At 38.4% G+C, this 60,948-nt stretch overlaps 2 protein-coding genes across 2 annotated transcripts; both read right to left on the bottom strand.

Moving 5' to 3' along the window:
* Positions 1-5,554: 5,554 nt before the first annotated feature.
* Positions 5,555-13,072, bottom strand: LOC106098362 (uncharacterized). Its single transcript, XM_025911082.1, has 9 exons — positions 12,373-13,072; positions 12,096-12,143; positions 11,789-11,893; positions 11,435-11,565; positions 7,540-7,597; positions 6,824-7,075; positions 6,620-6,667; positions 6,361-6,465; positions 5,555-6,137 (listed from the first exon to the last, which is right to left on the bottom strand). The coding sequence occupies exons 1-9, from the start codon at positions 12,664-12,666 to the stop codon at positions 6,006-6,008; spliced, it is 1,173 nt and encodes a 390-aa protein (XP_025766867.1). The 5' UTR covers positions 12,667-13,072; the 3' UTR covers positions 5,555-6,005.
* A 7,701-nt stretch (positions 13,073-20,773) lies between these two features.
* Positions 20,774-51,296, bottom strand: rad50 (RAD50 homolog, double strand break repair protein). The gene is made up of 28 exons (XM_025910845.1): positions 51,041-51,296; positions 50,375-50,512; positions 50,115-50,198; positions 49,526-49,677; positions 49,209-49,394; positions 48,920-49,124; positions 47,053-47,181; positions 46,183-46,348; positions 45,880-45,938; positions 45,571-45,705; positions 44,900-45,106; positions 44,154-44,336; positions 43,716-43,873; positions 43,425-43,600; positions 42,310-42,547; positions 39,682-39,871; positions 39,335-39,461; positions 38,486-38,679; positions 38,092-38,202; positions 37,690-37,782; positions 37,314-37,427; positions 37,060-37,187; positions 36,783-36,884; positions 33,484-33,606; positions 22,626-22,711; positions 22,380-22,522; positions 22,087-22,220; positions 20,774-21,406 (listed from the first exon to the last, which is right to left on the bottom strand). The coding sequence occupies exons 2-28, from the start codon at positions 50,501-50,503 to the stop codon at positions 21,220-21,222; spliced, it is 3,939 nt and encodes a 1,312-aa protein (XP_025766630.1). The 5' UTR covers positions 50,504-50,512; positions 51,041-51,296; the 3' UTR covers positions 20,774-21,219.
* Between the last annotated feature and the right edge of the window lie 9,652 nt (positions 51,297-60,948).

The following is a 60,948-nucleotide window of genomic DNA, read 5'->3' as shown; positions in this document are numbered from 1 at the left end:
TACCTTGGCCTCCAGTAATGCTGTGAGGAACCTTGGAGTCATTTTTGACCAGGACATGTCCTTCAACGCACATATTAAACAAATATGTAAGACTGCTTTCTTCCATTTGCGCAACATCTCTAAAATTAGAAATATCCTGTCTCAGAGTGATGCTGAAAAACTAGTTCATGCATTTATTACTTCCAGGCTGGACTACTGTAATTCTTTATTATCAGGATGTCCTAAAAACTCGCTGAAAAGCCTTCAGCTAATCCAAAATGCTGCAGCAAGAGTACTGACAGGGACTAGAAAGAGAGAACATATTTCTCCTGTTTTGGCTTCCCTTCATTGGCTTCCTGTTAAATCCAGAATTGAATTCAAAATCCTGCTCCTCACATACAAGGTCTTAAATAATCAGGCCCCATCTTATCTTAATGACCTTGTAGTACCATATCACCCTATTAGAGCACTTCGCTCTCGCACTGCAGGCTTACTTGTTGTTCCTAGAGTATTTAAAAGTAGAATGGGAGGCAGAGCCTTCAGTTTTCAGGCCCCTCTTCTGTGGAACCAGCTTCCAGTTTGGATTGGGGAGACAGACACTATCTCTACTTTCAAGATTAGGCTTAAAACTTTCCTTTTTGCTAAAGCATATAGTTAGGGCTGGACCAGGTGACCCTGAATCCTCCCTTAGTTATGCTGCAATAGACGTAGGCTGCCGGGGATTCCCATGATGCATTGAGTTTTTCCCTTCCAGTCACCTTTCTCACTCACTATGTGCTAATAGACCTCTCTGCATCGAATCATATCTGTTATTAATCTCTGTCTCTCTTCCACAGCATGTCTTTCATCCTGTTTTCCTTCTTTCACCCCAACCGGTCGCAGCAGATGGCCGCCCCTCCCTGAGCCTGGTTCTGCCGGAGGTTTCTTCCTGTTAAAAGGGAGTTTTTCCTTCCCACTGTCGCCAAAGTGCTTGCTCATAGGGGGTCATATGATTGTTGGGTTTTTCTCTGTATTTATTATTGTGCTATCTACTGTACAATATAAAGCGCCTTGAGGCGACTTTTGTTGTGATTTGGCGCTATATAAATAAAATTGAATTGAACTGAATATATGCAACTCTACTCCTCAGAAGTACAAGCAAACTCACAGGAAATTAACAGTTTTCTCTCCCCCCTCAACTTCCCAACTCTCTCTAAGACACAGCTGGACTCCCTGGACGCCCCGATTTCAAGGGAAGAAATCTTAAGGCTAATCAAAAACCTCCCAATTGACAAGGCCCCTGGGTTGGATGGGTTTACAGAAGAATTTTACAGGAACTTTGCAGAGGAGCTCTCCCCTTTACTCCTGCAAATGTTTGAGGAGGCCCTGGATAAGGGCAGCCTGCCACCAACACTGTCAGAGGCACTTATTTCCCTTGCCTTAAAGAAAAACAAAGACCCACTTGACTGTAAGAGTTACAGACCAATAAGCTTGATCAATTGCGATTGCAAAACAATCTAAGAGCATTATCCTAACGAACCGTATTATATCACAGTCCTTTGACCTCCACAGAGGTACAAGACAGGGCTGCCCACTGAGTCTTTTTGTTCTAGCTTTAGAGCCTCTGGCAGCGACAATACGTAGAGACCCTGATTTTCCAGGTATCCAGGTCCACAATAATAATCACAAATTGATGCTCTATGCTGACAATGCTCTGGTCCTGATAGCCAGAACGCTCTCTACCTGCTCTCTTAAGAATTATTAACCAGTTCTCTAATATATCAGGATATAGAGTAAATTGGTCAAAGTCTGAAGCACTCCCTCTGACAGCCTTCTGCCCCAAAACCCTGTTCCAGCCAGGGGATTTCAGCTGGCCTCAGACTGGTATTAAATACTTGGGCATTACATTCCCCCTTTTGTTATCTAACATAGTTCAGGTTAATTTTGAACCTCTGTTGGACACGTTCAGAACCAACATAATTAGATGGTCCCCTTTGTTTCTCACCCTTTGGGGCAAAGTTAACATCATCAAAATGAATTGTGCTCCAAAATGTAATTACCTACTACAAACACTCCCGCTAAAAATCCCATCAAAATATTTTCATCAGTTTGACATATTATGCAACCAATTCATATGGAATAACAGACGTCCTAGAATAAAGCTTAAAAAGCTACAGCAACCAGTGGAGTCGGGTGGCCTGGGGGTCCCAAATTTACTGTTTTACCATTATGCTTTCAGTCTGAGACACATGGTACACTGGGCTCTCCGTCCAGAACGAGCCCCCCCATGGTTTAGTCTTGAGAGTACTTTGTTCTCACCACTCCCTCTGATGCACATTTTAACCACCAAGCTCTCACCAGATATACAAACCCACCCCATTCTTTCGTTCCTGCAGACGGTCTGGAAGAAGGTGGCCTTGCTATTAAATTTTAATGCCCACCTTCATACTGAGGCCTCCATATGGCTCAATCCCAAACTCTGCATTAATAAGTCTCCGTTCTTCTGGAGACTGTGGGTCCAGAGAGGGATACTTGTTCTTGGAGACCTGTATCAGGGGAGAATTCTCAAGTCCTTCAATGACCTTAAAGCACAGTTTCAGTTGCCACGGAGTCAGTTTTGGAGGTACTTGCAGCTCCGGCACTTATTGCTCAAAACCTTTGGTTCTTCCTCCACACCACCTCCAACTATTGAATATCTCAGCTACATCAAAAAAATCTTTGGGGGAGGTCGTGAAGTCTCTAAATATTACTCAATGCTTGTTAAGGGCACGAGTAAAGGGCTACCCGCCCTCCAATTAGCTTGGGAAGCTGACCTTGGTGTGGTTTTTACAGATCAGGAATGGACTACAATTTTGCAGAATAGTAAAAAGGTCCAGGGAACTTAGATCAAAACTAATCCAATTCAAATTACTACACCGAATTTACTGGTTGCCACACAGACTATACAGGGAAAACCTCATACAGTCCCCTGAATGCTGGAGATGTCAGACTGGGGTGGGCACATTGACCCATATGATTTGGAGCTGTCCTAAAACCCAAATCTTTTGGACTGAGATTCATGACTTTATCAAATCAACTATACGATGGGACATTCCTTTTTCACCAAGACTATTTGTTTTGGGGGACCCATCACTCCTTACACATGCTCTGCCTAAGGCTGCTGAGTGGGTACAGACTGCATTGATTCTTGGGTGTAAACTCATTATCTGGAAGGTCCCTTCCACCCCACCTGTCTCTGTATGGCATGTTCAACTAGGGAGACTCGCTGCACTACAACAACTCTCATACAGGCTTCTGAATAAAGTGGAGAGCTTCCACCTGAAGTGGGATCCATATCTGTTCAGAATAAAAGGATCAGACTAGAACTTAGAGTGGGACAGACATTGGGATTCTGACGAAGCACTCTCAGGGGTGACAGAGTGTGGCATGCAGCAAGACCCATGTAGTCAAAGGCTGGCTGTGTTTTTTTTGTTTGTGTTTTGTTTGTTTGTTTATCTCTTGTTTTGTTTGTCCCCCTTATTTTGGTTTTGTATTCTCTACTGTTTTGCTGTTCTGCTGATGATTTTTTTAATGTGATGTAATCTGTATCTACAGTGGACTGTAGTGTTCTAAAAATACAATAAAATATTAATCACAAAAAAAATCTGGCCAAAGGGCCAATGATTTTGGTTTCCACTGAAAATTGTTATATCACTTCCTACTCTACAAATTACAGTGAATGGTAGTGAAGATTTTTGACTTGAGACTTTGACTCTGAAAGGAATCTACATGACTGTTCACAATTCAAAAAATGAAAAAAAGCAAGTTATTAACAGACTGCCATCCACTCAAAGTGGTTACGTGGAAATATACTGTTCAAAGAAATTAAGGGAAGACTTGAACAATCTTATGTTTGAATCTTGCCCTTAATGGGCTGATGATTTCTTTATGCCAAATTTTAAACCATTTCTGCTGAATATCACAGCAGAAATGGAGTCATATACGTGATGTTATAATGGTGGATTCTTATAATAAACCTAGCCCATTTTTAAAATAATTAGGAAAGTTTATATACACTTGCTCACTCAAAGCTTCAAAGCATTATGAATGCTTAGTTTGTGAATTTTTTCTACCAATCACAAGAAGAGGACTTAAAAAGCACGCAGCCTAAAAGCCAAAGGCTCATGTCTTTGTTTTTTTTTTCCTTTTTACTGTGACTTTATATTTATTTCAAATTGAACACTATGGGGATCTATACAAAAGGCTTTTGGACAGTTTCTCACCTGTTCTCACCAGTAACCCAACACGGAGCAGTAAACATGAACTGAGAACCTGCCATATCGATCAAGTCGTCAAGGCTAAAATAAGCAGCTACAGTAACGTTTTTCTTCCAGCAAAGAACAAATGTACCATTAATCATTTTCACAGTGCAAACTCGTTCCTCCGTGGTCAGGTGAACAAACGAGACATTTAAAACTTTGGTTCCCTTGGAGTTCACCGACCTCCACCTTCTTTATGCATTAAGCCACTCAGATTTGTAGTGCAGACGTACAATCAGTTGGCGAGGCTGCTGCCTCTTTCTGCCTCCTCTCTCCAGCCGAATATAGTCCACAACGGGCTGCGGTATATTCAGAGGCATTTCCAGAAAAAAGGAAGATGCATGGCTCAGTCGTGGCATCGCTGATTCATCAAATTAAAGTTACACAAGAGTATAAATACACTACACTGATAGTCTTTTATAGATGTGCGGCTAGAGAAACGGAACTGGCCACTGGAGTATAACTGTACACGTCAGGAAAGGCCAAAGGTGGAGTAAAGCTTAAGTGTCGGTAGCAGCTGCAAAGACAGCAGGATGACTACAGTTACACGCATGCACACAGAAAGATGAAGTGGCAGGATGCTTCTTGTGCTTCTACACCTGTTGGGAACATCAACAAAGTGCCCTAAGTTTGAGCCTTAAACAGGCAATTGAATGTTAAAATAACGTCTATATGAATAAGTATGTAACTGAGCAGGGGAAACATTAAAGTCCCCTGAAACTGGCCTGAGAGCAGCCATGGCAAAAGAGATCTTGTACATATGGAGTCCACTTCAGTATTACCACCTCTCACCCTAACGTGCTGCAGCCGAATCAGCAGTAGCACCGCCGGCTGCTCTTGGTGACCTCCTCAGAGGAGTGGACGGTGTTGGGAACAAATCCGCTCTTGACGCCCTCCCAGCCGTCCTCAATCTTGATGTCCTTGTTCCGTACCAGCTCAAAGGTGTCCTTCGTCAGATCCACAAATGCCTTCTCCACGTTGATGGCGTCCCATGCAGAGGTCTCCAAATAGCGCATCCCATAGGCCCCCGCCAGCTTGTCTGCCTCCTGTTGGGTCACCTGATGCTGGGCTTCCCCAAAGGCTCATTTCAGAGAGTGGATGGCGTGGGAGAGTTTTGCAAAGTAACTCTGACAGAAACCAAGAACTGCTGCGGCTGAACACAATATCTCCCCATTAAAATGTTGAAATGGCAAAATGATAAGAAATGGTCCGCCAAAGGTTCAGTTTGATAAAAATTCAGTTTTAAAATAAAGAAAATATTTGTTACAGTTGATTGACACAAAGCATTTCCACACAAATTCCACTTCTGGGCAAATGTGATTTATTGTTCTGTAAACACTTGTTACAATGTGGCGTGAGAGAGTTACAATAAAAATATCATGCAAATACATTATTACAACCAGAATTTATTACTTTTACTTAAAAAAGAAGCACATTTGCAGTTGTACATTAACACATCAAGTTGCTTTCTTAACCTTTGTAATGATTAAAGACAGCTACAGATATATTTTTGCTTTTGCAGTTTAAACATAGTTCAACCAAACTAAATCTTTGTGATGTACTGAATTTAGTCTTAATAAATAATAAAAGCTGCACTGCATAAAAAAGAAAGAGAAAAATCAGTAATAACTTACTAAACTATATAAAAAAAAACCTAAAATATGAAAAAATTCTTAAATTATGAAAACCCATGACTTCTGAAATACACTTAAAAGAGTTATCACATGTTAGCCAGTTCACCGAAGGTATTCAGGCAGCTTGTGCTACGTTTCCCATGAAATTTCTCCTCTGAATACATTTGGTGAGGTTTCCCAGCAAATCAGGTAGTGGCTGTTCTTTTTCTGACGGCTGTACTTTCTTTAGTACTTCTTTGCAGTTCATCTGAAAGACAGGAATCTGTGTTCAGTATCTCTCTCACTGTTTTGCAGATGTATTTGTCTACCTAAAGTGAGATTAGCACATTGTCTCTAAATATTTACAACACAGATTGACGCTTTTCTTTCCAAGCTCCTTAGACTATGATGACATGGATGACTGAGAACCTTCACAGACTACACAGATTTGTTGTTCTTAAGTTGGAAATATGTCAAAAAAGATAACTTACATCTGATTTCTTAATGAATATTTCCAGGTTTCTCACAATATCTTTCTCGTTGCCATTTTTGGGATGCTTTTGTAGGATGTCATGCACTTTGCAGAAGAAGTTATTCTGTATGAAACATAAACAAGTAAACTAAGCTTTACAAATAAACACAATTAAAATGTAAAAAAGAGATCACTGTTCTTATTGTAGTCTCAAAAAAAGAAACCTGAATGGAAAACTTGCAAACTGTTTCAAAGACATGAAAAAGAAGTTTTCTCACCCCACATCCAGATTCAACCAAGTATGTCACATCCTCCACATAGAAACTCTGCAACATTGGAGAGACAAATTGTCACAAACAAGTTTTATGCACCAAAAACTTGAACAAAGCAGAAAAAACACAAGTAAACTAACAACACCAACAAAAAGCTCTATGAGTGTTAAGAGTCAAGAAAACAGTTGTGCTTATAAGATGAGCTCCTACCTTAGTGAGATTTTCATTGTATTCTTCAACAATGTCAATGATACTGTTAAGACTATCGCTGAGAGTAAGATTACGGACAGGATTTGCAGCACATGGACTGATCAGCATGGCCACAGCAGACACCAGCACGAGCATCGTCATCTCCACACTTGTTGTTTGTTGGCTGAAAACCTCTAGAAGACGTGTCTTCAAGCAGAAGCCCTTAAAGTGGTTCTGTTGCTCAGATGTCAACTGGCAGGTTTGTTGTGAGGTCTTAGATGAGAACAGATTATTTATACTTGCTTTGCCCACGCCTTCGCCCTAATTGTTGGTTACAAAAAACAGCCTAGATGCAATCTGAGGTGAATGTGAGATAAGGGACATGATGACGTTGTGGTCAGTAAGCAGAAAAGCAAGCGTTTCTCTGAAATCAAAATATGAAAAATCAGCTTATTAACAGACTGTCATCCACTCGAAGTGGTTACCTGGAAATATACTGTTCAAAGAAATTAAGGGAAGACTTGAACAATCTTATGTTTGAATCAATGGGCTGATGATTTTTTTGGTTACCACTGACTGTTGTTTTAACGTCATTTTTTACTCAGCAAATTACGCAGAATATGGCACTAAAGATTTCCGACAAGAATATTTCATTCAGCAAAATCTGATGTTTGAGTTGTTTGTTTGTTTTTAACTTTGTGAGCATATATTGAGTGTAACTGGCAATTTTGCCTCACTTTCATGTTCAAGAAACTAGTCTGAGATGATTTGAGCTGTGAGACATGCTCCCTTGTCCTGCTGGAGGCAGACATCAGAAGATGGGTACACTGTGGTCCTACAGGGAGGAATGGACATGAACAGCAACAATACTCAATCAGGCTTTTATGATTTAATGATGCTCAGTTAGTACAAAGTAGTGGTGTGCGATACTGCATATTCTGGTATCGATTCGATACCAAGTAAATATGGGCCAGTAACGCCGATACTGATACTTTTCAATAAATAAGGTGGATGCGTCATTGAATTACTAAATCTCAATTCATTTTCATGACCTTAAGTGTTTTTTGTGATATTTCCTTTTTTATTGTGAAATAGTTAAAACCTAGGACATAATTAGGACAAAGTTTATAATTAAATAGAAAATACTTATAGAAAATAAATATTATCAATTTTATTTTGAGAAAAATCTTAAATAAAAAGTGCATGCAAACCAGTAAACAAATTAAAACAAAAAAAAGTACTGTTGAGAAACTATAATACAAAAATTACAATTAAAATTATCATCAACAAAAACAACTGGTGAAAATATAAATAATATGTAAACAATTTAACAACCCCCAAAGCATCTAAGTCACGTCAAGTGATGGCACAACATCTAAACACAAGAGGGGGGGAAGGGGAGCAAAGTGTGCCTGCTCTGCGCTGACACAGGAGCAGCAAGTCCGGCGACCTGGCTGTTTCGTCTTTGCCGAGACCACAGCATTGCAAACAAGAGCGGAACTTAAAGTAAAGAATCAGTCTCACCAGGCTAGTATTGATCCAATACCGATGCCGACTTGGTATCGATACAATCAATATTTGGATCGATCCGCCCACCACTAGTACAAAGTGTGCCAAGAAAATATCACTCACATTGCATCAGCACTGCCAGCAGCCTAGAGTGTTCATACACGGCAGTATGGATCCATGCTTTCATGTCATTTACGCCAAATCCTGAAGCTACTGTCTGAATGTCACATCAGAAACTAAATCATCAGACCAAGCCACATTTTTCACATCCTCTATTTCCCAAGTTGGTGAGCCTGCGTGATCTGCAGCTTCAGTTTCGTGTTCTGAGATGTCAGGAGTGTGACCTGGTGCAGTCTCAAGCTACTGTAGCCAATTTGATTCAAGGTTCAACATCTTGTTGCAGTTGTGTACCTAACGAAATGGCTGGGGATTATATATATATAACTGATAGAAGTTTTTCTGTCAGGTTTGGTGGCTTTTCATCCACATCTACACCCCTTACATGTGGGGTCCCTCAAGGATCTATCCTTGGCCCAGTACTCTTTTCTCGTTACATGCTCCCATTGGGCTCTATTTTCAGGAAAGATAGAATCTCATTTCACTGCCGATGATTCTCAGATCTACTTTCCTCTTAAAAAGAATTCTACAGACTCTCTAAAAGTTTTGCTAGACTTCTTTGATGACATTAAGTCATGGTTTGCATTAAATTTTTTGAACGTAAACGATCAAAAAACTGAGATTGTACTATTTGAACCTTCTGACCCTTGTTTTTCTTTTAAGGGTACAGTGGCCCTGAAAGTCCAAACGGACTGCAACTTAAGAAAACACCAGCAATAGGAAAAACGCTGCAAAAGCACACAAAACACAACAGAAATAGGAAAAACAACAATGAAAATAGGAAAAACGAAAACAGAAATAGGAAAAAACAGATTTCCAAAAGCACAAGGGAAGTGTTTCTGTGGAGACAATAACCTGACGGACCAGTTGCAGGAACCAAAATATGCTAAGAATTGCGCTGGGAGACACTTAAAAGAAGTGGAGGATCTATCGGTTTTGCGAGGAAAGACAAGATGAGAGGTAAGTGTGTTAGCCTAACTATTAGCCTAAAAATCCGTCATTAGTATTATATGAATCATGATAAAACACATCTACCATGTTTTGGGTTCTCAGGGCCAACGTATAAGGGTGACCTTGGGCCTCTGGAAAAGTCCAGAACTCCCATTGCAAAAAATCTGGGAGTGTTTTTTATCTGCTGACTTCGAGAAAGTTATTCATGCATTCATTTCATCCAGGCTTGACTCCGAAATAGTCTTTATTTTGGTACCAGCCAGGCTCTGCTCTCTCGTCTTCAGCTTGTTCAGAATGCTGCAGCCCGACACTTGACAGGCACTCGTAAACATGACATTTGCCCAGTCTTGCCTCATTCACACTGGCTTCCAGTACATTGTAGAATTGATTTTAAGATTTTACTGTTTGTTTTTAAGTCTCTAAATGGATTAGCTCCATCAGACGTCTCTGCTCTTTTAACTAAAACTATTCCAAATAGAACTCTCAGGTCAGCTGATAAGTTGCTTCTAGTTGTCCCTTGAAGCAGGCTAAAAAACAGTGGCGACCAGGCCTTTGCGATTTGTAACAACCCTTTTGGGTTATAGCACCACTAGGGGGGGTTGCCCTACTATTGTAGTAGTTGGGGGAGTCTCCTAGTGGGTGTGCTGTTGTTAGCGGCAGCCATTCCATGCTGCTCATGTTCTTTTCTCTGAAAGGAAACCTTACCGTTGTGACCAACTGGCGACGGCGACTACCGATCCCCGCACATGTATGTACGGACAGAGTAGAGCCGTGGAGACCTGGCTTGTATGGTCTTATGTTGCTGTCAGTGAATAAAGGTCTGTTATTGGATTTAACCGACTGGCTTCGGGTATTTCAAGTAACCTCCACACCACATGCCCACTGGACCTGCTAGCCGCTCCCGCCTCGCCAGACTGCTGTTACAGATTGCTGCTCCCAAACTCTGGAACAGTGCCTCTTCAAATTAGGATCTTTCCAACACTTGACATTTTTAAAATCCATCTGAAAACACATTTTTACTCACTAGCTTTTAATTGTGACTGAGTTTTTGTTTTGTTCTTTGTGTGTGTTCTACTTTTTTACTATGTACAGCACTTTGGTCAACCTGTGTTGTTTTTAAATGTGCTTATAAATAAATAGATTGATATTAATACTGTTACATATTAAACCTAGCCATATTTTCAAATTATGAGGAAAGTTTATATACACGTGATACTCAAAGCTTCAAACCACTATGAATGCTCAGTTTGCAAGTTTTTTCTATTTAAAGAGCTGTGTGATGTCACAGCTGTGGCTGTGAGTTAGCAGCTCCACCCACCTGCTTTGGGTGGAACTTGTGGTTGTTTTGATTGGACTGCCAATCACAAGGAAGCTGACTTAAAAAGTATGCACCTCAAAGCCAAAGACTCATTTCAGAGAGTGGATGGCATGGGGCAGTCTTGCAAAATAACTGACACAGACCAAGAACTGCTGCAAATGAACATAATATCTCCCCATTAAGATGTTGAAAGGGCAAAATGATAAGAAATGGTCTGCCAAAGGTTCAGTTTTATAAAAATTCAGTTTTAAAATAAAGGAAATGAAATGTTTGTTACAGTTGATTGACACAAAGCATTTCCACACAAATTCCACTTCTGGGCAAATGTGATTTATTGTTCTGTAAACACTTGTTACAATGTGGCGTGAGAGAGTTACAATAAAAATACCACGCAAATATATTATTACAACCAGAATTTATTATTTTACTTAAAAAAATAAGCAAATTTGCAGTTGTACATTAACTTTGTAATGATCAAAGACAGCTACAGATATATTTTTGCTTTTGCAGTTTAAACATAGTTCAACCAAACTAAATCTTTGTGATGTACTGAATTTAGTCTTAATAAATAATAAAAACCGCATAAAAAAAGACAGAAAAATCAATGATAACTTACTACACTATATTAAAAAAAACCCATAAAATATGAAAAAAAAAATGCTTGAATTATGAAAACTTTTAAAATACACTTAAAAGAGTTATCACATGTTAGCCAGTTCACCGATCTTGAAGGTATTCAGGCAGCTTGTGTTACGTTTCCCATGAAATTTCTCCTCTGAATACATTTGGTGAGGTTTCCCAGCAAATCAGGTAGTGGCTGTTCTTTTTCTGACGGCCCTACTTTCTTTAGTACTTCTTTGCAGTTCATCTGAAAGACAGGAATCTGTGTTCAGTATATCTCTCACAGTTTTGCAGATGCATTTGTCTACCTAAAGTGAGATTAGCACATTGTCTCTAAATATTTACAACACAGATTGACGCTTTTCTTTCCAAGCTCCTTAGACTATGATGACCTGGATGACTGAGAACCTTCACAGACTACACAGATTTGTTGTTCTTAAGTTGGGGATGTGTCAAAAAAGATAACTTACATTTGATTCCTTAATGAATATTCCCAGGTTTCTCACAATATCTTTCTCGTTTTCATTTTTGGCATGCTTTTGTAGGATGTCATTCACTTTGCAGAAGAAGTTATTCTGTATGGAACACAAGGACAGATTTGTGAGCTTTTAAAAACACGTGCATTTACAATTATACAAGGTGGCTAATGTTTTTTCTGCAGTTTGTCAAAAAAATAAATAAATAACCAATTCAAACTGCCAATCAGCAGAACAATTCAAGAAATCTGAATGAATTAAAAGGAACATTGCTTCAAAGACATGAAAAATGTCTCCTCACCCCACATCCACTGTCAGCCAGGTAAGACACATCGTCCACAAAGAACCTCTGTAAGATCCAAGAAAAAATTACTTTTGTCAGCTAACACTTAACATATTAAATCATTTGTCTAGATAAGGCACCAAAAAATGTAATAGAATTTAATAGAAAAAATATTTGTAACTGAACATTGCAAACACTTTTTAAAGGTTTTAACAAGTTAGGGCACCAAAAACTGTTACAAAAATTTCAAGCTAAGTGTCACTTAAACAATTGTGCTTATGCGATGAACCCTTACCTCATTCAGATCTTTGTTGTATTTCTCAGCCAGGTCAATGATACGGTTTAGGTTGTTGTTAGGGACAGGATTTGCAGCATACGGATTGATCAGCATGGCCACAGCAGACACCAGCACAAACATCATCATCTCCATACTTGTTGCTTGTTGGCTGAAAAGCAGAAGTCCTTGAAGTTGTTGTGAAGTGCTGGCTGAGAGCAGATTATTTATACCTGCTCTGTCTACGCCTTCATCACGTTCGCCATTTACAAAAAACCAAAAAGCAGTCTGCAGCGCCTTGGCGATAAGATCCATGATTAGTTTGTGGTCAATGAGCAGAAAAGAAACTATTTTTCTCAGAATAATAACCTATAGACTTGGTTGCATTACAGAAACGATGAAAGAAAAAATGGTACTTTCAAAAGAAACTTCATTACAGACTGTGAGCCACGCAGAGTGATTTCTTGGAAGTATACTGCTGAAAAAAATGGTGGAAGACTCAAACAATCTGAACTTTGATTTGCGGTGTGATTTTAAATCTGGCCAAAGGGCCGCGAATTTTGGTTTCCACTGAAAATTGTTACATCATTTCCTACTCTACAAATTACAGTGAATGGTAGTGAAGATTTTTGACTTGAGTATTTCATTCACAATCTGATACGTTAATTAAATGTTCCCTTAATCCTTTGGATGGATTCTTACTTTGATGTTGTTATACCATCTAAATATTGCAGCAGAAATTGAGACTCAACATACTTGGCGATGGTTTAAATGTTTCTATTGCAGAATTGTAAACTGTAGCCTCACTATCTTATTCTTAGCAAACAGAAGTGGCACCTTATGTGTCTTCTGAGGATGTACCCTTTCTGCGTCAAAGTTCAATGCAATTGGGCTACAGTATAAGATGTGTTGTGCATTCAGAGATGCTCTTCTGCATACGATCTTTCTAACAATTGGCTGTTTGACTTACAGTGTTCTTCCTATTAACGTAAAGCAGTGGTGGGCAACTCCATGCCTCGAGGGCCGGTGTCCTGCAGGTTTTAGAAGTGTTCTTGATCCAACACAGCTGATTCAAATGGCTAAATTACCTCCTCAACATGTTTTGTAATTCTCCAGAGGCCTGGTAATGAACTAATCATTTGATTCAGGTGTTTTGACCCAAGGTGAGATCTAAAACCTGCAAGACACCGGCTCTCAAGGCATGGAGTTGCCCACCCCTGGCTTAAAGCAGTCTGGCCATTCTCCCCTGATCTCTGCTATCATAAAAGTATTTTCACACAGATAATTGGATTTTACTTTTCGGATCATTCTCTGTAAACCATAGAGATTGTTGTGTGGGAAAATCCCAGTAGATCAGCAGTTACTGAAATACTCAGACTAGCTCATCTGGCACCAAGAAACTCGTCATGCTCAAAGTCACTTACAGTAAATCACTTGTGGTCCTGATTCTGATGCTCTGTTTAAACTTTAGCAGGGCATCATTACCATGGCTACATGTATAAATATTTGCTTTCCGCCATGTGATTAACTGCTGATATTTTTGTTAATGAGCAGTAGAAGAGATATACATACAAAAGTGGCCAGTAAGTGTAGATGCATACACACAATGTTAGACTGAGAGGTGGTGGTATCCTTAATATTGTTATCTCAGGTACACAGCTCTGTCAGTCAGTACAGCAGCTCCAATACCTGCAGGTTAAACCTTCCGTTAGGGAAGGGCAACCAATCAGAAAAGTAGCTTAGGGAGTGTAATTTTCAAGCAAAAGGCTAATTTCAGACAGTGGATGGACTGAGAGTCTGCAGCTCGGTCAGCATAAATGAATCATGCAAAGTTATGCTAACAGAAGCCAAGAACTAAAATACTAAAATGTGATCTTAACAGCCAAATGTGTGCAAAAGTTAATTGTCTTGCTATAAGGCCCAAAGAATTTCCATACAAACTGGACTTGTGGATAAAAGTGATTTATTATTGTTCTGTAAACACTTGGTTCAATGCAATGTGAGACAATTGCAATAAATATGTAATACAAATATATTAAAAAATCCTTAACTTAAATAAAAAATAAATATGCAGTTGTACAATAACATGTCAAGTTGATCTGTTGTTCTGTTTGACGACAGCTACACATACATTTTTGCAAATGCAGTTAAACACAGCTCAGCCAGATATGTCTTTGCTAATGTACCGAATATAGCTACTATTAAATAACATCAACTGCACAAAAAGGAAGAAAAATATTGTCTTAAACTATAGAATGAAATAAATATCCAATGCTTGAATTGTGATAAATTACAAAAAGAAAAAAAAGAACAAAGAAAATGACTTGAAAGCATTATGACAGACAGTCCACAGATCTGGAAGGTATCCAGGCGTGTTTTTATTTTCCATTGAAGTTTCTCTTCTGAATACATTTCTTGAGGTTTTCCAGCAAAGCCGGTATTGGCTTTTCAGTTCGTGCCTTCGGCACAGTCTTCAGTACTTCAGTGCAGTTCACCTGAATGACAAGAAATCAGCTGAGTTCAGTACAATATGTTTTATCGTTTTGCAGATTCTTTGTCTCACCAAAGACACAACAAGTAGATTTGGTACATTGTCTCTAAATGTGCGTAACACAGATTTGATGTTCTTATATAGGAGATATCTTACATTTGTGCCGTTAATAAACACTTCCAAGTTTCTCACAATCTCCTTCTCTTTATATTTCTGCTGCTTTGTGGCATGGTTTCCCAGGATCTCATGCACTTTGCAGATGAAGTTATTCTGTATGAAACATAAACAAGAAACTATTAGCGTTACAAATAAACACAATTAAAATGTAAAAAAAGAGATCACTGTTCTTATTGCAGTCTCTCAAAAAAGAAACCTGAATGGAAAACTTGCAAACTGTTTCAAAGACATGCAAAGTAGTCTTCTCACCCCACATCCAGAGTCAGCCAAGTGTGTCACATCCTCCACATAGAAACTCTGCAACATTGGAGAGACAAATTGTCACAATCAAGTTTTAAAAACTTGAACAAAGCAGAAAAAATAAAAGTAAACTAACAACAAGAACAACAAAAAGCTCTATGAATGCTAAGAGGCAGTTAAATGTATAAGATACGGTCTTACCTCATTCAAAGTTTTACTGTATTCTTGAACAAGGTCAATGATATTGTTTAAGTTCATGTTGTAGACGGGATTTGCAGCACATGGACTGATAAGCAGGGCCACAGTAGACACCAGCACAAATGTCATCATCTCCATACTTGTTATTAGTTGGCTGAAAAGCAAAAGCCTTTAAAGTATTTCTGCTCAACTGTCAGCTTGTAGGTTGCTGTGAGGTCTTGGCTGATGAACAGATTATTTATACTTGCTTTGCCCACGCCTTCACCACATTTGTCAATTACAGAAAAAACCCCAAATGCAGTCTGCAGCGATGGAGAGATAAGACTCATGATTAAGTTGTGGTCAATACGCAGCTTGAGAAAAAAGAACAGTTTCTCTGAAATGAGTCTATACGGTGGGCTGCATTACAAAAGAGAAGACACATCTATTTACAGTGGTTACTTGAAAATAGGCCTATAAAGTTGAGAAGACTTGAATAGTCTGAATAGTCTGAAGTTTGATTTCTGGTGTGGTTTTCAATCCTGCCCTCATACAGGTGCTGGTTTTTGTTTAGACTGATTAGTATTTCATCTGTTTCTACTGTACAGATTACACAGAGTTGGGCAGTAAAAATTTTTCGACTTGATCATTTAATTCATGAACATCTGATGTTTTAGCCGTTTCCTCAATCGTTTGGTCAAATAGTAACTGTAATCTGCAGTTTTGCCCTAATTTTCTTACCAAGAAACGAGCCTGAGATGATTTGAGCTTGGTGATTTATTATTGCTATTTTTTTTATTAGTCCTTATCTATCCACGTAAAAATCTCATTTCCAAGAGAGACCTGGCATCATGGCAACAAAAGTCAAAATACATGTACCACATTAGTACATAACATTTAAAACAAATACAATATCCCGTACGAACATGTGAAAAATATACAATAACAGATCAAATTAAGAGCGACATTAAAAACAATCACACTGAGTAAAAGAGTTATTATCTCGTTCCTTTAAGATGGACTTAAACTCCCCCAAGGTAACCAATTCTGATAATTTCAGTTCCTTCTGTAGATTATTCCAGGAAGCAGGGGCAGCGTATTTAAACGCCTTTTCCCCCAATTCTGTTGTGATTTTTGGGACAATCAATTGTATGATATTGTGAGAATGAAGGCTGTATTGGTTGTGGTTTTTACACATATAAACACATAAATAAGAGGGAACCAGCCCAAGGAGAGATTTATAGATAATACGGTGCATTATCCTGCAGGAAATGAACCATATCCTGCTGGATGCAGTGCAAGTGCATCCACTGCTAACCTCTGTATATTGTATATTTTATTTTATAAATATGTACACACACACACACACACACACACACACACACACACACACACACACACACACATTTGTATATATACATATTTGGTATACATATTCAACATTAATGAATCAATGGTACGGAAGTGGAGGAAACAAGAAGAATGAGTTGAATCAAGTTTGACTTATCTGACTGTTTTGTTTCGCTTAATGCGCCTTATGGTCTGAAAAATACAGTAAGCATATTCCTACGAGAATCCACCCTTGTGTATATGCAACTACCAGCCATTTTGTTAGGTACACCTGTTCAGCTACAACATCATGTTGACCTTTGAATCAAACAGACTAGCAGCAGATTCTGCTTTTGACATCTAAGAACAGGAAACTCAGGCTACAGTCCACAGAGGCTCACCAAAATGAGACAAGAGGACTGGGAATCGGTTGTTTGGTCCGATAACATTCAGACGGTGGTGGTGTGGCAGGCGTTTTGTTGCCAGACTTTGGAATGCTTGTGGGGCGGCTCTAGCTCAAGAGACGCCGCATACATTCTTATATTTGTACATATATTTGTTCTTAGAATTCTCAGAATTCCCATTCTTATATTTTGCTTTGTTTTTATGTTATTGTATTTCGCACACCTCTGTTGCTTGTGAAGCTTGCACACATAAATTTCACTCGCATGTGCTGTACCAGTGTACCTGCACATGTGATGTGACAATAAAAGTGATTTGATTTGAAGTGGTAAATGGACCGATTCTGCTTTTCTACTCCCAGAACACTCAAAGTGCTTAATCCAACATGCCTCATTCACCCATTCACACCTGCACTTTCTTCTATGCTTAAATGCTTTCTATCTACCAATCACACACATTAATGCTCCGATGGATGCATCACAGAACAATTTGAGGTTATTATTTTGCATAAGCATATTTGCCATGCAGATTGAAACAGTCAGGACTCAAACCACCAATCCTCTGATCAGCAGATGAGTAGATGATCTGTGGTGTCTCTTGAGCTAGAGCCGCCCCACAAGCGTTCCAAAGTCTGGCAACAAAACACCTGCCACACCACCACCGTCTGAATGTTATCAGACCGAACAACCGATTTCCAGTCCTCTTGTCTCATTTTGGTGAGCCTCTGTGGACTGTAGCCCGAGTTTCCTGTTCTTAGATGTCAAAAGCAGAATCTGCTGCAAGTCTGATTGATTTAAAGGTCAACATGATGTTGCAGCTGAACAGGTGTACCTAACAAAATGGCTGGTAGTTGCATATACACGACAGTGGATTCTCGTAGGAATATGCTTACTGTACTTTTCAGACCATAAGGCGCACCGGATTATAAGGCACATTAAGCGTAACAAAACAGTCAGAAAAGTCCAATTTTACTCAACTCATTCTTCTTGCTTCCTCTACTTCCGTACCATTGATTCATTAATGTTGAATTCTCTCGCAGCTGCTTTATTCCCATAATGTTGCAGTATTTTACTTACTAACCTCATATTGTGGATGGATTATCTCAGTTGTTCTCCTGACTGAAGTTTGGTTCATTTATAGCATCCCGACATGCGATTGCATTTGTCCCTAACCATCGGGAACCCTCACGTTAACTTTTATTGAGTGGAAAAAGTTAGCGTTCATCCTCCAGCTTTTTTCAGAAATCTCTCAGTCAGAACATGCTATATCATGTTTAGGTGGAAACTAGTGAGCCAACGTCCTGCTAACTTCCTACTCCGTTAAATTTAATAAATTCTGTTTTCATGGATGCCTGGATGTTAAACTTGAAACTATAAAGCGCACTGTTGATTTTTGAGAAAATTAAAGGATTTTAAGTGTGCCTTATAGTCTGAAAAATACATTACATGAATCTAAGGTACACAGTTGTGGCTGTGAGTACAACCAGCTTCACCTAAACCTAAACCTTCTATGTAGGAGGAGCTACCAATCAGAAGACAGCTGGCTTAAAGGGAGTGTAGCATTGAACCAATCATGCAAAGTAATTATAACAGAAGTCAAGATACTGAACTGAAAATATTGACAAGTATGTCCCCTTTTCAGACAATTGGCACTGAAGGACTGAATGATACGAGACAACTTGTCAGAAGTAAGGCGTCATCAAAATTTAATATAAAAATAAAACAGGATCAAAATGTCTGTTAAAGCTGACTGTCTTAACATAAAGTACAAAGCATTTCCGTACAAATGCAACTTGTGAGAAAAACGACATCTTGTTCTGTAAACACTTGTTTCAATGTGGAGTGAGAGAACTACAACAAACATCCAAACATATCAAAATCTGAACTGAAGTCGTTTTAAATAAAATATAAATATGCAGTTTACAATAATGTGTAGTTGCTGCCTTAACTGTTGTAAAGTTTAATGCCAGCGATGGATGCATTTTTACTTATGCAGCTTAAAAATAACTCAACCAAAAATATCCTTGTGAAAGCACTGAATGTAGTTGATATTAAATGACAAATAAACTGCATAAAAGAGAAAACTATACCAGAAAATAAATATCCAGTACTTCAACTGTGTCAAACTGTGACTATGAAAAACATTTGAAGAAGTTACCACATTCGTGGATCACGAAGCGATTCAGGCATTTTTGTTTTTAGATTCCCATTAAGTTTCTCCGGCGAATGCAGTTCGCAAGGTTTTCCAGCAAAAACGGTATTGGCTTTTCAGTTGTTGCATGCGGCACGTTAATTAATTCTTCTTTGCAGTTCACCTAAAAGATAAGAAAACACCTGGGTTCAGTATGATCTCGCTCACTGTATTGCAAATGCAGTTAGTACATAATCCTTACATATTTGTAACATAGATGGGACATTTTCATTTGGCAAAAAGATATCTTACTTTTGCTTCTCTAAAAAACACGTCCAGGTTTCTCACAATCTTCTCATCCTCCTTTCTGTGATGCTTTTTCAGGATGTCATGCACTTTGCAGAAGAACTTATTCTGTATGCAACAGGAGCGAGAACGTATTCAATTTTAAAGACGGGTTTAAAATGAGTGACAATTAAAAATGTGATCCAATAAAACTGAATGCTCTACAGGGAACACAGTTTCAAAGAGATGGAAAAGGATCCTCTCACCCCACATCCATTCGCAGCGAGATCAGTCACATCCTCAACATAGAACTTCTGCCACATTGAATAGAAAAAATATTTGTCAACATTTAAAATTTTAACACACTTTCAAGGTTTTTAACAAGTCAAGGCACCAAAAATGTTGTAAAATGTTCAAGCTAAGTGTCAAGAAAACACTCTTGCTTATGAGATGAGCCCTTACCTCATACATAGTTTTATTGTATTGGTCAGCCAAGTCAATGATATGGTCTAGGTTGAGACTCCGGACGGGATTTGCAGCACATGGACTCATCAGCGCAGCAGACACCAGCACAAGCATCGTCATCATCTCCATACTTGTACTTAGAGTGAAAACCTTCAGAAGATGCGTCCTCAAAAAAAGCCCTTGAAGTGGTTGTTTTGCTGTAGTCAGCTTCCAGTTTGTTCTGAATACTTGGCAGATAACAGATTACTTATACTTGCTTTGCCCACGCCTTATCACATTTGCCAATTGCAAGAAAAAAAAAAAAGGCACGGATTGTGTGACAAAATTCTTGATTAATTTGTGGTCAATGAGCAACTTTGAGATAAAGGTGCTGTGTTTCTCTGAAATAAACCTACAGCAATTAAGTAATTTTACCTTTGATTAGGTGTGATAAGAGGTCAATAACTTTGGTTTCCACTGAATGTTCTATAATTTCATTCTCTGACAAATGTACACCAGCTAAGAATTTCAAGTTGAATATTCCATTCATCACAATCTGATATGTGACTTATGTGTTTCTTTAGGGGCTTTTTCTTTAAAGGTATATATGAATTGCAATGTGTAATTTTCCCTATTTTTTTTAAGCAAAGCATGTGCTGTTGCTGAAAATGCCATCTGATGGCTGCTGGTCACTAGTCAGACTATGAATAACAGCAGAATTTCAATAAATATGTAGAAAAGTTTTGACAGGTTTTAGCAGTTTTATTTTTCCCCAAAAAACAAAAAACACAAAACAAACCCAAACAGCTCTTTTACTCAGGCTGGATTCCAGCACAACAAGCAAGCTCTTCATGGATTAGAATCAAACTTTTTGTTCTTAAATATTTCTGATGTTAAAAGCCTTTTGCTTTTGTTTTGCTGGCACTTCTTCCAACAGTTTCTTAAGGATAATTAGGGTTATAACAGATGTAAGGTTATTGACGACTGACCCCATAACAAACACTATCAACCGAACATGCCTTTGTATATCAGTTAAATTATAGTCAGTTATTAAACAAATGAGGTGCGAATGAGTTTTCTTCATGCCTCCTGAAAAGCAAACCTGAACGTGGTCTTTGCCCAAATAAAATCAAAGCAAAGAGATAAAGCATTAGTTTACATTTTCAAAGCAGCTTTTAGAATCACTTCAGTGCTCAGTGAAGATAGGATGAGAGGGAATTGATGCTGCACTTGGTGATTTCAGAGTTCTGGTCCTGGTTCTTACGGATACGATAGAAATGTTCAATGTAGCTGGATCGCCCGAGCAGCTCCACAAAGTCCTCGTCGTGAGTGATGATCAGCAGCTGGAAGTTGCGTTGGCGAGAGCGACTCTTAATGATTCTGAAGAAAACAGCAGGATATAAAGAGTTACATCCCACTGCAAGGAAGACATTGGCTGCCAAGGTATACAACTAGAAGTCTGTGTGTTTAATGTTTTGACATGTCGGATGCTGGCTTCTCCGTCCGATACGTTACACGGTCTGCTCCAGTAAAGCCAAAATAGTTCAACTTTTAAAGAGGAATGGGCAAATGCCAACCTTTACATCATGTAACACTTCACTGGGCACTGTGTAGTGACACAGTATGAGGCTTGAAGGATAGTACTAATCCTACTTTAAAAGAGAGGAGGGTTTTTTTACTACTGCAATAATTATAAAGTTCTTTTTAATTCAGTATCACCAGCTGTGTACTTCTTTTTATTTCCTGGTTTGAAGCCCATCTACTCCCCAGTATCTATAGCAACATATCTACATCAAAGGGGCCTTTTTTGGTACAAAGTTAACTTGGATTTAATAACAGCTTTTAAGCCCAAATGAGGTTCCAGATATGATGAGGCGGCTTATAAATCGGACCAAGCACATTAGACATTCCCTAAGTGTGTACTTTGACACTTTGCTACTTAAACTGTTTAAAGGATTTGGTTTTGAGGCTAAAGAGACATCTATCAGTTAATGTTAGGAGCTGTTGCTGTGGGTTTTCACAATTATAGCAGTAAGAATACTGAATTCGTATATACGCACTCTACAAGGGCATGTGCCAGTGACTCGATGTTCTCTCGGTCCAGGTTGGTTGTGGGCTCATCCAGAGCTAGGATCCCACAGTTCAGACAGAATGTCTCTGCCAGAGCTAGACGGATTATCAGCGATGCCAGTACCTGGAAACACGCAACCATATTTTTAAAGAGAAAGACAACAAAACGGTCACATGTTGTTTGATTCACTGAGAAGTTTGACCTTTTTACTGCATGTCACATGCAGGTATTCATGTGATGTTACCACAAAACAGGAAAAAAAAAAAACTTTTTTATTTTCACCTTCTGGCCAGCACTGCAGCGTCCTCTCATATCCAGAGCTGTGTCTCCTTTCACCATAACTACTCTGTAGTTGTAAACCCTCCGCCTCACTCCAGCAGATGAATTCTCATCCACATCAGATCTGATCTCCACATACTCAATATCTGGAGAGAGAAGAGAATAGATAAATGACAGTAAGGGGGGAAACAGTATTTCTGAAAATGCCACAAAATAATAATAGCTCTCTCTTGTTAATGTGAGACACACCTTGACCCCTGTAGGTGCTGCGCCATAGGTCTCGTATGATCTTATTGATTTCATCCATCTTCATACTGTGGAATTTCATGATGGTTCTGTGGAAAACAAATAAAATTAAAAGTTAATATACTGCTCAAAAAATTAAAGGAAAGGATCACAATGGGGAAAGAAATATTATACTGGATATCTCTACTGATATGGACTGGGTAATGTGCTAGGAATGAAAGAATATCAGGAAATTAAAATGATCAACCTACAGAGAGCTGAATTCAAAGACACCCTGAAAATCAAAGTGAAAAAATGATGCAGCAGGTTAGTCCATTTCAACTCAAGTTCAACTCAAAATACACTGAGTAGTTAGTATTGGCACCACATGTCTGCCTGACAATGTCAGGGCTCCTAATGAGATGACAGATGATGTCCTGGGGGACAGATGATGACCAGATCTGGACCAGGGCATCGCTGAGCTCCTGGACAGTCTGAGGTGCAACCTGGTCCCAGAGATGTTTTTCTGATTTAGGTCAGGCAAGTGTGGAGGCCAGTCAGTGGTCACTGACCCACCACTAAACTGGTCATGCTGAACAATGTGACAGGGACCATAATGTTCTCCATGGCTTCTCCAGACCTTTTCACATTATCAAATGTATTTAGGGTGAATCAGCTCTCATTTTGAAAAGCACAGGGTGTCAGAGGTCGATCTACCAATTTTGATATTCTGTGCCAAATGCTATTCACGCCTAACAGTGCCCGGCAGTGAGCACACTAGAGGAGGCCCACTAAAGGATGCCGGGCCCTCAAGCCACCCTGATTGTTTGTTCAGAGACACTCACACGAGTGGCCTGCTAGGGCTCATTTTGTAGGATTCTGGCAGTGCTCATCTGGTTCCTCTTTGCACAAAAGTAGCAGATTATGATCCTACTGATGTGTTAAGGACCTCTAACAGCCCTGTCTAGCTGTCCTGGAGTAATTGCCCGTCTCGTGGAATTACCTCCATGCTTTAGATACTGTCCTGGAAGACACAGGAAATCTTCTTGCAATGGCACATATTGATGTGCCATCCTGGAGGAGTTGGACTACCTGTGCAATGTCTGTAGGGTCCAGGTCAATATCCCAAAGTTTATTTGGCTTTATGCTATATCCTGATTAAAAAGTGGTCTTTTAATTTTTGAGTCTTTTAATTATAAAGGATAAACCTAATTAAAGATAGATGTGTTTATCTACCAAAAAGCCACTTCTTCTAGACATTGCTGCATGGGACATCTAAGTTTACTGAAGTGCTATTTCCCTATTCGCAATCAGGTAAAAAGATTAAAACAGAACCATGATAGTGATTACTAAGTATTAAATTCTAAAAAAAACTTCAAGAACATATTAACAGGTCGCATCCTACCATTATGTGTGAAGTAGTTATTAAGCAATCCCTGTGTCTGTACATCTCCAAATATTTATCATTTATCCGACAGTGGATAAATGCGAAAAAAAAATGTTTGCACAAAATTGAAACATTCAAAAGAGAAGATGTAAAGACGATGCCAAATGGCAAATCATTTCTCTCAAAGTGAAATGTGTGAATAGCCATCATAAAGCTTTGCATAGGTTAAATTATTTTGCTACTGCATAAGCAGAAAATAAGCATCTGATCAACTGATTCCAAAAATGAAAAACAACAGCAACGTTTTTTATCTTTCAATAAATGTATCTATAATATTGACAGGATATGAAATCATACATAAGATACGAGCTCAACTGGATTTTTTTCACTTTCCTGAATACCAAGAAACTTTTGGTCTATAATCTAACAAACTGATTAGAAACATGAAATGTGGTTCGCAAAAAAAACTAGCGATAACAGTACAACTAACGGTACGCCTTCTGTAGACCATATATAGTGTATGAACCATGAAGTAAAAATAGAGATAGCAGAGCAAGTATCCACCTGTCCAACCTATTCTATCTTCTTTAGAGAACTGCTCATGCAACAAAAGGAAGGTGTGACTAATGACTTCTATTATGTGAGGGTGGTGTAATATTTGTCCCTTTAAAAAGTCATCCCATTTTGAGTTTTATTGTCTTGTAATATAATAATGCAGCATTTTTTTTTATATGAAAATACTGCATTAGCATTAGGTAACATTTAGTCTCAAAATGTCTACTAATATCCTAGAATATAACAGAAGTAAAGCAGGGCACTGTCTATCATCCATTGACTTTAGTAGGCTGACTTAATGTGATTAAGTTTCAAAAGTTCAGGATGTTTAGTGCAGAATTCAGTATTTTTTTGATGAACTTTGGTATAGAAATACTAAAACTGTTGTATTGTGATGATTGTCCAGTTCAGAAAAAAAATCCCAAAAGGTTGATTCTTTTCACCTAGCTTGCCAGGCCTCTGGAGAACTATAAGACATGTTGAGGAGGTAATTTAGCCATTTGAATCAGCTGTGTTGGATCAAGGACACATCTAAAACCTGCAGGACACCGGCCCTTGAGGCCTGGAGTTGCCCACCCCTGACCTAGACGTAGCGTTTTCAGTGGGAGAAATGTTTTGTCACTCATCCAAGTGACTTCTTCTCCGTCTCACAGTCAGGTGAGATGCAGTGGGCAGTCAGGCCCACTGCAGTGGGCTAGTTTCAGTCATTGTGCAAATGTACTGTTTATAAGGTTGGGCAAACCTGCAGTCAGCGGAGACTGAAGAAGTCACTTGAATGAGTGACGAAACGTTTCTCCCACTGAAAACGCTATGTCTAAGATGAACAGAATCAACCTTTTGGGATTTACTTACCTGGATGATTGAGCATGCATCAAGACATTCACAACAAAATGTTATTAAGTATTCTTTGTAGAACCTATTGCACATATAGGAGAAACATGAAGAGAAGGCTTTGCATTGCTTCAATACAGGCATGTTTTCAGGGTTGGCAGCAGAGCATAAACTGGACAGAAAACCAACTTTGACCAGGGGGCATTCAGCTCAAGTCACATTGCTAAAAACCCTTGCTATGCATATTTACAACAATATACACATAGTAAATTCATAGAAGACTGTAGACATTATTCTATGAATTTCTATGTATAAAAAGTGCCAAAATATCGGTCTTGGATTGTAGGAGCCCACAATATCCTCAACACATTCAACTAGTTTTGCAATTTTCAAGTAGGACCATGATTTAAAAACTAGCTGCATAAGCTGAAGAACGACCTCATTTTAATTTGAGATACGTGACGGGTACTACTCAAAGTCTGACGTGTATAGTCTCATGTGTTTAATGTCCTTCTCAATCAGGCTGATTACCATGAGTTCTGCACTAGCACTAAATTACCGTTGTGTATCATGTAGATGCAGCAGAAGAGGTAATTGTTGTCACTCAGATTTTCTGAGACTTTGCTTTGGTAATATAAACTGACATTCTGTACTCTCATTGGTAATCGCTTCAAAAAGGGTTAAAGATCATTAGTGGTTACTTCACCCCTTTTCACTGGAAGTTACTGAATCTCATTATACAGTAGCTACAAGTCATTTCCTTTGTTGACGACCGTTTACATTCACAAATCTACAGAGCCCGCTCTACATCTGTGACCCAGTAAACCTGGTATCTCTTAGAGATGCCCTCGCTTTCCCAGATGTGTTTAACCCTCTCAGGCTCAAATTAAGTTTTTCTTGCTAATGCAACTCAGAAGTCCTGCAGTGGTACTTCTGAGTAAAAAAAACTCATAAAATATGTATGTGGGGTAATCAGGTTGTTAGTTTTTAACTGTTGCAAATCTGCAACGCCTGCCTTGAGAGGGTTAAATACTGCTTGCAATGTATTCAAAACTGATTATCTAAGTTGAAAAGTATGAATCAGATTTCCTTCTTATAAAAAGTAAACAGGACTTAAAATGACTCACGCTCCTGTACAGACCTTTACCAATTAAAATTATACTTGGATAACTTTTTGCTTTTAATGAAAAGTTAGAGTGTGAGGCTTGAACTTTCATGGACTTCTGAAGAAGGGCATGAGAGAAAATGTTTAAGAACCGCTGAGCCAACACATTCAGACCATTATTTTGATTTGAATACAATGAAAGCTATGCTGACTCTTCAATAATTAGCAAACACAAACTCTTTACCCATATTCATTAAGTGACTTTCAACTACCTTCACTTTATTGAAAGTCACATTATCAGTGACTTCTAGCTTTTGCTCAGTTCTGCACAGACAATTTTTGCACACTGATTCATTTTTTTGCGTCCAAATCAAAACATCTTACCATAGAAACCGTTTTCTCTGTATTCAAATAGAAACTGTGACCTGGATGTAATGTCTGATGGAAGGCTCTATGCCTTGCTTGCAATCTTGATAACACTGCAGGCTGTCATGCCTTTTCTAACCCACACTTATGGGTAAATGATGCTTCTGCTCTCTTCAGATACCGTACTCAGATGGTATCAGTGATGGTGAGCTCACACATCCTTACCAAGGCCTTTTATCCTTATTAAGTGTCTCTCAGAGTATCCTGATCTCCAAGAATAAACAGTTTGCAAACATGAATATATTTTTAATAGGTTTCCATTATTTTACATGAAAAATAAACAGAAAGAAAGGATAATTTAAAAAAAAAGCCTGATACACTGACAAATAAAAGTAACCGTTAGGTGCTTTGACTTGCTATAATACAGCTGCATTTAAATAGAAACCCAGACATAGCTGTACAACATTTGGCAAGGGCCTCACTGTGTACAATGTCATGCTTTGCTACCTTGCTGATAATTTTTCAATTATTTGCACATTTCAATCATGAAAATCAGCACTGCAAATGCTGAAGCCACATAAAAATGATGGCATTGATAGTAATGCGGTGATACAAAATAGGAAGTGAACTCTATGCTCTATGAGATGTTTTTTTTTTCTGTGCTTGGAAGGCTTGCATGCCGAGCAGGATATTTTTCACCACAATAGCAAATTTAGGTTAATTTAACAAGTTAATTAAATGTCTAAGTTTCTTTTTAGGTCATTTAAAACCTGTTGGAAAAAAACGTCATCATTAGATAAGACTTCTTTTGAACCTTCAAAGTAAATGGATTAGCAGATAATACTAGTGATTCATCTACTAACCATTAACTGGTTAGTATGCAGCACTAAAAACAGACATGTACAATCTTTGTTTTTTGCATTAATTGTTGATAAGATCTTACTTCACCATTACTCAAGTCACAGGTATTGAACTGTGCTTAACACAAAAATAATACACATGTTAAATATTTTGTGCACTCTGAGAAAACTTTGAAAGACTCTGGCTGGGCCACTCTGAAAGATGGATTCTGCTGTGTCTTTCCTTTGATGTTTACATTCACTGTCCTGCTGCATCACCCGGCTTGAGACAGTAAGCCTAACATTATGTTTTAGGATTTTAGGTGGATATTGGTCATTTCAAAAAGCATAAAAAGTGATGAGTGCTCTTTGGAAGTAAATCAAAATCAGTTCCATTAATCCAGAAAAACAACCTGCCCTGGTAGTGGTAGACACACATCAGGTACAAAGCTACACAGTTAGCAACTCTGTTGTGACCTGCCACATTTATTCCAGTACATCTTTAACCGTTGCTGTGGGGGTTTGATCTAATCATTTTTATACTTTAACAGTTTCTGTGGGGGGATGTTTTGAGTTTTTGTAGTCATCTTTGTTGGAAAGTCTTTACACAATGACGTATGAGAAAAAATGGAAGCAAAACTCGGCATTAAGTTGAGTTGCTTAGCAAAACACTCGGGAAAAAACAGGCTCTGCAATTATTTAGCATTTGTTCCTGAAAAATTATTCAAACGATTAACTATGGATTTAAATTCCATTTTTTTAATCAATCTTACAATCCATTAGGATACAGTAAACTGGAAAGTTGAGAAAGTAAGTAAGCGTATTGTGAAAGTTCACAATATACCAGGTCTGGGGTATCAGACACAATTTGTTATGGGAGCTAAGATAACACAGAAAGATAACATATCATCTTAGCACATTACACCCTAACGTAAACTAGCTATATCTGTAACAAGCTATGGGCCTACAATTAAAAGTCAAAAGCCTGTATTGGTTTATATTTATGAAAGGCTTTAGCGACCTGAACTCAAAACAAGTGCTCACATCTTCACTCTGCACACACAAACATGCTTTCAAACCACTGACCGCACTGAATAGTTGAACTCTTTGCACACAAAGTGTACTGTTTCATACCTAACTCTAAGTTAGTCAAAGTTTGTTGCCATGAAATGTAGTGGGGGATGAGTATATGCAAGCAGAACATATAGGTCAAGAGCCAGGTAATTCCGAAAACTTATGCAAGTGTCGCATTATGTAAATCAGGCTGCTAGCTAGTCTGCAAATTGTAATCATAGGTGTAATTTAGCATTATTAGGCAGGTCAATATATATCTTTCTAAAGACAAACAGCATGAAGTAGCAAAGTGTCTGAACTAAAAACCAAGGATCTTTCATTGAAACTAATGACACATTATGAAAGTTTAAAATAAAATGTGCAAATGATTCATAGCTGCAGTTTATGAATGCAGTCACATAGAGTCTTGAAAAAAGTTTTCCCAAGATAAACTAACAGCATTATAAAGGCAACTATAAAAATAGACTGTGTTGAGCAGCAAAACGAGCTTTTTTAATATATTAATTTAAACTAATCTGCTTTTTGGAATCCATAGAATCTGTTTAGTTACTCAAGAGCCTGGTACTTCACATGAAAGACATGACTCATTAATAGATTCACTAAAGGCCACCTACTTCGAGCAAGACTGTGAAGTCACTGCAGTGGGGGCTGAGTAATCTTTTTTTTTTTCCACTGAAGTGTCAACAAGACCACCACAGGAGGCAATACGTTCAATCAACGTCAATAAACAGAGATTATCTGGACAAGCTGATGTGATTTAACACATCAAGTGGAAAACTGCCCTGTGATCTAGTTGAAATTCTTGGAAGCACCATCCTCTGGGGTAAAGTGAGCCCTGCTTGTTATTAATAGGCTGTACAATTAGACATTTTGCTTCCCACAATTAAATGATCAAATGATATTTCAAATGTGTGCTCTGCCAACAAAGTGCAAAGCAAAAGCACTCAAGCACTCTTCAAATCACCGCTTGATGACGTGCCAATCACAGCTGTTTGCTGGCCTGCGAGACATGATATTTCCTGAATGCACTTGACTGAAGTGATATGCTGCAGATAACAGACCTGCATATCTCCACATCTATTAAGCTCACAAAGACGCACTGAAATCACCAACATAAGTGCATTCCATTTGGCCTTCTGTCCACTAAGCAAAAGAAGTACCTTCAGACCTCACAGAAATGATCAACCCCCTGGACAAAAAAATAATGTGATTATTTTTCCAAAGTCACAATAGCTGTCACGTATGCAAAACAAGGCAGATGAAAAAGAGAAGGATCTCTCAGTTGTAGCTTTGCTACAAGTTTTTTTCGCATCCATCATAAAGGTACAGTGAGTGTAGGAAAAGACTTTAAAGTTTGCTTCTAGGAAAGGCAAACAAAGTAAACACCTTATTTGACTGCAAAGATTAGCAGGAATGTAACACAATGTAAAAGTGTAAGCGATGCCCTGTTGATTTAATTTCGTTAAAATTCTTTTAATACATTTTTCTTCCAAAACTTTTGATGAATTTAGGTTAATAAGGAGAACTTCGATAAAGATTTTTCAAAAACAGGAAAAAAAGATAAATTTAACAAAAACCTCACTATGCAATACCAGTTAAACTGTATCAGATTTCAGCCTGCACTCGGCCACCAACTCAAAGTACTGGAAGACACTGACATCACTTCCCCCCCCGTCAATGCTGCTGACGTTCCAGCTATCAACCTAAAAACTCTGCGGTAGTTCTGGTGACCTAAATTCAAAGAGCCTCATCAGGAAGACAAGCACTGTCATTACAGTAAAACTACTAAAGCTTTTTTAGACAGAAGACGTGCATAAAACGTACCAATATTTCTTCCTGTAAGCAGGAAAGTGAAATGGTAAATGGCCTGCATTTGTATAGCGCTTTACTTAGTTCCTAAGGACCCCAAAGCGCTTTACACTACATTCAGTCATTTACCCATTCACACACACATTCACACACTGGCAATGGCAAGCTACATTGTAGCCACAGCTGCCCTGGGGCGCACTGACAGAGGCGAGGCTGCCGGACACTGGCGCCACCGCGCCCTCTGACCACCACCAGTAGGCAAACATGGGGTTAGTATCTTGCCCAAGGATATTTGGCATGCAGCCAGGAGGCAGCCTGGGATCGAACCACCGACCTTCTGATTAGTGGAACCATAGGAACCGTAGGAACCATGCACATAGGAAAGGTGAATGGATGGTCTCTGAGTCGCACAAAGACATGGGGGGGGGGGGTGGAACAAAAAAAATCTCAAATGTGGACTCACCAGACCAAAGCACAGATTTCCACTGGTCTAATGTCCATTCCTTGTTTTTCTTGGTCCAAACAAATCTCTTTTGCTTGTTGCTTTTCCTTAGTAGTGGTTTATTAGCAGCTATTTGACTATAAAGGACTGATTCGCACAGTCTCCTCTGAACATTTGATTTTGAGATGTGTCTGCTACTAGGACTCTATTTATCCTCAGCAGCAGAAGTAACTTATGGTCTTCCTTTCCTGGGCCGGTCCTCGTGTGAGCTAGTTTTGTTGTAGCATTTGATGTTTTTTGCAACTACACTTGGGGACACATTCAAAGTTTTAGCAATTTCCTAGACTGACTGACCTTTAGTTTTAAAAGTAATGATGGGCAGTCTCTTTACTTAGCTGATTGGTTCTTGCCATAATATGAATTCTAGGTAAGTAAATCTCAAAAGGTTGCTTCTGTTCGTCTGGATGGAACGTTTTCGGTTGGAAAAACATTTCGTCACTCATCCAAGTGACTTCTTCAGTCTCAGCTGACTGCAGGTTTCCCCAACCTTATAAACAGTACATTTGTACAATGACTGAAACTAGTCTACTGAATGAACAAATGGCTGTGAGGTCAGTTCCTTGATCAATAATTTGCAAATTGTCATGACCATTGATCAACAATCACAATGACAAAACATTTCTCCCACTGAAAACGCTATGTCCAGATGAAAAGAATCAACCTTTTGGGATGAATTCTAACAGTTGTCAAATAGGGCTATCAGTTGTGTACCAACCTGACTTCTGCACAACACAACTGAAGCTCCCAACCCCATTAAGAAGGCAAGAAATTCCAATAATGAACCCTGACAAGGCACACCTGTGAAGTGAAACAATTTCAGGTGACTACATCATGAAGCTCACTGACAGAAGGCCAAGGCTGTCAACAAACCAAGGGGTGGCTACTTTCAGGAATCTAAAATATAAAACATATTTAGAGCTATTTATCTTTTTTTTTTTTCGCTACATGACTCCATATATCTTGCTTCATATATTTGATGTCTTCAGTATGTATCTACAATGTAGAAAGTGGTAAATTAAAGAAAATCCATTAAATGAGAAGGTGTGTCCAAACTTTTGACTGGTCGTGTATGTTACTAGGTCACATTGGGTTTTTTCCCCGTTCTTTCATTTAAACCATCTTGTGAAATAAAAAAAAATTAAAAAATAGATGTGGAAAGTTGGTTTGCACTTTCTAACCAGCAGCCATGGATCCAACATTTTATAAAATGAAATTTTTAGTGTAGATGTTATGTGTGACTGAAGAAGAACACATCTCAGCAGATATTAATAAAACTGTACTTTGATGTGGAAATGAACCTCTCTCTAAGCAAAGTTTGAAATTGACGCAAGTGAATTTTTTCCCTCGGATATGCATAGACGTCCAATTAAGGCCTAAGTAGTTAATGAAGTTCTGACACAAGACATACTAGTACTGTTCAAACTGCAACAATGCAAACAGTACATCAACTCAGAAAGAAAGGTTCCATGTAATGTCTGAAGTTTACAACACCCTACTTAACTCAACTTTTACAGCCCTATAGTCCTACCAGAGCCCTGATGTCTACAAACCAAAAGCTCTTGGACATTCCTAGAGAGAGGCTAATAAGCAGAGGTGATAGGGCCTGTTTATCTGTGAAACAATCTGCTTTCTCACATTAAAGCTGCCCAATCTCTCAGTCATTTTCAAAACGCTGTAAAAACCTATCTATTTTTACTTGCTTTATCCTGGCTTTTTATTGTGCAAACACAGACACATTTACTTCTATAACTTTTTTTATTGAATGATTTTTGTTTTTTTAAACTGAGGTTTGTATATTTATAATTGAGGTTTATGGTTTTTATTGCATATATCTGCATATATTTATTGTAGACTCACTGATAGATATGTATTATGTATATTTTGTGTAGCATGTATAGCACTTCTTGATCTCTGATGAAGACTCACAAGTCTCACATTAACAAGTTACTGCTCTAATACAACGGAACATGTCAACGACTCTGAACTCCTGACACACATTTCTCTATGCATTTCATATGTTATTTATCTGTGGTTTTACCCTGAAACTAATCAGTCTCATCTGTTTCAGTACGTGTCACCATACACTTCCATTTTCCCAAGCTGAGTAAACAGCTGACTAAACTGCTTAGCCATGTTTCTGCAAGTGACACCCTCTTATACGTGAGGGAAAAAGCACAAAAATCTGCGCAAGATAGAACTGCGATAATTTGCATCAGTTGACACTGTCATTTCCAGTTGGCATTGCAAAGTATCAGAAAATATGGTAGAAATCTTTCTTTATTCAACAAAGCTGTCAAATGAAAACTATTTACAGAATTTTAAAAGAAGACCAGAAATCAGATGTTATGTATGGAGAACTATTTTTTGTTAATACCCACAAGCTGTATATATGCACATGTTAGGACAAAACTTACTGATCAAGAGCCTTGTAGTAGAGATCCAGGTCCTTAATGACCAGTTCTGTGGTCCTCATTGTAATCATCTTGTTTCTGTAGCGCTCATCAGCTTTGTCATACTGATCCTCTCGCAGCTCTTTCCTGTAAGTATAATAATAATAATAATAATAATTGCACTTTTAGTTTAATGATAAATCGTTGAATAAAAGACAAATAATGACATTGTTTTCTGTTACTGTTTCTCAACACTACCCATGGTTTTGATAACTTCATTTTTTAACTTAAACCACTTTTAGTACACTAGGACACGTCAGTACTACAGTATTGTTTAATTAAAAGACCATGTCAGTCGTCTAATGCAGCGGTCCCCAACCCCTGGTTGTTTAGTACCGGGCCGCGAGAGTTGAGGCCCAGGTGTGAAATTTGTGGTTTTCAGGGTTTTTATCATTAACTCGGTTTCCCTGGGTCTTTTCCCGTGTGTTATGAATAAATTTTCTTTTTTTTTTGGTACCGGGCCGCACAGAAAAAATAAATAACTTCCTATTGCACGATCACCTGTCTTTGCTTTTAAAAGAGTTTGAGCGCTATTTCCCAATCACAAAAGACCCACGAACTGACAAGGAATGGATCTGCGACTCATTTATCAATAAACCGGGTGAATCCAGCATGTCTGTGCAAGAAGAAGATCAACTGTTGGAGATCACAACAGGCCTTAAAAGTATGTTCGAGACATCAACTTTGCTGGTATTCTGGATAAAAGTTGTGGCAGAACACCCCTGCCTTTTGTTTCCATTTCCGACATCATATCTGTGTGAAGCGGGGTTTTCTGCAGTTACAGCTACCAAAACAAAATCGCGGAGCAGACTAAGCATAAGCAACACACTTCGGGTGTCTCTGTCCCCCATTACGCCCAGGTGGGATCGTCTCGTTGCAGAGAAACAAGCACAGGGCTCTCATTGATTTAGCGTTATGGCGAATTATATATTTTCAAGTACTTTATATTTGTTTTGTAGTTGTGTGTCTTATTTTGAAAGAAATATTTAACTGTTACCATAGCGACCAGAGAGCATTAAGGGGCAGAGAGGAGTATGTTACTCTCAATGTTGTTGGCGCATTTCAGGAGGATGCTACTTTGCAATTATTATTATATTTACAAGATACCGCAGCTTTTGTCTTGGTCATATCATTTTATTTTGTTGTATTTAACCGCGACACCTTAATGGTCGGTCCCTGAAAATACTGTCTGACATTAAATCGGTCCATGTCGCAAAAAAGGTTGGGGACCGCTGGTCTAATGTCTAACATACAAGTGCACTACTACACTCAGACAATGTTTGCCAACATCAAGTGTAAAATGAAAAATTGGTATGCAAGATTTTGTTCAATCAAATATACACCGAGACAATTAAAGATGATCTTAACTTACCTCTTATTTTATGTTTGCATATTTATGTGCCTTATGATTTACCTACACATGTCAAATTACATGCTTGAAAAGTTGACTTTGTAAGCTGGACTAATTCACATAGCTTAACATCCCATTGCCTTTGAGTACATTTTTACAATTATTAAATGTTTGATACAGTCCTTAAATACAGCAAAATATTAGTCCAGTTTTGCTCCACCACATACATGTCATTTTAGTCAACTGCCAGATCATTCCCAGTAGGGAATAATATGGGCCATATTATACCGTTCACGGTAATACCGTTGTAATTTTAGGCAATGACAAGAAAATGAAATATGGCGATAGAATGTGGGTAAAACGCCTTATGTATGAATTCTGGTTGTGCTTACTGACCTCCAACCAATTTTATGTTGTACATGGCGAGAAGCCTCAAATCTGTCAAAAAATGTTTCAGTACGACTTTGGTAAGCTACGAAGCCGCACTGCTTGATGGATTGTTGGAGCATCCATGACCACCTGACCACCTCCTGTGGTCAGGAGCCTCGCGGAGTAATATGTACTGTGCTTCAACATAATATTACTGTATTGTGTGTATAAGGACCCCCAAAATGGCACCCGTTAAGAGACATGCATATGAAGCGGATTTTAAACTCATGGCTATCAGTCACGCAGTAGAACATGAGAATAGATTAGCTGCGAGAGAATTCAGCATTACTGAATCAATGGTACAGAAGTGGAGGAAGCAAGAAGAATGAGTTGAATGAGGTTTGACTTATCTGACTGTTTTGTTTCGCTTAATGCGCTTTATAATCCCGAAAAATGGTCTGCCTTATGGTCCGAAAAATACGTATTTGACTTATTTATTTGGCACAATACAGTTTCATGCTGCAAAGCACCTCTTTTTAACTTTTGTGGATATTATACATGGTTATGCTCAGGATATGTCAGCCCATTTCCACTAGAAATGCCTTTTGGTTAAACTGTCAGCATGGAATTTGCATTTGCACTGTTAAATTTTTATATAGCTTTAATGCACATAAAAAACGGCTGCTTGTTTGAGTGAAAATACATTGATGGGGTTGGTTTGCACTAATAAAGTTGTGGAGTTGTAAAGTATTTTGCCTAGCATCAGTTATACTGTCAGTTATATCGTTATTGCAAATTTTAAAATATATATTGTGATAAATAATTTTGGCCATATTGCCCTGCTCTAATTCCCAGGCAATGTGATTGTGATATAATATATAACATAACATTCAAATTTTGTGAATATAAATTAGATGTTACAATTGTGGAAAATGACATGTTGCAGGCTCAGAAATGGTAAAAATGGGTTGGTGGCTAAGAACCTCTGGGGTCCTAAGATGTACCTGTGTGCCTTGGTTACTGAACACCTGATCATAGAGGAGAAACTCTTGGACAAACAGACAGAGGTGTATTATAATAGGATGACATCGCACACTCGGCTGTACACTCTATGGTACACATAAGTATTGATATTAATATTCTGACAGGGATCTGAACAATACACAGTATTTATATAGATGAAAGCAAATAAAGTTCTGAGTCACAGCAGTCTAATCCAGAATGTATACAGATACAGCAGAGGTGTTATCGCTGCGAAAATCATCAACAATAATGGTTATTCATGCTGTGTGTTTATTATATGATAACATTTATATCTACTGAATTAGCTCAACATCTGTCGGAAAGGAAGATCAATTGGAGATTCACTTCTTCTCATTTGTTTTACACAGAACCTGAATGGACAGCCGCTTTTGGGATATCATGTTTTTCCACAATTTTCCAGTCAGTTTTCTTATTTGTATTATTTCCTCATTTTCTGGATGACCATTTGTGTATAGAGTAAGCTCTGTATGTGTAAGTGCCGCATATCTGCATGTTTCACCTATAATGCAGTATCTCGTCCTCAAAGCCTTTCTGTCGGCCCAATGCAATACTGCGGTTTCTTTTCAAATCCTCCAGCTTGCGCTCTGCTTCACGCCGTTCTCTGGAAAAACACAGAAAGAGATGAAGGGAAGGAATTTAAAATACTACAAACAGCTCTGTAACATTTACAAGTGTCAAGTGTGGCATTTCTGATGTGACGGAGACTGAAACTATTTTAATTGCTTGGTTGCTTCACCGATCATGTGGAAAATTGATAATGGGTGTGGTGCTCTTACTGGCGTAGCTGCATGACTTGCATGTTGCCCATGTCCTTCATAAGAGCCTCACGTTTACCCACAACTTCTTTCAACTCCTCAACGCGTTTTCTCAATGTCAGGTTGTCCTGTAACCAGCGCTCCTGGACCTAAGATTCATTAAGAAGGTTTAAACTTTTAAAAAGTGCTAGAGTTAGGTGAAGCTAAAATAAAGTTTCTTAACTTCGTTTTAAAGTTATGAAACATGAAACAGTGTTTGCTCTGTTGTCCTGTACCTTTTGAGTGTCTATGTCCTGACGGATGTTTCCTATTTCCTTATTAATTTTCTCCTTATGCTTCTCAGCTTCATGGAGCTGAGTGTTAGTTTCATGGAGCTCAGACTCTTTTTGCTGCAATGATAGGGTCCATGAAAGGGTTAAACACATTCAGAAATAATAAAATCAACACATTTACAGTCAAGCTTCTACAGCTAATCTCACAAGAAACCATGCTAAAGTGTTAAAATGAAAAAGTTGGTGTTTCAAAGTTATATAAAATATAAGTGTACCTTTTACTCCGAGGCTGCAATTATATATATTAATATATGTCACAAAATAAATCACTGGGGTGGGGGTTGTGATGTATCTTGCACAACAGTGCCAAACATGTTACCTCTTTGTATTCATCTTTGCCCTCATCGACATATTTAGTGATGTCTCTTTCCAAAGTGGTGATCGCCTTTAATCTCTCTTTAATGGAGCTGATCTGTCAGAAACACAGTCAGAATTCAGACTTAGATGAACAGATATTCACAGTTTATTTGTGGCAGAAAAAAGGTCTTAAAAAACATAATGCTCTGTCATTATCTATTAATTTGTGTATGTGTGTGTGTGTGTAAAATGCAAAAAACTATGACATGACATGCTCAGCAAATTAAATGAAAAGGAAACGGGGCCTCCGTTACCACTTTAAATGAAAACCGAAGTAATTGCTCCGTAAATGTACAGTTCTGTGCCGTTTTTTCATTTTAGAGAAAGCACGTTCCAAAAGAGAAAAAAGTGAGACTGTGTCGACCTTCTCCTGCCCTTCTTCCTGCTTCTGCCTCTTGCGCTCCAGCAACTCTTGTTTCTCCTGCTGTAGCTTCTCCAGAGCGGCAGACAGAGGGGACAGCTGTTCTTTTGCCTCCTGGTTAACCACAAAGTGGAAGAGGAAAAAAAAAAAAAACCCACACACAAAAAAGGGACAACATAGAAAATTTATAGAATTTATTTTTAAACCATGCAACTAAAAATAAACAATGTTCACCAAACATCTGGTAGCCATATATAATGAATATATAAGACTTGATTGTATGATTATGGTATATTTCTGTTATTTTGTATTGTGAGTATGATAATAAAGTGTGAAACATTTTAATCTTCATGTGAATATAAAATATGTAAGCACAACAAAAAAAGAAAAAAAATACCCTGATGTCTCTGGTCAAGGATTGGATCTCAGTGGTGAACTCGGCACACTGCTCCTCCAGCTGCTGCTGTTTCTGCATGTCACTGCTCAGCTGGAGCTTTTCTGCTCTCGTCTCATTCACTGCACTTCTAAGCGTCTGTATCTGTTCCTGCTGGTCCTGGATCAGCTTACGTTTCAGCTCCATCTTGCTGGAAGCTGAAAATATACAAAGAGGTAAAAAGAAAGAAAAAACAACTAGCAACTAGAGACACATCTACAAACCAGACAGGGACCCATATCACACGATTTCCAGCATCCTTGGTCACTGATGACCCGCAGGGTCGATGCATACCATTTTATTCATGAACAACATGCATACAGCGGTGCAAGCGAACAGTTATATGCACATAAAACAGCCACAAGTTAATGTGTGGCTAACATGAGAGTAAATCGCAGGGGAACAAAAATGTTTGTAACAATAAATCCAATCAGACACTTAAATCATCGTCACCAGGCTGAACGTGGACATCTTAAACAAGCTAACAAATGGCTAGCAGCCTCGGTATGAGCAAAGGATCAATGCAGTAAAACTGTTTAAGCTGTTTCAGTGAGAAAAGATCCAGTAATCTAGTGTTTGAGCGAAATCAATAAAACAGCCCTTCTCGAATAACAGCTTCTATATCTTCATACCCCCCTCTCAGTCACACTCCTTATGTAGGTCCTCGGAGCATGACAATTGAGCCAAATTCTTAAATAGAAAAAAAAAAAAAAAAAAGGAAATAAAAGATTTTGAGTGCCAAAGTTAGAAAATTAAGAATGTAAGAGACACAACTTCCCCACGAATGGATGTGCTTGCTTTGTGTCATCTTACTGGTGTCTAACTTGTGCTGAGTTTCTTGTTTCTCCTGACTGACTTGTTGTGTGGTTCTGGTCAGGTCTACTCCTTGGAGTTTTGCTGCATGCTGAGCGATTTTCCTCTCCACCTCCTTAAGGTCCATCTGAAAAGCAAAAGAAAATCCAAAAAAGGACATTGCTTAAATGGAACTCTAATAACAACATCAAACAACAAGAATAATTTATCGCTAATTAAATATCAGGAAAATAATGAAGAGAATGAAGAAAGGTGAAAAAATGAAGCCCACAAAGGTTTAAGCTGGGTAAAGAAAGATTAAGAAAGATATAAGTGCAAGTCCAGAACGACAGGCAGGAGGTTAATACCTGATATCTGTCCAGGAGAGAAATGTCCGGCAAGCAGGCCTTGGCAGTTTCTTCCTCAGACATCAGCGTGGCAAGTAGAGTCTCCTGCTCCTCCACATCACCTTTCAACCTCTCAATTTCTCTGTTCACAGTCTGTAGACGGTTTTTCAACTCCGGTAGCTCCTTTTCCTGAAGCTGTACAATGGACTGTCTGAGAGACATGTCAATGAAAAGTAAATATACTTTGAAAGTTTATTAAAAACCTGTATGTACAACAATGTCTCCTTTTGACACCTTGTAATTAAAGTCTACAAGCATATTTGTAGGCACATTTTCAAATATCTGTCACATAACTATGAAAGAAGAGTTTTGGAGTCATGTCGTACATACACTCGAGTTATTATAATATACAACTGCAAAACATAACAGAATTATTATTCAACATTATTAATAGTTAAAAGACGTCAATCTCCACCCCCAAAAAACCAAACCAAACCAAACCAAAATAAACCTTTGAGCGGATGGTCGGGGGTGCGGGGAAAAAAGAAAACTCTTAAACCCCCACAGTTCTCACGGTTCATCTTGTGAAAAACCACCTTTTCATCAATTAGTGTCAGAGAAATGGCTGTTAAAATACTAATTTATAAACCAATAGTCAACCTTTTGTTGAATTCATGTAAAACAATGCTTTTTTTAAAAGGTGTACTACATCCCACAAAAAGGTAAGTGTGCTCAGACTAACAATTCTGATAAGGTTGCTAACCTCATTTTACTTGGCTTAAGGCAGCCTTTGAGCTACTGGGTAGATTTTTCAGATAACGTTCCTGAATGGCTCAAATCACATATCACTGACAGGAAACTGTTCATCACTGTCGGAGACAGAGTATCAGTCTGTGATGTTCTGTGATGTTCTACATGGCAGTTATCATTGTCAGCTGTTACATTTCTCACATTACATCTTACTATTTACCACACTTATCAGACCGCATAACATCTGTTACCATGACAATGATATATGTATGGCCAGAGAGACTGAACTCTCTGGCCACACATTTAACTGACATTAACAAATGGATTACTGCATTTTATCTTCATAAAAAGACTTTCAGAACTTTGCTACTTTTATGTCCCAAACCCCGGAATACCCCACCTGAAAACATTAGGAAAACAAACTGCTGATAACTTCGTGAAACTCTTAAAAGCAAACTGTTATGTCTATAATGTCAATTTTCTGATGGAGAGGAGAGAGGTAACACACATGTAGTATGGGATATCTCGCCCCAGAACACATAGTGGCCATACTATATGTGCTGAAAGGGGACAACTCTTTAACTAGTGTTTCTACTTAACTAACTTAATTGAAAACACTCGTCATAGTTAACTAACTTAACTTTATCTAGTGTTTCCACTGTAAAGCTGCACCTACTAATGAGTTTAGCTACATTCAGCTGAGCATTTAATCATCTTATTGCTTCCACGTTAAAGAGACCTTCTAAAAACAAACATCCCTTTTGAGAGACACTTGGCCTACTTCAATGTCCTGAATTTGAACCACAGGCAGCCAAGACATTTGGTGCATTGCAGGGTCACTGAAGACGGGCTGTGCCTCATCTGATAATACAATCAAAAGAAAAAGTAATGACATATCAGATGACTCAGAGGCTAGACTCTGGTTGTAGAGATCACTGCTATATAAGGTGAATTAATTATGTATGCATAAAATCAGCTCACATGAACTCTTTGGCCCTGTAGCAGAATATTCACACCCTTTGAAAGATGGCAGCTGATAAAAGTTTTTCCATCTCCATTAATAAAAAGAAGGAGGAGCTAATATACAGGCAGCCATAAGGTGGGGCTGAAAACCCTCGAAAAATTTAAGTACGTGACTATTTAGATAAGAATATTTGTAAATATGACACTGAAATGTTTTAGTTTTTTGTATACATGTTTCTCTGACTATCATCACACTCACTATAAAAGTTAACATGAAAAGTTGTCCTGACAAGAACAGCAAAAAAGTGTCTGTTGGCTTAATAAACTATGTTCATCTCAGAGAGTTAACATACACTGTGTGTGTGTGTGTGTGTGTGTGTGTGTGTGTGTGTGTGTGTGTGTGTGTGTGTATCCAGAATTTAGAACTATGACACTCTAGCTCCATCTACTGGAAAGGAAAGAGAACAAGAGACTGTCCACAGGCTAATTTATTTCCTTGTTAGGAAGAAAAATGGTAACTCTGTAAATTTTGGAAAAACAATTAAAGATATTTACTTTTATGGTCATGTATTTATTTAAAAAAATCAAACTCAGTATAGGAACCTTATGCTACACAGTCCTATAGACTGGTGTTTATCAGTCTGTATGCAGCGCTGCTTAAATGCCTGTTGCTTATTACAACTGGGTGACTACAGAAAAGACATCAGGGATTTGTTCCTTGCACTGTTTTACGGTAGTGTCTCAAATTACTATGATGCTAAACAACAACAGTTCTGGTCTTCTATTTTTTATTACTCTTTATTTTTTAAATTTTTTTTCTAGTTCTAATATTGTTGAGGGTATTACCTGACAATTGTTTTTTTATTTGTTTTTACTCGAGTTTAGAAGCGGAAGAAAACAATCAAACTCAGATCAGAGACCCCTCTGGTTCAGTACCTCACAGGTTTGAGAGCCATCATCTCATCTTTCTTCCTCTCCTTCCTCTTCAGGTCCTGCTCTGTATTTTTCAGTTTGTCCGGCACCAGGCGTAACTTCGACTGCATGTCGTTGATAACCTCCTGCAGATCAGACTCAGAGGGGAACGTCCGCTGGCACACTGGGCAGCAGGGCTCCCTGTCCTCTGTCAGCTGACTGATGAATTGAGTGTACACTGCTGTGGCTCCAGCTAGCATGGCTACACCAGGACAGGTGCAGAAAGAGAAAATTAATTAATCATTGTGTAATATTTGAATCGCTTTGACAATTATTACTAGAAAAGACGCCAACCAACCACACCATACATTAGGCTTTTAGTTAAAATGGGCATACACACTAAAGTCAAGTAATCACTTCCTGGGTTAACTTACTGCATACCCAGAGAATACATATATAGTTATATTCAATAGGAAAAATTATGGATGAAATACTTTTGATTGTGTAACACTTTTGAATATCTCAACCAATTTTAACAAAGTTGATTCACTCTTGGAGGTTATAGCGCAGATGGAAAGATGTTGTTACATTAATTTATAATGTAGTCAAACGCACAGAAGAGGCATTTAAACAGCGACACACTGAACCTGTTAAATCCACCCAGCAACACAAAGGATTCTGTATTTCTTTAGAATGAACCTCATCAACCTCTGCAACATCTTATCTACATAAAAGATAAAATGTATATTAATGATGGACATGTTCATCACCTGTTGGTCTGCCAGGTTTTAAAGAATAAGTCTGGCACTTTGGCTGTGGCCATCTTGGTTTTTTTTAGTTTTTTTAGACAAGACATAATGATCAAGGACTAATCAATAAGTAGCTACTCTGCTTTATCTTCATTTTTACACTACATTGGGTTATTACAATGAACACCACTATATAAAACAGGAATAACAACTAGCAACTTATTGGGAAAGTAATTATGACAAATTAAGTTCTATACAACTGGACTTTTTGCAGCCAGAGCACTAGTGAAAAAGAGGCATTTTTATAGTTTACAGTTAAGGTCCACACTGCAATTAAGGATCTTGTCAACTCCAATATGCCAATTCTTGTTAATTTTTTAGGCCATTAACCTCTTTGTTTTGACATCTTCTCCAGATCTTCTTGCAGTTTGCTCAGGTCCTGGTCTAGATCTTGACTACCACACACATTGAAGAACTTCTCTTCGTCACTGGTTAACTGCTGCTCCTTCTTACGCAGCTCAGCAGAAATGTGGCTTTTGTTCTGCTCACTTGAAGCCAAGTCCTTACTGAAATGTAGGAAAAAACAGCAATATAACACCAATCAGTCCCTCTGAAAAACGTCTTTTTAAAAGCATTTTCTTTCATCGTGTGTGTGCTTTAACGTAAATGCATTTTACTAACTTGAGTTTTGCAAGTCTGTTCCTGGTGCTGTTAATTTCCTTGGACTTGGAATAGATCCAGTCCTCCAGCACTCTCTTGTTGGGAAATTGGCCCAGTAAGGGCACCAGATCCTCACTGTGACGGGACTTGATCTTGCGTACCTGCTCCTCCTTTTCGCCCTAGAAGATTAAAAGAGCAAACGGAGAAATGAGAGTCTACAGAGAAAGGAAACATGATGGGGCAGCTGGCATAAAAGGGAAAGACGAAGAAGGGAAGATGAAAAGAACAGAGAACGAAGGTTAGATTACCATGCAGGGTTACTTGGTTTTACTACCACTACAGTAAAGTTGGGTGAGTTTCTGCAACATTTTTTAACATCACCTTCGAGGGGGTCAACTCTAAGAAAGGCTGCAGTAATCAACATCAACTCTTTTCCTTTAACTGTAGATGGCACATTACCTTATCCTTTTTCAGCATGTCCATCTGCGTGCGTGAAGTCATGTGTGTGTTGAGCGTCTCCATCTCTTGATCTAGCTTTCTCTGTTTGCGGTCAAGTTCAGCTTTTTCTCTCTGGAGTTCCGAAACCTCAGCCTTCAACTGTTCCACGTTGGAGTTCTGGATTGCACTCTGCAGCTCACGCTCCTGAACAGGAAAACACACATTGAAAAAATGGCATCATTAAAACAACAAAAGGACACATTGTGTCAGCAGTATAGTTCCAGCTAAACTTTCTATGGCAAAAATGTTAAAACTTCATTCACAAAAATGATAATAACAAATCGTGGGAATAATGCACAACTGTTTGACAAAAAAAAATAAAAATTTCTGAACGCTATGCAAACAATCTCTTCAAGAAAGCTCAGGAAATGTATATTTCTCTGTCTTACCCCCTTTCTGTGTGTCCTCTCTGTTATCTGTTATTCGAGTGTTATCACCATTACTGACAAAACATCAAGTTACAAGCTGAGCATTGCTACTTCTTTGTCTGGTGTGAATAAAGAGTCTAACATGCTATAGGTTAAACACATTTTTTGAGGGAATGTGTAGGGAGGGCACCAACATCTTTTTCCAGAATAATTGTGTGGGTTCATATGCTCTGTGTGTCCCAAACAAAGTGTAATCCTTAATATGGAATTCTGCAAATTAATCAAAAACCAAAAAAACAACCACCTGTTAAAATTCACAGCACAACAAAATACTCTCACCACTTTAGCCAATTCATTTTCAAGTTCCTGCAGTCGAGTAGACGAACCCTCCAGCCTCTGCAGCTCTGCTCTGACACTCCTCAGTTCTTGCTGCTTCTTTCCCTGCATGTCCCTCTTCAGCTCCACTGTTCTTTCCAGGCCAGTTTTCTTATCCCTCATTTCATCAATAGACTGCTGCTTCTGTTGCTCCTTTTCCTGCAGATTGACCTAATGACACAAAGCACGTGTAGGAATAAGGCACCATGAACATGAACTGCATATTTATTTTTGATTGTAAAGTCCAAAATTCACAAGTGATGTAAAAACTTCTGTGAATATAGTAAGAGTGGAATTTTCAGTGGCTTCGTGTGTTCAGTAGTTAAAATCTTTCACAAAAGAGAAATCTGCACATGAAATGCCGACATCATCTTAACAGTTTCTGTCTATATTATATATTGTTTTATGGAAAAAGCTTCTAAGACACTCGTGAATAATAAAGATATATTTATGTATTAAGAGTCTCTGCAGATGATCAGACAGAGAGAAAACAATAGCACTGCCAGCATTAACCAGAAATGCAAAAATGAAAATATTTAAAAGAATTCTTGCCTATTTTGTTTTTTAACTCTGTTTGGAAATAATATGAATTCAGGAAAACTCTTGGGTTTAGATTTAAACTGAGAATTTCTTACCATAACTTGGCTAAGTGTCCCTTTTTCCTGCTCCAGTCTCTGCGTTACATGACGATGAAAGCTCTCAAGCTGAAGAGCAGTGAAGGGTGGTCGGTCATAGCCCTCCATCTCCAGATAGGTTGACAGAGAGCGAACCTGTGTGGGAAAGGGGATGAAAAGGGAGGAAAAATATAACAACATGTGTGATTTGTTCAAGGAACAACCTAACATTCGCTTGACACTGCTGTGATGAAATTTTCCTAGTCTCTGTCACTCCATTACATTCATTTAAAGCCTCCATTAGAACAACCTCGATTGTGCGCCCATTACCTGAGTGTCACGGTTCCGGATGTTTTGTGTATGGCGGTCAGCTTCCAACTGTAGACGACCTGGGAAGAAGGAAAAACAAAAGCAAAATAGGTATAAGAAGCTAATCTTGTACTAAAGAAAAAGAAAGTTTATGCTGAAAAAAATAGCCTTAATAATATGAATATTTTCAGCTTAATCATTTTTTTAGGATTGAGTGTGATATTCTGCCAGAATGCTAGAATATATTCAATCGTGCATGTGCTTTCACATTCAGGTACAGATGTTTAGCTACCCTGGTAGCACCAGGTGTACAGCTGTGGGTACCTTGTTCAACCAGGAGTTCAGCTTTGATTCTGTTAAGTCTCTGACACTCTCTGCCAGCTCTCTCCAGCTCCTTCTGGCACTCGGTCAGCCTTCGCTCCTTCTCCCTCACTGTCCTCTGGTGGTTCTGGTAAATCTCCTGCAGCTCCTCATCTGAACCCTGAAACACCTGCCACACACAAAGTAAACTGGTTCAGAGTGGCTCACCGAGTGCAATTAATATATGCATTTGGACCTGCTTTTATAAACACTTTAAAATCAAAACAGTATAGAGTGGTAATAAATTTGGTCTTTCACAGTCATAAATCGGCCTCAATTGCTCTGGTTCCATATAGTTCAAAGTCCTGATACTGTTAACTATAGGAAAAGATCCCATCACCCAACAAACAGAGAAGTGAAAAGATCCAGTAGTCATAAACAACGTGTATTTTAATGCTAGCCAAAGATTAACTGGCTCATTGTTATTGAAGTTAAACAATCTCATTCACCCTTTGTAGCTTTTTTTTTTTTTATTAGTTCCCCACTCAAGATAATGACACATCATACAAAGTGGACTCTGGAGTACAATGAGGCAACTGCTAAGCTTTCCTGCAGAAGACAATTAGCCTGTGTGGCCAAGTCTGGCATATTTACATGAATACATAAATATAATTAAGCCTATTATAAGGGAGAAAAACATGAATAATACAACCTCATTAACTTTCATCATGCATCAACCATTTTATTATTTGTCTCATACTTATTTATTTTTCAATCTTTTTCATCCCGGCATTTTCTCATATACGAAAAATTTTAATTTTTCTTCTGCTTTAGGTTTTTCATCACAAAATAAAATAAATATATATATATACACTACATATATTATTACATTACCTGTTCCATTGTTTCCTCCAGCTCCTTATTGTCTTCCTCCATCTGTTTCTTCCTGCTGTCTAAAGCCTTGATCTCATTATCTAGCTTCATCACTTTCCCGAGTTTAAGGTCAATATCCATCAGTCGATTCTGAAAAAGAAATATAAAAAAAAGAGAAAAAAGGACGATTACCATTATACCTTAAATATTATTGTGCTATAAGCTTTATTCAGCCGATTCAGTGAATGAAGTTACTTAAAGCATTACTGGTTGTTCATTTGCAGGGAAATACAATAACCTTGTGACAGACTCCTGTAGGGATGTATTTGCAGTGAAATATAAAAAAAAAAAATTAGTCAGTTGGTTTAATAAGAATAAGATTAAAGTTATTTTATATATTTTATCCCCTTCCAAGGTGCTCATTGCACCCATATGCTTTGACACAGGATTAAAAGAAAACCTTGTTAATCATAGCACACCCAAATAATTTATCTGTGTTCCTCAACTTCTTCCACTCAAGAAGAAATACTTGCAAGGTTTGAAATCTGCTTACACCACAATATGTATGCATGTATACATACACTTCATTAGGTAAACCTCTTGCACTGCTCAGTGACACAAGTATGTAACCAGCAAATCACATGGCAGCAATGCATTTAGACTTAGACACATTCATTGTAGACACAGTCAAAACAGCCTGGTGAAATTTAAACTGAGCTTCAGAATGGGGAAGAAAGGTGATGATGATGGTCTGAAAAAGGGAAAATATCCAGAGATCGGCAGTTCGGACAGAGGAGAATGACTGGATTGCTTCGAGCTGATAGGAGGACAACAATAACTTAAATAACCACTTGCCAAGATTTTCTTGGCACACTTTTGACTCCATTGTAACAATTGAGCATCGATTAAACACCACAGCCTCTCCGAGTACTGATCATATCCATTCTTTTATGACCACAGTGTGCCCATCTTCTGATGGCTGCTTCCAGCAGGATAACACACACTGTCACAAAGCTCAGATCTTCTCAAACTGGCTTATGCTGGGCTTACACTGTGCGATTTTTGGCCCATTTTGAGCTGATTTTTGAGTCGTGCGACCGTTTTGGTGATCGGCCCGAGTTTGGCCTTCATCGTGCGATTGACACCTCACGACCAGCTCCCGATCATCAATCACTTGGTCGGGAGGATTTCAAACCTGTTTGAAATCTTCACAACCGTCGTGAGGGTGTCACCGCAGCCGCTCACACTGCGCACACGCAAACACATAAATGTCGGTGAAAAAGACGGAGTAGCACGGCAGTGCAGCGTGTGATCTGGACAGCGATGGAGGCAGTTGTAGAACTTTGGAAAGCTCATCCGAGCCTTTTCGATGTGGCCTCAAAATTATCACGACCACAACAACTGTGAAAATAGTTGGATCTACACTGCTGCTCAATCACAGCTGCCTGATCAATGTTTTTCATTAGCAATTTAGCAAAGTTGATGGTGGTGGTGTCTGTGTGAGTGAAAGACAGAGAGGGAGAGCGAGAGACAGAATTTCCGTTATAGCCTTCATTTTGTGGACGCACAGTGTGAGCACTCAGGTCGCATCAGAGCATCGGGCCGTATAGTGTGAGACCCTTCATCGTGACCGACGAACTTCTAACCCCTGCGAGTCAATCGTGCAGTTTGAGCAGAAGCTGAATAACGCGACTGAAAAAAATCGCAGTGTATGCCCAGCTTTACTGAACATGGCAATGAGTTCAGTGTAGTGAAATGGCCTCCACCATCATCAGATCTCAACCCAACAGAGCACCTTTGGGATGTGATGGGATGGAAGCTTTGCCTCATGGATATGCAGCCAACAAATAAATAAATACACAAAACACACATACAAACACCAGCCCACCTCAAGTGGCTCAATCTGGTTCTCTATCTGCTGGACGCTGTCTTTTGAGGCCATCAGTTGGGCTTCTTTGGTGTCCACAGTTTCTCGAATTTGCTGGGCCTTCTCCTTGTTCTGCTTCAGGTAGCGCAGCTCCACCTGACACTCTTTGACTATCTGACTCTGTTTGAGACGCAGCTGACGCATTGTCTCCAGAGCTTTGATATACCTGATTAGGAGAGAGAAATTGACATTAACAGAAATTCCTTTTAGACTAAAACTGGGTAATGCAACACTTGTGTAGTCCATTTACTTGGTTGCAGCAAAAATGGAGTCAAATTTGTCTTTGAGTGCTTTTCCCTCACTAAGGGGCCAGTTAGACTCTTCTTGGTGACAGAAGATGACATGATTTAGAACAGGCTTCGACACACCCAATGAGGAAATCATCTCCCGGTCCAGCTCACCACATTTAGAAGACAAGCTGACTTTCTCACCATCTCTGGATGAATTATAATAGACAGTCGCATAAGAAAAAGGTCAGGAAACTTTAGTATACAATCCACAAATATTTCTCTCTTTTTTTAAACTTTAAACAAAACTTTACATAAGAAACATGAGATTTTGGCTTACTTCCATCTGGTAATGACCTGCTCTAGGCTTTTAAAGGTGTAGCTTTTTGCCTTCTGAGTGCATGACATAGAGCGTTGGATGGTCACTTTCTCTCCATTGACATCTGAGAATAAGAGGCGAATTTGAGCACGCACATCCGTCTCATGGGCATCCTGGAATTATATGAACATCGCTATACGTGAATAAAGGTGTAAAAATCATCCGACAAGAACCTGAAGAAGATGTAAAGGCTAAGACTGAATTTTAACATGTTCAGAAAATGCTAAATTTGAGAAATCATAGCAATTCTTAAAGGTATGAAGGCAAACTAAAGATAGGAACTTTTCCTGATAAAGATATTTAGCACTAAGCAGTTAGGAGTCTTATTGTCATTTTCACAAGTGACTTAAATCAGGCTTTTTCACATACTTTATCCTGGTCTTATGTTTTCTAGCATTAAATTTGCATTTAAAACATAAAAAATATTACAAATACACAAACAAATCTGTTGCAAAAAGTAATTTCAGATGCATGCCACACATTATGAGTCTTAAGCGTACCACTGCAATCAGAAATAGAGAAATTTACTTTCAGTTCAACACAAACAAACCTTTGGATCATGAACAAATGCACCTCCTTTAGATCCAGGGGGAAGTTCTCCAGATGTTGAATACTTTAGGCATTCAATAATAGTCTGAAAGCATCAAAAAGAAATGAATACATGACAGCAGCATTTATCATTCTGGAATATTATTCTTCAACTTTTCCTATAAGCCTTTGGAAAACACAAAAAGTGCTACTGTCGACCCTTGTGTTCGCTGTCATGTTTCAATAAGTCAAGTATTGCTTTTGCCAGAAATGCTTTCATACCGTTTTCCCCGCTCCATTGGGTCCGACCAGAACAGTCAGAGGAGTGAAGAAAGAGATGACTTGTTTGTCTTTATCCTCAATCCCAAAGCTCCTCACCCCCAGGATGCTCATCTTGTCGATCTTTGACATTTTTGCTTTCTGAAAGAGAAAAGAAGGAGAGGTGATGAAAATGGGACACACAGGGATTCTCTTCCCTGTGAGTCAACGAAATATAATAGGAGTGACAGATTATTGGTTTCTTATTAGCAGTAGCCACATTAACAAACAGGTCTTATCAAACGAATAACTAACATCAGATGACGTGATCGCTGCAGCGTTTGTTTTCAACTGTTATTAGTTTGTGCTGTGTAACCACTAATCTACACTGACATGTCTTTCAGCAAAACAAACCTTCCGCTATAATATTTGATGCCTTAAAAGCCCTGAACTGAAAACTCGAATCTTTACCTGTTATGCTAATTCACTTCTTCAACAATAGACTATAATAAAGCTTAACTACAGAGTTAGCGGTGATTAATTTTTTCGAAGGTGCTTAGGCGTTCAATAAACTGTAAAAAAAAAAAATTATTTTAGGATACATTTAAATAAAGTAGCTATCTCTCTAACCTGTACCCGACTTTCAGTATATTGGGTATATCTGGAAAGCTAGCAGAACACAATACTTACTAAGTGTTGGTTAACTCAGGAGGCTAGCTCTCATGCTACGTCGTAGTGTTTTAAGCAGCTAGCGCCACACTGACCCACAGCAGCGTGACACAGGGCTTAATTTCGCTCGCAACAGTAGTGTACAGCCACAGATACGACATGAATTCAACTCACAACAGACAATTTTTTACCCCTGTGCAACTCGGACGTGTAACTACAGTTTTCGCGCTGCTTGGGAAGGAGGCAGCGTGAGAGGCAGAGGCTGACTTCCGGGAGGAGGAACGTCAACATAGAATATGAACATAGAGCGGCAAGCTTACGCCATAGATCTGTCCATCTTTAGCCCATGTTTGTATTTGTATTCTGCAAGGTACAGTATGGACCAAAGTTCTTAAAGTCAGTTTCACTAGTTAGAATATGTTTATTTCTTTTGCAAATGTTTCACACGTTTTTAGAGTAGTTTCACTTTTGCAGTTATTTTTTTAATTGTGCAAATGTTTAATTTCAGTGTAATTTTTATTTTGTAGTTTTTTATTATCATTTAACTAATAACTTTTTTTTTTTACTCGTTTTATCACAACATGGGGGTATTTGTTAGATTCTAATATCTGGAATGGACGTAATATCTGAAACAGGGGTGTCAAACATAAGGCCCAAGGGCCAGAATCGCCCCAAAAAAGACTGGACTGCTTTAGAAAATGTGACTTTTAACTGTACGTCTTACAGCTTTTCATGCTGATACATCTCTCCCACAGCCATACTACACTAAAGTAATTAAGTAATAGATCGAAAATTACATTACAGAAAATCAAATTTTTTCACTATATAATATAGACTTTTTTTCAATGTGTCCACAGTAAAAAGAAAAATGTAATTGTACATATTTATTTCTTAATTTAAGCCCAACGGGTTTTGCTGACAGATTTCTTTCATTTTCTACGTCAGCATTTCTTCATTGTGTAGAAAAACAAGCTGCTGTAGCAGTTGCACTTGATTTTCTTTAACTAAGACATCTCTAATATTAAATATGCAATGAAATTTCTATACAGTGACAGAAAGGAAAGTTTCACTTTTTTGGCCCTCTTAAGATTTAAATGGGCTGCATGTAAAATGAGTTTGATATCCATGACCTAGAACAAGGCTGAAAACACTTATTAAAAAATTTGTTTTATATCTACGCAGTGTAGTTTTAGTTACTTTTCTAAACCATGTTTGTTTTCCGTTAACTAGTTTTATTTCATTACTCAGAATATAAAAACATTGCTATACACTGAATGAGTTCATCCTTTCTCCACACAGGGCATAACTTTCTCTTCTTTCAGCTGCTCGCTTTAGGGATCACCACAGCGGACCATCTGCCTCCATCTCACCTTTTCTTTAGCATCCTCCACTTTCACACTAACCCTCCTTCACATTTACATCCATAAACCTGGCTGCTCCATGCTGTCCATTACATCTGCTATCACTCCTGTGCACATGTCCAGACCATCTCAGACTCGCCTCTCTAACTTTGTCTCCAAACTCCTCAACTTGAGCTTTCCCACTGATGTACTCATGTCCATCTTGGTCACTCCCATTAAAAATCTTAGCATCTTAGCAGCTCTGCCTTCCTTTTTTTTGTAAGTGTTACCATCTTCAAACCATATATTACAGCGGGCCTCACTGCTATCTTGTAAAACATTCCTTTTGCTGCTGTCCTTCTGTCAGAAATCAACCCTGACACTAATCTCCACACACCCCACCCTGCACTCTCTTCTTCACCTCTCTTGTGCACGGTCTGTTGCTTTTGGATGGTTGACCCCAGTCATTTAAACAAAATGACAAAATGACAAAATGCCAGCCTTTTCTGTGCCACTTTCAGTGTTTGTGTTATCTACTATCTAGTATCTGTTTGAATGTTGAATACATTTTACACCTGCATGGAAACTTTTCTGCAGCTGTAACCCCATTCCCACACGTCGCCCTCAGATTCAGAATGAGTAGCTCCAGTCATGTGAATGTATACATTTTGTCAGAATATGTTGCGAGCAGCGTTTCTCCTGGCCCCATTGTGGTGATGTTATCAAGGGATGGAACAATGTTCACTCTTAAAAATAATTAAAAAAATCAAGCAAACACTTAAAAAAAAGGTTAGATGTGATATTTATCGTTTTGTGGTTATAACTGATTATCCTGTGCTAGTATATTCAGCAACACGTTTAAGCAAACATGCCTTAAAATATGATGTAAGTAGTTGTCGGTTAGGTTATCGCTTTGTAGTACATAGTGTTAAAAGTTTTTGCATGTAATCAATAACAATATATACATTTTTAGAGAAAAATATAATATTATTATATTATATTATTGAAAAATCCTGGACTGATTCAGTGTAATACTTACTATTCCCTGTGACTAAGCTCGATCTGTTCTTCTTCACTAGATATACCACAGGAGGGCAGTGTTAAGTTGCGGAAATTTAAGTGCTGCCCAAGGTTCTCTCTTCTCCTCGCCTCTCCCCTCATCATAGCTTGGCAACCATTTCTTTCAGTATTCCCATGACAAGATAAAACATAAGACAAATGTAAGATAAATTTGCAGTGAGGAGGTTAGCCACTAGTATCCCACCCAGTTTGATCAGTTAGGATGCCGATGGTGTTTATTTCTAACATGCTAACATTTCTACATTTAACATCACAAATTAAAATCAGCTGTAATGTAATGTAAAAGCTAAAAGACACATTTTTCCATATTGTAGTCGGGAAGTAAAACTGGACAGAAAACAGATGGCTTCAGAAAAAGAGGGAGATAATGAATCTAATTGGAATAAAGGGACAGGAGTTATTTTTGGCATGTGTTTGGGGTTGAAGTACAGTTTGAAGACATCCGCAGGGACCTGCAGGACTGGTGTTTCCCACCTGCAGCTAACCCCTAAAACCCAAGAACATCATCTCTCTGATGTCCTCTCATTTCCCTCCCCTCTGAAAAACTGCAGCAGACACACACACACTCAGACACACACACACACACACACACACACACACACACACACACACACACACACACACACACACACACTTACTTCCGCAAACTGCCTTCTGCTTTCAGCCCACTGATTCAGTCCGTCTGTGTTATCAGACCACTGACTCATTGTGCCTCAATCTGTCCAGCTCCTGGCCTTCTTTCTATTTTCATCCTGTCCTGACATAAAATGCCATGACCTTGTGCCTTGCACTGAACCACTGAAGGTATATCTATCTATCTATCTATCTATCTATCTATCTATCTATCTATCTATCTATCTATCTATCTATCTATCTATCTATCTATCTATCTATCTATCTATCTATCTATCTATCTATCTATCTATCTATCGCTTTTCACACCATGCTATTTTTCTTCGTCTCAATAAATAAAACGTTTTGATATGACGGTCAACAGCAGTCGCCATTTCACAAGCCAGACTGACAGACCTGCCTTTCCCTGAACCGTCTGTTTTTGACATTTTAAAAATTGTCTCACAAAAAAAGAAACACCAATATTTCATTAAATCCTCAGGGACTTGGTGCTGCCCACTCACTGGAAAGCTTCTTGAAATAGAGAAAGACGAAAAGCAGAAAAGCTCCTAGAATCGGTGAGGCGTCGAGTGTGTTTTGTCAGTCTGAATGCTGTGTGATGGAACCAAATTATACATCTCGTGCAAATTATACATTTCACTTTAAAGTTACCAACAACAAGTAACTTTTTTTTCCATTTCTGTGAAGCAACAAATATCTTTTTTTGGGAGGGGGGGCACATTTTCAAAAACAATCTTCCTCTGTGCTCTTTACACTTGTTTCGACCTTACTGAGTGCTCTGAGGAGGGACCATTTTGGTCAGTGGCCTTAAGAGTGTTCTGAGACAAAAATAGGAACACATTCTGAAAAAGCAACATTTTCCCATCATCTTACCAGCATCCGATGGATAGTGACTTGTCCTCTTCTTGCCACCCTCAGCCTCGCTTTTTCTACTGTTTCTTTCTACATGTATTTTTAACTTACAGTGTAGACAGAAACCCCTTTCAAAACCAAGGGGGGAAAAAAATCATGCCATTTAAATCGTACCTCTGTGGTGCATGTGTTACATTTTCAAATACAGTTAATCGTCTCCCAGCTTGATATCTACAGTACATTTGAGTGCTCTCGCAAAAAGCTGGCTTTGTCAGACTGTAACAGTGTCAGAGTGACATTTTTGACTGTTTTACTTCTCATGACATGCTGAGGGCTTTATAACATGAGCACTGGCATGCCTGAGAACACTTTTTTTCTTATTTATGATTTCAAAATCCCAGTGTTTGTGCATATCCAGCACAGCACCTCCCACACGGTCAGGATTTGTCAAAACGACTTTTAGTTTTACTGGAGGAGTCTGTCTATAAAAATCACTTGATGGGTTTCAGGTAAGGGGAAGAAATAAAAATAGAACAAGAGCAAAAACATTTATGTTTTTCTTGATGCATTAAAAAGTAACAATCAATCGATCGCTTTGACTTTTTTTTTTATTGGTAAGGCCTCATAACATTTTAAGGATAACATTAAAGGGTTTTGTCTTTCATCTCTCCATTCACAATACACTTTTTGAACCTCTGCTAATTTTGGCTAACACGAACAGAAATACTCCCTTGACGTAGTCTGACGTTTTCCTTCTTTTTTTTTCTTTTTTGCTGTTCTTCAGTAAAGACTCTGCCCTTTGTCTTCATGCATGGCTACACATTTATCCACTCAGTTTGGGTCAAAAAGGCAGGAAAGGACATGACTGATGACAGGATTAAATATTATGTAAGGTAAAAAGAGGAAGCGGCTAGGTTGTCCCCAGCTGAACATACCTTTTCTAACAAAGACAGACAGAGTTCAAAGGTGATTTTTGAACTGTTTTCATAGCTTCTTAACTTTTATACCAGTTCCAAATAGCAACACCTGAATGTTGAGTCCAAAGCTCCAAAGAAAGGACATCAAAGTGCTGTATGTGAAGACACATAGAGAGTGGCACAGTGTTTCAGGCACTCTTTATTTAGGGGGTTTCACTCATTTATGCACTCATTTTTATGTTTATGGAAACAATTTTAGCTGTCAGAATCTCTTTTTTAAATATTTCTACACTAATGCATTTAATATTTACTGTAACTTGTCTTGCATAGTGATAAACACAAATTAGTCAGCATAGTTATCAGTGTCACCTCTTACAGTTGCTTGCTTGTGGTTATTGTGCAAGCTCTGGACAGCTTTATAGCTCTGCACTTGGTGTGGGTGACAGCTACACTTATTTGTGGGATTTTGTCAGCTGAAGCACTTCTGATCCTGGGGAAACTGAAAACATAAAGAGCATTCTTCACCATAGTGTCGCATTTTAACTCTATATGTCTTTGTCATTGTCATGGCCCAGCTCTGCTTTTCAAATGCAAATTAATAAATAGTAGAAAAATTAATTGCTCATCGTATTTTACTTCAGGGATTTCTGTTTTTGCAAACCTGAACACTACATTGTCAAAGAAAAAGTGGTTTTGCATCACTCCTGTAACCCAGCTGCAGCACCATAATGTTATAACCAATGTCTATATGGGGATCAAAGCATTGTTTTTAAGGCAGACTTGAAATAATATGAATCTATATTGAATTTTTTCTCTACTTGTCTAATATTTGTTTATTTGTTTAAAGCCAGGCTTAGGAACAAATACACAATATCCAATTGCTGGAAACAGCAAAAACTTTTTAAAATTACGTTCATTAAAAAGAAAAACAAACTGGGAATGAAGAGTGACCTATTTAAGCAAAAGGAAATCATTTCAGAAGAGACAGAGTGTAATACCAGAAGAAAAGGATTGAGTCCAATAAGAAATGAAAAGGAGAAAATTCAAAGGTGTTTGTGAAGAGTTCATTTAAAGTTCTGTTACAGCACTTCTGTAGGTTTCAACGATAAACTGTAAGTGGCTTGTGCTGTTTACTGATGCCATGCTATCAATTTCTACCCACTCAACATATTTGCACACTTTAATCTCATCTCTGTATTTCAGAGATGTCCTTTGCATCCCAATAAGTCAAATCCATAACTGAAGAATAAATAGGCCTTGCTGGACCATTTGTTTTGCTCTGCATAGCAATTACACGCTTCTTACTAAGCAACTGCTTATCTGCATGCTTGCTTTTATGCCCTTGGGTGTGTTACCACTCCTGGTGACGTTCTAATCATTAGGGCAAGACTAGTTCATCGATTTTGAACCAAGTAATTATGAGAACGGAGAAAGATTGGTGGCTATAAACAAGTGAAATGAGTAAAGAGGATGGAAATAATGAAAATGGATGTGGGTGAGTAACAGTAATGAGGTCACCGAGTGTCCTTCCTGTACGTCTGCAGGCTCATGTCCAGTCAGCTATCTTTTTTCCATTCCCTAGAAATTACTTTGAACATTAAAACAATGAAGCATAATCTAAAATCTGCTTAAGGACATATAATGAGCAGCTGCATCTGATAAACCTTGTGTGCATGCTTCATTTAGGTGGGCTAATTATCGACATTTGCTTCACAATACAATTGACTATTCAGTGCTTGCACACTGGCACACCTGTATCAGACAGAACTGTTATTTATCATAGCTGCAGCTGCGTTTATCCCACGGAGACACTTTCATGTAAAAGGTCTGTCCAAGCAATTCTGTGCTCATACAGGGTTTTGAATATGGCCCTTTGTCAAAGCAGTTAGCCACATAACATTTGGCATCAGTCTTTTAATGCTGTATGAACCTATCATTGTTTTCGAAACTTGTTAAAGTGTTATGAAATACGTTTAGGCAAGGGTTGATATCTGGGAGACACTTGACATTGTCAGAAAGTCTGTCTTGAGGCGGTTATTGAGATGCCCAAAATCCAGACTGACCAAGCAACATTACATATTTAGCTTGTAAAATGAACTATGACACAAAAATATATATAAACTGACAAAATTATCAATTCAAATCTTTTCTCAGAAGGTTTGCTTTTGATTTATAAAGTCTGATATTAAATGGCAAGCTGGACAGGATAGAAGAGGCTTCAATAATCAGTAAAGAAGCACTTGCTCATCTGATGATAAAGGGGAAGTTGATAAAGCATCTTGGATGAAAGGATCCACTTCATTCTTTTCTTGTTATAGCCTAGGAGCTAAGAAAAAGCCAAGTACTTGGTAGAAGAGCTGTAGTGAGCTGTCTCTGCTTTTTTTCTTATTAAATTATTTTATTGTTATTATTTTTTTGAACTGCCTGTGGATAGAAAAGGCTGCTTGATGAACAGCTCTTAGGTTCTGATCATGGCAGAACAAAAACAGGCCCTCAGACACAGAGACAGGAGTAGACAGGACATAAGTTCCAGGCTGTGTACTGGGACAGCAACCACTGACAGGTGTAACGAAGTAGCTGGGACAGTGAAAAGGAACATCTGCGGGTTGGAAGTCCCCAAATCCCAATGAAACACACCACCAAAAGTGGTAAGAATAGCAGAGTTAAAGTCCTTTGGGACTTCAAGCTCCAGACAGACTAACCAGACAGTCTTGGTGGCTGACAAGATGCAGGGAGAGTACTTGTGATAGATGTGACGATCTCATCGGACAGTGACTTTAGGAAGAAGGAGCGTGAATAGTTGGAGAATTACCAGAGGATAAAAAAAAAACCCTAATTAAACTCAAAGCTGGCTCCCTGGACACTTGCTATATGGACAGTTCTGCTTTCTTCCATTCCTCTCTACAATCACCGGCCACTTCATTAGGTACAGCTTGCTAGTGCTGTGTTGGACCCTCATTTGCCCTTTAGAAAAGCCTTAATAATTTGAGACATAGATTCAACAAGCTGCTAGAAACATTTCTCGAACATTTCTATTTTGGTCCATATTGACACGATAGCGGGGACCTCCCAGTTCATTATTCATTCAGTGGTACTAGTTTCAGTCATTGTGCAATGTACTGTTTATAAGGTTGGGGAAAACTGCAGTCAGCTGAGACTGAAGAATTCACTTGGATGAGTGACGAAACATTTCTCCCACTGAAAAACGCCGCGTGAAGATGAACAGAATCAACCTTTTGGGAGAGCATCACACAGTTTCACACAGTTCCTACAGGCTTGTTGGCTGTACATCCCAACAGTGATTTTGGACCCAAGGTATTGGAAGATGAGTACACTGTGATCAAAAAAGAATGGCTATGGCCTGCTACAATACTCAGGTCAGCCTGGACGCTTAAAGCTTTGTTGGTACTACCTGTACCGTTCTCCATCCTGATGCTTGGTTTGCATTCAGCAGATTGCCTTGACAATGTCTACATGCATTGAGCTGCTGCCATGTGACTGTTTAGATATTTGTGTTAACAAGAAGTTGAACTTATATGGCTAATAATGTGGCTAGTCAGTGTACCTCTCTCCCCCATCCACATTTCTCACAACTGCAACTTTCCAATAAAAGACAAAAGAAAAGGGCTCTGACCCTGAACTGGGCTACAGCTGATTCCAGGTATAGCAACTGTGGTTTCTGTTCAGATACAAGATACAAGCTTGAGGAGGAAGTATATGGCATAAAATGTAACCTCATCTCATTAAATCCACATGAAGCACTCATGAGAGAATGCAAATGAGGTAGCAGGTTACAAATTTGATGGAGGCAACTGAAATAAATACCAATGGGAGTGAAGAAAATAGTCAACTGACATATGGCAGTGTGGTTAATGCACTTTATATGGGGACAGTGAGGGGAAGGTCACAGAAAGCAATATATGGATGTACATACTGGTGGTTTACTTGCCATTAAAATATGATATTAATACTCTGAAGTTTAGTGTTTAATTGACAGTGAATTGAACAATTGAATTAAATATTTTAGGTGTTACTGATGTACCATCTGCAGTATTTATAAATATAATAATAATGGTGTTTTATAAAGGAAAAAAAAAGAAATAGAAAGACAAGTCTATGATGAATTGTTACAATGGCAAATCATTTTTGTAGTTCATGTTTATCATATTATATGTTTGTTGACTCTATATTGTCAAAGATATTGACCATTACCTTTCATTTAATACTAAAATGTAATGGTCAATTCTAGTTGTCTAGATTAAGTATAATAAAACAATATAAGACATATTAATGAAATTTGTTTTAGTATATGTTTTCCTGGAAGACTCCAGTAAACTATAATTACTGGAGACTATCACTAAGCATGGGGTACTACACACATTCATTTACATTAATTTACCCCAATAACTGTTTATTTTCTGTTTTTTCTCATCTGTGTATTTATCACTTTATGGTGGCATTTCTCTTGTGTAAAGCCTGACATTTATTTATTTTTTTTCAATTTAAAGAAACTGTACTAATGAAATTAACGCACTGATTAGTGGAAATTTTGAATATATGAATTTGTGATGCTAACATCTAATATGATTCGTGGACATGATTGCGTCTGACATTTCACAGATACTTTGACTTTGGTGCAGAAATCAATTTCACCGAGCATACAGGTGTTGACAGTTCTTCTAAAGGTTTATTAAGGACTCCACAGCATCCTGTGACAGCCGGTATCAGAGTGACAACAGCGCTTTCATGGCAGTGGATGAAAACATCTAAATTGTTGTTTTTTTCTCCCCATGGATGTTTCGATCCTCAAAGCCCAGTTGGCTTCCCTTCCTTTTTTGAGACAATTCAAAATAAATAAGAAACAACAATTCCCCCTATGAAACTGTCAAGTCCCAGCAGTAACTAATTCATATAACGTCATTCAAATTGCTAAATGGAAGTATTTTGTACACTTTGCTTCCTTAATTCTCAGTAATGTTAATCTTACCTTATTAAACACTGTATAATAACAACGTTTATTCATGCTTGTCTATATTTACGTCACTGAATCCTTCTTGGCTGACTTATCTAAATGTGTAACTTTTTGGAAAGCATGTATAGTATGTAC

The sequence above is a fragment of the Oreochromis niloticus genome, linkage group LG10, assembly GCF_001858045.2.
Source record: "Oreochromis niloticus isolate F11D_XX linkage group LG10, O_niloticus_UMD_NMBU, whole genome shotgun sequence".
Classification (NCBI taxonomy): Eukaryota; Metazoa; Chordata; class Actinopteri; order Cichliformes; family Cichlidae; genus Oreochromis; species Oreochromis niloticus.
The sequence above is the reverse complement of the archived record's forward strand: the minus strand, read 5'-3'. Positions and strand labels throughout refer to the sequence as shown.

Coding starts and splice junctions, on each gene's coding strand:
- LOC106098362 (XM_025911082.1), bottom strand. CDS start 12,666: ATGGATCTTATCGCCAAGGCGCTGCAGACTGCTTTTTGGTTTTTTGTA. Junction 11,566..11,788: donor TATTCATTAAGGAATCAAAT/GTAAGTTATCTT, acceptor CCTGTCTTTCAG/ATGAACTGCAAAGAAGTACT. Junction 7,076..7,539: donor CTAGTTTCTTGAACATGAAA/GTGAGGCAAAAT, acceptor TTCTCATCTAAG/ACCTCACAACAAACCTGCCA.
- rad50 (XM_025910845.1), bottom strand. CDS start 50,503: ATGTCAAAGATCGACAAGATGAGCATCCTGGGGGTGAGGAGCTTTGGG. Junction 47,182..48,919: donor ACCAGATTGAGCCACTTGAG/GTGGGCTGGTGT, acceptor TTTCTTTTTCAG/AATCGACTGATGGATATTGA. Junction 38,203..38,485: donor CCTTGACCAGAGACATCAGG/GTATTTTTTTTC, acceptor GTGGTTAACCAG/GAGGCAAAAGAACAGCTGTC.